The sequence below is a fragment of the Sciurus carolinensis genome, chromosome 1 (assembly GCF_902686445.1).
Source record: "Sciurus carolinensis chromosome 1, mSciCar1.2, whole genome shotgun sequence".
NCBI classification, from domain to species: Eukaryota; Metazoa; Chordata; class Mammalia; order Rodentia; family Sciuridae; genus Sciurus; species Sciurus carolinensis.
The window spans coordinates 186,568,093-186,621,143 of NC_062213.1; the positions used below are offsets into that span (position 1 = coordinate 186,568,093).

Below are 53,051 nucleotides of genomic sequence, written 5' to 3' on the forward strand. Positions count from 1 at the left end.
AATCTCCCCTGCTCCTCCCTCCCCGGAAGTCCCATCTTTATCCAACTCAATTTCCTTTGCTTCCTTAGACCGTAGGTATAAAGCAACCACCCCACCCCCACCATCCCCTGCCAGGGATCAAACTAATAATGAAAACAGCAGCAAATGTTTCTCCCCTGTGGTGCCAGCCCATGTCTAACTGCTCTTACAGACTTTAGCTCATTTCCTTTAACAAAGGTCTATGAGGCAGATACCATCCTGACCCCATCTCACAGATGCGCAAGTGGAGTCCCAGTTAAATTGTGCATTGGAGGCCGCAAAGCCACAGCAGAGGGCGGGGATGCCAGCTCTTCCAGCCTCGGCGGGGGTGGGGAAGGACCTGGGAATTCGCCCGTCTGCTTCTCGAGGAATGAGGCCAGAGCAGAAGGGGTTAATTTAACACAGGGGTGGGTGAGACCCTCTGCCCGCTCCAGTGCGGACAGACAGAGGGACACACTGGGAATGTTAGGCCGAGGAACTGGAAAAAGCTGACCACCGAGGCCTGGGCCGCAGCCACGTCACGGGTTCCAAGATCCTGGGAGGAGGGTCTCCGCCCCCCAGCCTTCGGGCGGCCGGGGAAGAGGAGGGGGGCGCGGGGAGGCGCGCACACGCCAGGCCTGGCTGTCGAGGAGCCGGCCTCCCCGCCCGCGGGAGCCCCTTCCAGGGCAGCTCTGGGCACGCAGGTCCCGCCTCGCCCGCTCGCGGCGGCTCACCTGGCGGGGAAGCGGGAGGGGCGGGCCCGGGCGCTCGGCCAGGCCGGGAGGGAGCGGGCTGTGCGTCCGTCCCGCGGCCAGCAGCCTCGGCCGCCGCTGCCGCCGCCCCTCCCGCCTCCCTCCTCCTTGGGCCTGGCGGGCCGGCCCAGCTGGGATGCATTAGCCGCGCTGGCAGGTCCCCAGCCCCTGGAACCGCCCCTCTTCCCCCACCCGAGTGGCCGGCAGTCCCGGCAGGCGTGTGCCGGCTGCACTCAGCCGGGAGAGCTGCGGCGCCGGGGAGCTGGGGGCCCGGCTGGCAGGGAGAGATCGAGGAACCCAGGTAGCCGGTGGAGCCCAGGCTCTGCTTCCCCTGGCCAGCTGCCCTGAGGCTGCCTGGATCGCTCAGTGAGGTGAGGGCATACCCGGCCACCGGTAAGTGGGAACGAACTGGGCTGCCTCTGCTCTGGGCTCAACGACCCTTTCTGCCCCTGACTTACTGTGTGTCCTGGGGCAAGTGGCATCCGGTCTCTGAGCCTCAGCCTCTTCGCTAAGTAGGGATGAGCTCTAATCTCCATTCTGGTTCTACTTTCCCTGCCAACAAATCTGTGCCTCTGTGTTAAGGTGGGACATTTCCTTGAAAGTCTCTCTCTCCCTCCATCCCTGATCCCTGTAGCTCTCCACTCAGACTGGGACCTGGAGTGGAGGTCAGAGATTGGGAGCCAGAAGAGGACATGAACACATCCACATTTACGCCTCCACATGTACCCACACGCCACCCACAGCTGGCAGTCCTGCCATTGGCTGGCAGAAGGGAGGCCAGGATAGGGTTTGAGAGGTGGGATGTGCACTCTGGTGGGCCAGGATGAATAGGGTGGGGGTACACTTCTGTCCTAAGGAGAAGGGGCAGGAGCCTGCCTCCAAGTACTTGGGACAAGGGCCCCCTTCTGTTCTCATTTCCTATCCAGGACCAGGGGAGGGAAAGTAGGATTCCACTGGAAGGAATGAGGTCAAACTTGTATAAGAACTTCCCAACAGGAAGGCCTTTTGGAGGGGTGGTCACAGGCTGGCTGTGTGCATGTGTATATGTGCAAATTGGTATGTCTGGGTTTATCAGGTGTTATGTGTCTGTGAGCACACCTGTGTGCACGTAGGCTTGTATGCGTGCACCAGTACCACGTGTGTCTGTGCCTGTGCGTCTGCATGTGCTGAGCTGACACACGCTTGGCTCTGTGTGGGTGTGCGCCTGAGCTGCCTGTCCTGGGGGAGGCGGGATGATGTATAGCTTGGAGGGCCGCTTGCTGAGCCTGCATTGATTTATCTAGGCCCATCCATCAGGGTTTAATAAAACTAAAAGACGAGCATCCATCAGTAGGGGAGGTTGGCAACAAGGTCTGGAGCCCTGGCGACCTGCTCTACTACCTACTGTACCCATGGGGGAAGCTTCCTTGGCCGACACACAGCCCTGGAATACCTGCCAGGAGACTCATCCCATTCTCCAGCCCCTGACCTTGTAGGCGTTGGCAGGGCTGCATGTGCTGAGTCCGGTGCTAGAGCCAGGCAGGTACCTGGCTGCTTGCTACCGGCATGGTACTCAAGTACTGATTGCTTCTCACTGCTCTGATGAACAGCCTTTGCTTCAAGTTCCATCACTACCCCAACATTCCTGGCCCTCTAGGACCCTTCTAGAGCTCTCTCAATCCTGAAAACTACCATCCCGCTTCAATGGGCACAGCCAGAGGCTTCCAGGGCCTGGTTTTAGTGCTCTGCCCAGTATTCTGCTCTGGCTGGCCAGTGTTTGTGCCATACCGGTGGTTAAATATTTTGATTATCACTCTTGCCCAGATGCTCACCCCAAGCCTGTGTTGGGCCCCTGAGAGAGACTGATGCCTGGCTAGAACTCTTGCCACCCCAATACCAGAACCTGGGCTGCATGTGGAGTTGTGCGGTGGGAACTCAGGAACCTGCCTTCCTGGCCTCTGTGGTTTTTCAGGTGCTGCAGCTGTGGCTGACCCCTCTGGACCAGGATGTGGGTATCCTTGGCTCCTGGGCTGTGGCTGCTAAGTCTCTGGGCCACCTTCAGCCATGGGGCAAATACAGGTGAGATAACACAGGAGGGCCAGGGAACCACAGGTCTGCAACCGGCTCCCTGAGGTGCCGGGGTCTGTGAACACATGTGATCATGTATGTACCGGTCACGTGGGTGTTCATGGGAGAGTCTAGGGGCTGGGCTTAGGATGGCCCGAGCGTTTGCCCAGAGAGTGAGCTGGGCGCGTGTGTGTGTGTGTTTCTGTGTATGTTTCTGTTCCTGAGCACCTCTGTGTTTGCGTCTTGGCATGGCCCTACATTTATACACAGCCCTGGGCCTCTGGGGGGAGAACAGTCCTCTCTCCAGGACATAAACCCATCTTTGCGTGCTTGCTGTGGCCAGTGAGGTGGGGAGGAGCCGGCTCTGTGCTCTGCAGAAAGCAGCGCAGCATCCTGGGAATGCCCCCGTGTTCCTTTTCACGGTGGAAAATCCATGCCCCGGCCCCGCGCTCCTCCTCCACCGCCAGCCTGGATCTTCAACAGAGGGCTGCCCAGAAGTGCAGTCTGCCCCAGACTCTGGTTGGGGTAGAGGTGCCACTCTTGAGGATTCAAAGCCAGGGCAATTTGATAGGGCAACCTGCCCAGCCCTGCTGGGTGCACTCTGGGCTCAGTAGCTCCACTGCCTAGCCAGGCGGGAGCAGAACTCCTAGAACCCCGATCCGGCCAGCCAAGGGGGCAGAAAAACTCAGGTGTAGAAGCAAAAGAAAAAGGGTCGTACTGCGGGGGTAGATGTGACTGTCATTCGTATGCCCTCTGTGTGTGTGCGCGTGCGTGAGAGAGGGCATGTGCGCACCCACACATGTGTTTCTGCGTGTGTGTACGGAGTTTGCTCTCCTCTCCCTCACCGGGTCCCCTGGGGGCTGGGGCAGAAAATTTCAACATCTGTAAGGAATCTGGGCCCCTTGCCAAGGGGTGAGTCACCCATTGCTGCTGCGATGCTGAAGACAGTGATGGTCTTTCTGGCCAGACCTGGGGGCTGGGGGACGCCAGTGGGGTCACTATGCTCAGGAACACAGGATTCCAGGGGGTTGCCAGCTTCTAGGAACTGACTTTACAGTCTTGTCCCAGCTTCCCCAGCTACCTTGCTGGTAAGGCCTTTAGATTCTAGCCTCTCTGTCTGATGTAGCACCTCCTCCAGTTCTCTGCCCAGTCAGCCCCGGGGAGAGGCAACATGGCTGCCTGCCTGTCCCTTCAGGGCTTTGGAGACTTGCAATAAATTACCCCCTCTTCAGGAACTTTACCCCCTTAGCATGGCCTGCCTGGTACCTGAGGCCCTGGTGGTGCTCTTGAGCTTGTGGTCCTCTCCAACCCTCTGTCTCTTCTCCCTGTTTCACTAGATGGTTATTTAGGTGAAAAGTCATTCTGTTAGCTGAGACTTGTGTCTGGCCTGCTTGTCTGCTTTGGATGTGGGAAGTGGAACCCCACCCATCGCAGAGAACATGTGTACCAGCTGCACATGGCACCTCCAGTGGCACGAGTATCCACAACTCACAAATGTGCAGATGAGCACATGCATTCTCACATAGCACCAAGTGTGCACGCACCTGACATTTCCTGTGCCCCCACCTGCTGTGTGTTGTGGAGGGAGTGCGTGGATATCTATGGCTCCCATGTGCCTGTGCTCTGGGGCTCCCCAGAGTGTCTTCCCTTCCCTGCCTTGCTGCCTGGACCCTGACTGGGGGTGGTGGGAGATACGGGTTCCTGGAGTTCTGATCCTGGTTTTGGCACACTTGGTGGCCTTGGGCTGGGCCTCAGTCTTCCCAACTGTACACTGGGCTCCTTCTGGCTCCCTGGGCAGCCAGGGCCAGAGTGTGAGTATGTTCCCTAGGCAGGACCAGGCTAAAGGTTCAGAATGAGGTCTCTCAACTTGCCCCTTCCCAGGTTCTCCAGGAGCCCAGCCAGGCGGTACCCCAGCCTGAGTCCCCCTCAAGCTTCTTGGTCCATTCTCTTCCAGGTGAGCAGTGTCCACCCTCACAGCAAGAAGGGCTCAAGCTGGAGCACAGAAGTGACCTATCAGCCAATGTGACTGGTGAGTGTCCCTCTCACCCTGCTGTCCCTCTGCCGTCTTCCTAGAGTAGGCTATCCCTCCTCACCTGCCCGCTGAGCTCCTCCTCCGGTGTCTCCCCTGAAGGCTTCAACCTCATCCGCCGACTCAACCTCATGAAGACCTCTGCCATCAAGAAGATCCGCAACCCCAAGGGGCCTCTCATCCTGCGGCTGGGGGCAGCTCCCCTGACCCAGCCCACTCGGTAAAGCATCGGTGTGACCACTGGGACCTCTGGGCCACACCACCCCAGCCACTCACTGCAGGGCCTAAGCCCAGGGACCTCTCTGGAGGTCATGTCACCCCTCCCCCTGCCAGGAGTCAACCTTCTCTCCGCTCTGGGGCTTGCAGGGTGGGCTGCCATCTCTGACTAGCAGTGGGCGGGACCAGGTCTGCACCCCTTGTGCACCATGAGAACACCAAGATGGGGGTGGGAATCTCTCGAGTGTTTGCAGGTCTGTGTGTGTGCGTGTGCGTGCCCACGTGTGCGAAGTCCAAATCCCACCCGTCCCTGGGTGTTCTGGCCCTGCTTGCCTGGGGCCCCCACTCCCCAGGTGCTCCTCTCTCTGGGGCACCTCTGGTCTTGCTCAGCCCTTTCCATGTTCTTTTCTTTTGCTCTCAGCATCTCTCCTTCCACCCCAGCCCAATTCTTCACCATGGGGCATCCTGGAGTCTCCAGAAACCCTCACCCAAATCCGAATGGAGTGAAATAGTCATTTTCTGGGGGTTCTTTGTTTATGACCCCCCCTCCTCTGTTCAGCCTTCCACCATCAGCCTTGAAGGCTGAGCCCGGGCGGGGAAGGTCCCGGTCCTGCATCTGACGTCTCGAAGGCCTCCATAAATGTGTGCAGAGTGAAGGAGCGCCGTGTGTTTGGAGGTGTGTGCCTGTGTGTGTCTTGGGGAGGTTTTTCAGTCCTGAGCCTCAAGCACCCTCTCTGTTCCATCCCCAGACGAATATTCCCTCGGGGCCTACCGGAGGAGTTCGCGCTGGTGCTGACCTTGCTGCTGAAGAAGCACACCTTCCAGAACACGTGGTATTTGTTCCAAGTGACCGATGCAGATGGGTACCCCCAGGTAAGCCCAGCCCCCTCCTCCGCCCTCGTGGCTCCTTGCGGGCGTCAGGGCAGTGCCAGTCCAATGCAGCTTTTAGATCAGTTTGGGATTCCCGGGGCTTCCCTGCTCCCACCAGGGTCCACCCTATTCTTTTAGGAGGTACTACTCAGTTTCCCCTCTTGTGAAATGACCTTGACTTTACTATGCTTTAGCTCTAGGGCTCTGACTCTTTGTCCTGCCCTTTTCCCAATTCCACGCAGATTTCCCTAGAAGTCAACAGCCAAGAGCGGAGTCTGGAACTCCGGGCGCGGGGTCAAGATGGCGACTTTGTGTCCTGCATCTTCCCAGTGCCCCAGCTCTTTGACCTGCGTTGGCACAAGTTGATGCTGAGCGTGGCTGGACGTGTGGCCTCCGTCCATGTGGATTGCATCTCAGCCTCCTCCCAGCCTCTGGGACCCCGGCAACCCATGCGGCCTGTGGGCCACGTATTTCTGGGCTTGGATTCTGAGCAGGGCAAACCAGTCTCGGTGAGTGCTAGGTTGGGCCCTTGCTTCTGCTCCCACCTTCTGGGAGTCTGAGTGAGCTCAGTCTGTATCTGGCCAGGTCCTTCCCTTGCCCCAAATCCTCCCTGGCTCTCCATGGGCCTCCAGATGCAGCCTGAGCTGGCCTTTAAGCCCTCCATGTTCTGGTTTCTACAGAGTCCACAGCATCATCTTCCTTTCCATCTCTCCGTGCAGCTCGGCTTTGGTCCACTGCCTCCTCATCGCCCCGCTCACCGAGTACTTTCCTGCCTCCACGCCTTTGCCGGCGCTGGGACCCCTGCCTGTCCTGACTTTCCTTACAGACTGTCCTCTGCTAAGCAGGCCCAGCTTGCATGGACCTCCCCTCCCTCTTTCCTGTACATGCAGTTTTGCTTTGCTTTTGGTGACAGCTGTATTCTTGATGGTCTCCCAGGCTAGACTGGACACACCCTGAGGTCAAATTGTGGGGTGGACATCTTTGTGCCTCATGGGGGGAGGCATGCAGGATATAGAACTTTTGATAAAAGAAAATGAAATTAACTTGTGTGTCCTCTGCAGTTTGATCTTCAGCAGGCACACATCTACTGTAACCCGGAGCTTGTGCTGGAGGAGGGCTGTTGTGAGATTTTGCCAGGGGGGGTGAGTGGTGGCCACACACAGCTGGTAGGGGTTGGGCACTGCCCAGGGGCACCGTGTGCTGGAGACGGGATGGGGGTCTGGAAAGAGACTCAGGGAGGTCTTAGAAAGAGTCTGCCTCTGTACTGACCCCAGTCCTTCCCCTGCACTGAATAGTGCTCCCTGGAGTCCTCCAAGGCCCGCCGAGACACTCAGAGTAATGAGCTCATCGAGATCAATCCACAGATGGAGGGCAAGGTCTACACTCGCTGCTTCTGCCTGGAGGAGCCTCAGAATAGCAAGGTGGGTGGGCAGGGCAGACACAGAGAGACGCTCCTCCCCTGACCTACCAAGCTCTGCCACCAGACTCAGTTAGCCAAGTGGTGAAGGGCACTGGATGCCCTGTCCATTTGTACACCACCCTGTAGGACTCAGGGAGGCAGCCCACCGGGTGACCCTGTCCCCTCCCACCTGTTGGTATTGAAAGCTATGCCCATCTAGCTTGGGCACTGCTCAGACCCTCAAGGATGCCACCTAGACCCTTCTGGTAAGACTAGGACCAGTCTTGCTGCCCAGGTAGCTTCTCCAGGACAGGGATACCTGGAGTCAGAGGCCTGGGCACGCCGTTTCCCCTAGGCTCTCTCACTCGCCCAGCACCATGGCCAGCTGCCCTGTCCACTCCCAGGTTCTTTGGAGGTGGCAGGGAAGCCTGGTTCCTCCCTCAGCCCCACCTCCTGGCCGGGCCCTTCATCCCTGTCCACCCGGGCTTCATGCCAGCCTTTGGCTGCAGGAACACAGAATCCCATTGATTCGCAGCCTTATTTTCTCCGACATCACATGGGCACCAGGGGGCGGGGGGAAAGGGGCGTCTGTGGGGGTGGCCTCAGGGACCTAAGTAGGCCCTTGATACCCTGGGAGGTGCCAGACGCCAGGCTGAGGGGATACCTGGGGCCCACATACCTGCCTGGGTGCCCCTTTCTGCACAGGCCCCAGAACTGCCTCAGGGGGTTTCCCTTTGCCCTGTCTGTCCAGGTGGAGGCACAGCTGACAGGAAGAATCAACCAGAAGCCTGAGAGGGGAATGAAGGTAGAGATGGTGGGCGGGGGGAGGAGCCTGCGGTGCCCTCTGTCTGCCCTGTAGGTGCCCCGTGCAACCCCTTGGAGAAGACACTCCACCCCCACTCTTCCTGCCTGGACAGAGCTCAGGCTGCGTAGGTGCCAGCTCTGAGCAGGGAAGAGACAGGGTGGGACAGACATAGTACCTGGCCCTCTCTGGAGGCTGTTGGGCAGGGGTGTTGGAGCAGTGCTTGAACCCTGAGTTCTCTGCTCACTCCCATGTCCCTCTCTTCCCAGGTCCATCAGGAGACTGCAGCTGATGAGGTGAGCCTCCCATGGGGGCTGGCTAAAGGGCTTGGTTGAGGGGTGTCACATGAACCCTTTGGACAGGGTCTTGGGGCCTGGGGCCTGGAGCCTGGGCATGGGGGTGACAGAGGCCTGCACAACCCCCACGTTCCTCAGGGACCTGCCGCCTGCCCATGCCTGCCCCCTGCCTCTTCTTGGGTTGTGGGACAGTAGCCCTGGAGGACATTCCTGCTGAGTTGGTAGCAACTGGCCATGGGCCAGTGGGGAGAGGCCAAGCCCTGGTCATGGAACCCCTCATTTCTGCTCTTCACTCTGCCTTGACACGCTGCAGGACCCAGGGCCCACTGCTGCTCTGCTGTCTCCTCCTCTGGAAATGGCAAAATGGCTGTGGGTCTGGGTGGGTGGGAAATGAGGGGCCAGACTTGTTTTCAGGATTCCTGTCTTCATGCTGCTTTCAGATCATATGCAGGACACCATGTGTGAAGCTCTTTGGGGTGGCGCGTGTGTGCGTGTGCGCGCGCGTGTGTGTGTGTGTGTTGGGCAGGGGTGGGGTGTGGAGGGCTGATCTCCAGGGCTCAGAATTGACCTCCAGGCCTGTTCTCCCCTTTCAGTGCCCACCCTGTGTCCACGGAGCCCGGGAGAGCAACGTGAGTGAATGGAGGGTGTGCAGGGTGGGGTGGCGAGGGCTGGGAGTGGATGCTGCCTGGAGTCGGCTGGGCTGCCTCCTGGTTGAGACAAGGGGGTCTTTGTGCATGTTTGCACTCCCTCCCTGCCTGTCTCCCTGAGCTGGGCCCGACCCCACCCCCACCCTGCTAAGCAAGGCCTGCGCAGAAGATGGCCTCCTGCCCTGTGTTGGGGTCCAGGGTGGAATGGGCATGGGGTGGTGGCTGGCAGGATGGGATCGGACTTGGCTGCTGATCCCGGCTCTGCACTCCCCACGGGTGTCTGGCCTGCTCTGTTTGGAAGGCTTCACGTGTCACCTTGCAGGCCCAGGGAAGGGAAGGGCTGGCTCAGCTCACAGCTCAGGGCCACATGTTATTCCAGGGACTCAGTGGATTTTCCTCCTCTCCTTTGATAACTGGCGCTGGCCCAGCCTCCCTTTGGGGGTCCGGAAGGACAAGGGAGAGGGGCTCTATGTGAGCCCAGCTGGTACCCACCTGTGCCTCTGCCTTGGGCCGCATGAGTCACTGCTTTTCCAGTCTGACGTTCTGAGTTGACATGCCACAACCCCATCTCCCTTTAGCTCCAAGCCTCCTGATTTTGAGGGACTTCAGGAAGTACCCTCTCTGCTGCCTTTTCCTCTTTTTCTCCCATCTTCCACCAAATCTAGTAAGGCTGATGGTCCCCAGATGTGCAGAGGTTACCATGGCAACTGAGTGCCATGTTATCCCAGCAACTGGGGGGTGTGGCTAGGCAAAGCCAGGCAGTTAGAGAAAGTAGATTAGACCCCTCTGCAAGATCCTAGAAAACAAGTCTTGCCCCTCATTTCCCACTGACCCAGTTTTAAAGCCATGGAAATAGAGTCAGCATACTGAAGGGGCTGGGATTCAGGCTCTGGGGTCCTGCCATTATGCTGTGTGACCCTGGCTGAATTGCTTGCCCTCTCTAGGCCCCTGGTTTCCTCCCTCTTCCCCAAGGTATAATACTCTCTTCTCTGTCCCCTCAGGTCACACTTGGTTCCTCTGGCCCCAAGGTGAGTCCTGACAGGTGCTCCTGCCTCCTTCGGTAGTCCCATCCCATCCCATAGCATGTAGCCCTGTGGTCGTATGTTTATATCAGGACTGTCTGGACCGGACTGAGCATGGGGTGATTAAGCATGTATGTGCTGGAGAGAGCAGGGGCTCATGTGTGTATAAAGATGTCAAGAGCTGCCCTTCTCTGAAGGCCTACTGTGTGCTAGGCCCAGGGCCAGGGCACTCTCGTTTTCCTCCAGGGGAAACTGAGACCTGCTGTGTGCACGTGTATATGACTGGGTGTGTCAGAGCTATTGTGTGTGGACGCAGCTATGTGCATCTCTGGGACACATGTTCACGTGTGTAGCCCACTGGACTGGGGGTCAAGCCCGTATCCCTGTGTGCCTCGTGGGTCACAGAGCTGAGTGGTGGGGTGGGCAGGTGAGAGATGAGTTGCTCTTGCATGTGCTCATGTGTGGTGCCTCTCGGAACCAACCTCACGGAGAGTGGGCTGCGGGCTGGCTCTGTGCCGTCGCGCCTCCGGCACATCCCATTCTCCCTTTGATACAACCCTTGAGGCAGGAGTTGATGTGAACCCCATTTTATTGGTGGGGAAACTGAGGCCCAGAGAAGTGACATGACTTGTTCTGGGTCACATGCTAGCAAGATGTGAACTCAGGCAGCCTGATCCTCAGCATGGCGGGTTTCTGCCACCCTGTGTGTGTGACTTTGCATGCGTGACTGTGTGCTGCTCCGGATGTGCTGCTTGTGAGCTGCGAGCTTGCACATGAGACTCTAGGTTTGCCATATATGGCCTCTCGGGGTGGCAGGAGCATGTGGATGATGTGTGGCGTCCATGTGCTGCGTGCACGGTGGGGGGTGTGGCAGGGATAGATGCTCGGCACGTGCATGTGTGTGGGGGGTGCACTTTCATGGGGTGGCTGGGTGGAGGAGCCCAGGAGTGGGGGAGCACCTCCTGGAGGCTCCCGTGTGCTCCTTCGGGTCACAAACACCATTCTGGCTTCACCCACAGGGAGGGAAAGGTGAACGAGGCCTGCCGGGTCCGTCAGGCCCCAAAGGAGAGAAGGGAGCACGGGTAGGTGGCCCGCCATACCCACACCCTTCCCAGCTGGGCCCTGGGGTGGGGCAGGATGGGAGCCATCACCCCATCCTCTCAGCAGGAAGTTCGGCCCAGTGGGGGCTGAGGGGGTCCTTCTAGGGGTCAGTGTGTGGAGTCCTCTATTTTCTAGGGATATCTGGGTCTTTCCTCGCACAGTGGGTCTAGGGTGACTCGCCTGGCAGGTCCCAGCTCAGATCCCGTTCCTCACCCCCAGGGCAACGACTGTGTTCGAATCTCCCCGGATGCTCCTCTTCAGGTAAGACCTGGAGGTGAGGCCCGTTTCAGGGCCAAGACGGGGTCAGCTTCTCCGCACCCCGTCACTCCAGCCCTGGGCCCTCTCAACACCTTGTCTCCCTGTTCAGTGTGCAGAAGGTCCAAAAGGAGAGAAGGGGGAGTCCGGAGGCTTGGTGAGTGTGGGACCTGGGAGAGGGCAGGGGTGGCGGTCCTGGCCCAGCTTCTCCCTCCCTTCATCACTTCTTTTGTGCCCCCTCCTCACCTCAGGGACCCTCAGGACTCCCAGGCTCAACAGGCCAGAAGGTAACAGGCCTGGATTTGGAGTGGTGGGTGTCGGGTGGTCTGTTCCCTGCAGCATGAGGAGGGAGGTGTCCAGGGGCTTCATGGAAGATGGTGTCAGTGGGCGGAGTGGCCAGTCCCCTTCCCACCGCTCCAGCCCCTGCCCTGTCCCCACACCACCACACATGGAGAAATGCCACAGCCTCCCGACTAGGGGCCTGCTGCGTCTGAGGCTCTTTCTGTTGTCTGCCCTCCTGGGAAGCCGTCCATTTTCAGGGGAGGCAGAGACCAGGGCTCTGGAGGGCAGTTGGAACGCCCCAGCCTCTTCTTTCCTGGTCACTTTGTCTCTTTTTCCCCAGGGCCAGAAAGGCGAGAAGGGTGACGGAGGCATCAAGGGCTTGCCTGGAAAGCCAGGCCGCGATGTATGTTGCTGGGGACCCTCGCCCGCTACGCCCCTGGCCTGGGTGGAAACGCGAGAATTTAGGCAGGCTTCCCACGCCCACCTCCCTGCTCAGCGGGCACATGGGCCAGGGAGGGGAGCGGCTATGCCCAGAGGCACAGTAAGAATGGGGACGAAAAGGCCTGCAACCCAGGCCTCCAGGCCCCTGCCGCAGAGTCCTGAGGATGACGTTTGACAACCTTGGAGCGTTGGGTTGGGGTCTGTGCTGGGGGGAGCAGCAAGAATGGACAGGGGTTACTTCCTTGCCTGTCCCAGTGGGGAGGTGCCAGTCTGTCCTTCCACCCTGCCTCCCTCCCCACAGGGCCGTCCTGGAGAGATCTGTGTCATTGGGCCCAAGGGGCAGAAGGTAAGCGAGGGTCTGGAGGTAGAGAGGGCAGCGGGGCTGAGCTGGTCACTGACTCACCCTCACTTGTGTCTGTGCCAGGGAGACCCTGGCTTTGTTGGGCCTGAAGGTCTGGCAGGAGAGCCTGGACCCCCTGGTCTTCCCGGACCCCCTGGGATAGGACTGCCTGGAACCCCCGTGAGTACCCCGTTGCCTCTCCTGCTGTCCTTTTCTAAGACCCCCTCCCTCACCCTGGTCAGGGCTGGGGAGGGTAAGGCCTTGTCCAAGAGGTCCTGGTTGGAAGGGGTTTAGGGTAAAAGATCTCACTGTGCAATAGTGATGGGTCCCTGGGAGACTTTTACCCACTCTATTTTTCTGCCCTCAGGGGGACCCAGGTGGCCCTCCAGGCCGGAAGGGAGACAAGGTAAGCCCAGGCAGGGTGTGGGCATATGGGGCAGCTCATTGCTCAGTAGGTAGGGAGGAGGAGACGGGAAGAGCGGCTTCTTGCAGCATGTCCAGGGAAGAGGTCAGGCATTTGGCTGAGGAGGCTTAGTTCAGCCCAGCCAGGCCCTTGGTGCTCACTGAGGTAGGCCTTGGCCTGTGTTCCAGGCGGGCGGACAGGCAGACCTAAACCTAGTAATGACAAATTGGCTTTTATTGCAGGGCCCAAACCCACTTTAGGGCCTTGTGTCTTGATGAGCAGAAAGCCCTGGAAATGTCTTATCTGCTGAGCTTTCTCTGAGGTCACTCAGGACACCTCCTCACCCGTTACCCCGGCGAAGGGTACACAGAGGCCTCCTTTTCTACCTTCGTTTGTTTTAGTTAGACATGGAGGACAGGGAACAAGAAGGGAGGTTTGCCAAACATATGGACCAAATGGAGATGGGAGATTTGGCAGAGATTCTTTTGCCATTCACAGAGGGGACTGGGTGGGGAAGGGGAGAATGGGAAAGGTCACATCGTTTAACTTTCTTCTGACCACAGGGCAGCTCTGGGACACCAGGAAAGGAGGGCCCTGGTGGGAAACCCGTGAGTGACCCTGATCTGGTGGGAGAGGGGCCCCTACCCAGCATGTCCCATCTGTTCTTCAAGACCTCCAGAGTGTGGGGGCTAGGTCCTTGGAACCTCTCTTGGCACTCCAGTCCCCCTCCCTGTCTCTGATGTCCCCTGCTTCTTCTCCAACAGGGGAAGCCAGGGATGCCAGGGTTGAAGGGAGAGAAGGTGAGTCCCAGGCCTGCTGCCCAAGGTTGGGGTGGGAATGGAAGCTCCTCTCTGCAGATGACACAGCTTCAAGGACCTGGGCCCAGGCTCAGCCTTCCTAAGCCTGTGACATGTGGCTTTGCCATCCAGGTGGTCTGTGAATGAGGCAGGTGATTAGCTAGCTCTCTCTCAGCCCGAGCTTCCGCATCTGTCAATGGGACACATTCCTTCTTTATAGCTTGCTGTGGGGATGTAGTTTTGTGATGTTCAGGACTTGTATCTTAGGGGTGCCAGGGATTAAACCCAGAGGTGCTTAATCACTGAGCCTCATCCCCAGCCCTTTATATATTTTTATTTTGAAACAGGATCTTGCTAAGTTGCTTAGGGCCTCACTAAGTTGCTGGACTGACTTTGCACCTGCCATCCTCATGCCTCAGCCTCCCAAGCTGCTGGGATTACAGGCACACGCCACCACACCCAGCCCTGCCATCTACTTCAATGTTGGGGACAGTGTGTTGGTCACCTACCCAGTGTCTAGAGCTGTTGCAGATGGGAGGCACTTGACCTTCTCCAAGGTTTTGAGCCCCATCCCATCCTCTTGTGGTCTTTCCTTTCTTCTAGGGTGACCCCTGTGAAGTGTGCCCAACGCTGCCTGAAGGGTTCCAGAACTTTGTGGGGCTCCCTGGAAAGCCAGGGCCTAAAGGGGAACCTGGTGATCCTGCACCAGCCAGGGTAAGTGCCCTGAGGGACACCCCTCAAACACACACCTCACACACAGAGACCAACCCTGGGGGCATGATCATAGAGAGGAATGGGGCAGAGGGACTAGGTGCTTCTCATGGCTGCAGAGCTTATGGGCAGAAGGTCAAGGCGATAAGGGGTATGAACCATAGAGCTTAGGGCTGAACTAGAGTGTCACCCCAGGTCTCCATGGCAACTTCCTAGGGCTTTCCAAGAGACTTTAGGATGCCTTTTGGGGAAGCTGGGGTGAAGCCAACCCTTATTGTGAATGAAACTGTGCCTGAGTCTGTTATTGGCTGAAGCGAAGGAAGGGAGTGGGCTGGGCTGGGCTGGGGTCTTGGCCTGGACTCCCCACCCAACTCTCTCACAGATCCTCTGTTTCAGGAGGGCCTGCAAACGGTCGGACAGAAAGGCGATAGGGTACGTACAGGAGCTTTCCACTGGGGTAATTTCCCCTGGCCTCATTTCCCTCATTGGTTCCATGGGTTGACAAGTCATGTTTCTGGGGTGCTGACCTCAAACCCCTGGGTGTTTGAAGGGTTTGTGTTGTGTCACATTGCTGACCTCCTATATGGCCAGGGAATTTGGGGTGCCCCAACATGCCCAGTCTCAGCCCGTAAACCATTGTTCTCTGCAGGGAGACCCTGGCATCCAAGGCATCAAGGGAGAGAAGGTGAGGGAGCCCCTGCCCTGGCTGCCCCTCGGCCTACTCGGAGCCTTTCTGATCTCTTGTCTTCCTTCCCCAGGGGGAACCGTGTTCATCCTGCGGCTTAGTTGTAGGGGCCCAGCACCTTGGGCCCTCTACAGGGGCTAAAGGAGACATGGACTTTCCTGGCTCTGGTTTGCCTGGCCTTCCGGTGAGTGACCCACACTTGCCACACTGGTGGCCTTCCTGGCTGTTCAGGCCTCAAGTCTTGGAGGGGGACCATGAGACAGGTGTCCTGAACCTGCATCCTGATCCCTCCCTCCATCCCTGGGCTGCCCTGGGCTATTTACCCTGGGGCTTCCTCTGAGCCCCTTGAAGTGCCACTTGTATAGCAGAAGAAACTGTCCAGCTATCTGCAGGGTGGGCCTCACACCTTCCTCTTTCTGGTTGGACACTGGGACACTGGGGTCTTGGGAACAGGGAGGTGCCGTGACTCTGTCCTGGTTGTTTTTCAGGGGAAATCTGGGGCTCCAGGGCTAAAAGGAGAGAAGGTGAGACCTGGGCTCGATGCCAGGGGTGCCAGGGCTTCTTGGCAGGGAGGCAGGGCAGGGGTGGCCCTGGGCAGGGCACAGGGGTAGAGATCAAGCTGTAAATTCACAGTGAAATGCATTCATCAGTATTTTGCAGACCACAGTCAAAGAATTTATTTCTGAGAGCCTTCATATTCTCCAGGAGATTTCCATAGTGTTTAATGATAATCTAAAACTATTAAGCACATTCAATACTACCTTATAATAAAATAATATTCAGCACTTCTTTTCTGCTTATTTTGTGCTGGGCGCTGTTCCAAGCCTTGCACGTATATTAACTTTTTTTTATCCTTCCCATACCTTGTGGGGAAGCTGGCTATTATTCCCATTTTAAAGATGAGGAAAGAGAAGCAGAGAAAGGCCGAGTAAGCTGCCCAAAGCCACATGGGTGTTTGAATGCAGAACTGGGATTGGAGCCCAGAAGTCTGGCTCCAGAGTCTATAATCTTCACTGCTCGGCCGGGTCACTCAATTTCAGTGCCTGTGTTAACGTTTGTATTTATGATTGTGTTAGAGACAAATGACAGCATTGAACTTCTAATGGGGTGTTACTCAAATGAGGGGTTCTGTGGGCGTACCAGTGCTCAGCGATACGTGTGCAGGCTCCATGCTCACAGGCAACCCTCTCGGCATTTCCCAGATAGAGTTTTGCATGTCCCCCTCCCCCAGCCCCGCCACCTGCTTCTTCTCTCATCTTTTCTATGTCAGCAAATGGCATCGATTCAGATCCCCAAATCCCAAACCTGGTGTCATCCTTGAGTCCTCCCTTCCCTCTCTCATTCTCCCCTCCGTCTGATCCAGCGGCAGGTCCTGGCAGTTCTGCCATAGCGTCTCCCTGAGCCTCCCCTGCTCCTCTCTACCTCCACTGCCACCACCTCAGTCTGGGTCCCCATCATGTCTCACCTGGATGGCGGCAGCTCCTCTGGTCTGCCTGGGGCCACTGCAGCCCTTCAACAGTCCATTTATCATCCAGTAGCTAATGTGGCTTTGTAAAAAGGAACTCAGATCACATTTTCTCCCTGCTTACAATTCTTCTGGGACTTGACTTTGCACCACAGTCCTGCTGGGCTTCACCCTGGATGACCCCGCCCTGCCTTCCTTTCCAAGTTTGTCTGGGTTTCTCTCCTCTGCTTTACTGTGCTTTAGCCATACTGGCCCCGCTTCTGTCCGGAATATTTCAAGATCATTCCCACCTGTGAAATTCTCCTACCAGAAGCATCTAGAACATTTTCCCCTCTCACCTTCCCCCTTGTCTTTTACCAGCTGACCTATTTTCATCTCTCAGGTAATAATCGTGTTGTTACTTCTCTGACCACCTTGTCTAAAATGAGCTCGTGTCTTCCTCTGTCCTCACCTTGGTTGTCCCCTTCATAGCATTCGTCACTGTTTATGATCATTGTTTAAAAGGTTCCAAGCTGTTCACATACCCAACACCTAGCCCCGTGCACGGCGCAGAAGGGCATTCAATAAACAGCAGGTGGATAAACGAGTGGGTGCCCTCTGGGTGCTGGGTCTGTGGTGAGGGTGGATCTGGGCTTCTGAAGTGAGACAGGAAGTGGAAACATAGCTTCTAGGCAGTGACTGGCCATCGACTCTCTTGGGGACTTGGGGAACTCCCTTTCCCTCTCCAGGCCTCTGTGACTCCAGGCAGGAGATAAGAGGGTGGCCTCGACATCCCAAGGGGCTGCTCTTATGGTTCCAGGCTTGGGATCACTCTCTGCAGCCTCATCCTGCCTTTGACCATTTGTTCTCTGTTTGACCCTCAGGGTAATTTCGGGGATGCTGGACCAGCTGGCAGTCCGGTAAGGATGCTTTGGATGGCAGCAGCTCGGGTCAGGAGGAGGGCAAGGGGGGAGGTGCTGCCCACTGCCCGGGAGCTGATGGGCTTGGGCTGTGCCTCTGCATGGCCCAGGGTGATGCTGGCATCACATGTGACTCCTTCTCATGTAGGGGCCCCCAGGACCTGTGGGACCAGCAGGTATCAAAGGGGCAAAGGTGAGTCTGGGGCATCCCTGTGTGCAGCGGGACATACACCTGAGATAGACACTCGTCTTGCTCTGCTGTTCACCCTATGGGCTCCTCACTGCCTATAGGGTAAAATCCACCTCCTTAGCATGGCGTCAAGACCCTGACGACCTGGTCCCCACCTTGGTTTCTCTCCTGCGTCCCCATAGTCTCTCCCAGCAGAGGTGCTGTGTCAGATCTGGCTGTATTCTGCAGCCCCGGATCCCAAGTGGAGCCCTAGAGCCCCAGGGCCTATGGACCCCTAAACTGGCCTCCTTGCTTGCAGGGGGAGCCTTGTGAGCCATGCCTAGCACTGTCCAAGCCTCAGGATGGGGATGGCCGAGTGGTGCACTTGCCTGGCCCAACTGGAGAGAAGGGGGAGCCTGGGCTCCCAGGCTTTGGCCTTCCAGGAAAGCAGGTGGGTCCGGGGAGCCTCTGGAGGTGGCTGTGGGCAGGGCTGGAGAGAGTGGAGGAGTCCTTCCTGCGTCTCTTGACTCCCTGGGCAGTGGAGAGCAGTGGGGTCGACGCCTGTCTCTCAAGCAAGGTATCCTGATGAGCTCTGTTCTTTATCCTGGGACACAGCACAGGAGGGCCGGCAGGAGGGGCAGCACCCCCAAACCAGACAGGCCTGGCTTCTAATCCCAACTCTGCCTTTTTTTGGATCTTTGGCTTGAACGCTTCAGTTCTGTTCTCTGTGCCTCTGCGTTCTGCCCTGGAGTGTGGTAAAGCTGCCCACGTGTGAGGCAGTGATGCAGAAGTGACCTTTAGGGCCCTGGGCATTCTTGTTACTGCTTTAATAGTAACATCAAATGGCGGCCCAGGGGACGCTATGTGCCATGTGCTGCTTCACACATATCAGCTCTTCTCACTCATCTCACCAGAACCCCATGGGGCAGAAGCCTCTGCTATTTTATCACCTCCATTCAACAGATGGTAAACTGAGGCACATAGGAAGGGTAATCCATTCACGTCACACAGGCAAGGAGTGTGGCTCCAATCTCCTCTCCACCTACACAGATTCCTCCACTAGCTGAGAGCAGAGTGTCTGTTTTGCTTTCTGTGGTGTCCCCTGTTCTGACATGGTGCTGGGTGCTCAGGCGTGTCCAGTTTGGGTGAATGGGTACTGGGAATGCTCTCTCCCCAGGGCAAGGCTGGAGAGCGTGGACTGAAGGGGCAGAAGGTGAGAGAACCCAGGGGGCACATGGGGGTGGCCAGCTCTTCCAGATGCCCTCCTCCCTTCTTTTCCTGGTTGACCTGTGTCCGCTCTGCGCTCCCTTCCCAGCCCCCAGCCCCAGTGAGGGACCGTGAGTGCCCACAGGTCCTAAGGGGGCAACCCACCCCCTGCTGGGCCACCCCCACACTCTTTGAACCCCACTTCTTACAGGGTGATGCTGGGAATCCTGGAGACCCTGGAACACCAGGCACCACAGGACAGCCAGGACTGTCAGGAGAGCCTGGGGTTCGGGGCCCTGCAGGGCCGAAAGGAGAAAAGGTCAGCCAAGGGGGCAGTTCGTTGCATGGGCAGGAAGAAACCAGGTGGAGCGTGAATGAGGGGAGAATTGCAGAGCAAGCCATGAGCCTCAAAGGAGGCCGGAGTCACTGGGTGGAGGTTCTGAAGCTCTTTCCACCTCCGAGCATTGGGGACCTATTTTGATTTCCCAGGTTGAGGTTGGGGCAGTAGAGAGGTAGAACTTCCAGAGGAACATGGGGACCCCTTTTAGTGCTTCCTAGCCTGGTTGTAGCCTTGGCTCACTGGCTCCTGTCTACCTATCCCTGATCAGGGTGATGGCTGCACTGCCTGCCCCAGCCTGCAGGGGGCGCCAACCAACATGGCTGGGCTGCCTGGGAAGCCTGGCCCCAAAGGAGAGCAGGGCCCCGAAGGTGTGGGCCGGCCTGGCAAACCGGTGAGCTCCAGCTTCCTGCCCTCTGGTCCTTCCCTGCCCGGGATTTGCCTTCTCTTCCTCCTGCCCCCCTTTCCCTGTGGTGATTCCACAGGCTCCCTTGTGCCTTTCAGGGCCAGCCTGGTCTACCAGGAGTCCAAGGACCCCCAGGACTGAAGGGCATACAGGTATGTGTGGGGCCTGGACTGCAGCTGTGTGGATGAGGGTAGGGACATTTGAGGTCGAGGGCTTGGAGGGGGCACGTGGACGGGTACAGAGTGGGGAGAGGGTAAAGGGGAAGGGGCTGGGGAGAGAGGAAGGGCAATTCATGGATCTTGAGTCGGGGGTTGTACCTCTACCTCTTCAGGGAGAGCCAGGACCTCCAGGAATGGGAGCCCAGGGGCCCCAGGTGAGTCTCCAGCCCTACCTCTGCCTGCCGACCTTCCTTTGCCTACCAGCCAGCCCACTCCCATCTACTCCCCAAAACACAAACCCTGCTGCCCCCAGATACTCGAGGGCCCAGCTCTGGGACCAGGTGTGGGACAGCAGCCCTGGCCTGCTGTTGCTTGTCAGGTTCATGGCTTTAACCCCCATCTCTGACCCTCGGGGTCTCCTTGGGGAGCTCCCCTGATTTGGGCTGGTAGATGCCCCACACTAGACCAGGTCTGCCAATGGTGTGGGGCCAGTGGGGCGGGCGGGCTGGCGCTGCCGAGTCTCAGTCCGCCCTGTCTGACTTACAGGGAGAGCCTGGAGTCCAGGGCGCGCCGGGCGTTCAGGTACGGCTGCCTCGGGCCTGGTGGAGACTGGTAGGGGAAGGGGCCAGTCTCGGAGGATCGGAGACAGCTGACGTGTTTCCGTCTGCAGGGATTTCCAGGACCTCGGGGGCCACCTGGCCCTACTGGCGAAAAGGGTGACCAGGTGAGCCTCTGCCTCTGTGAGAGCTGGACCCTCGGGGCTTTTGGGTGTCCGAACCCCTGCAGGGGACTTGGGAGCAGAGGCTGAATGACGCCCACCAGAGGACTGTCCAAGACCAGCCTGGTACTTCACCGCTGCAGGATCATGCTGACCTCTCACCTTGTCCCTGCAACCTTTGTGTCCTCCCTTCCCCAGGGATCTCCAGGGGCGAAAGGAGCCACCGGATCTGTGGGACCCCCTGGTGCCAGTGTCTCTGGACCTCCGGTAAGAGCCCCCTCTGTGCTGCATGCTGGGGATATTGCTGGAACCACGACTCTGCTGTTGGGAGGCGGACACGGAGCCGACCCTGCCTGTCCCACAGCTTGAGCAAGGGAGGAGAGCATCCCTGGGCCGAGGGGAAGGAAGGTGCTGTGGGGAGAGCCCTTGGGTTGTAACCAAAACCATCACTGCCCTTTTTTTTCCTCTGCTCTGTTATTTTTAGAAATATTTTTATCATTTTTTTCCTTTCAATTCACATGGAATGGTTGCACATATTTGTGGGGTGCTGCATGATCATTTGAGTCCACACATACAACCTGTAACGTTCAGGTCAGGGCACTTGGCATTTCCATCTCCTCTTCATTTCTTTGTGTTCGGAGCCTTCAGCTCTTCTTCTGCTTCTTCTCAAATACTTGATAGGTCATGGTAAACTGTACCACCTACTGTGCTGCAGAGCACTAGAAATGGTTCCTCCTGTCTACCAGTGTTTTAGTACCAGCCTCCCTTCCCCCTCGACCTCTAGAAATCACCTTTCTACTCTCTTCAACTTTTTTTTTGGCAGCAGGGTCGGGGAGCACCAGGGATTGAGCTCAGGGATTCACAACCACTGAGCCACATCCCCAGCCCTATTTTGTATTTTATTCAGCGACAGGGTCTCACTGAGTTGCTCAGCACCTCACTTTTGCTGAGGCTGGCTTTGAACTCGAGATTCTCCTGCCTCAGCCTCCCAAGCCACTGGGATTACAGGCGTGCACTGCCATGCCCAGCTTACTCTCTTCAACTTTGAGATCGACTTTTCTAGTTTCTGCAGAGGAGAGAACATGCCCACCGCCATATTTTGAGCAGCAGCCATGCTAAGGCCCTGTGCTAAGCTCTGAACACAGACTCACTTCCTTCTCAAAACAGCCCTTGAAGGGAACTGTTATTGTCCCTGTTCCCTAGATAAGGAAACTGAAGGCCAGAGACCAAGGGGCGAATTCAAAAACTTGAAACCTGCCCTGTACTTCCAACCCTGGAGCCATTAGAGACCATCTATACCGGTACTGCTGGGTAGAATGGTGGGATCCATTCTGCACTGCCCAAGAAACGATTCCAGTGTTACAAAGACATTTCCACTGAATAAATTGCATAGATTAAGTAAAATAAGTGCATTTTCTCATTTTAGTCATCAAAGACCTGTCTAATAGTCAGCTTCTACTCCATGTGAACCCACTAGAACTTTACAAGATGATATAATTTTAGCCTAAATCAAAGAAATGCTACCTTTCAGCCAGCTTGTGCCATGCTGGGTCGTGGGCAAATGTATAATTTTTCTTGAGCTTTTGGTGATGTTGAAAATAGCCCAGTGAACCGTATCCTTTTCTATCTTTGTGGATCCCTAGAGAAATTCTTGTTCCAGTTTGGGAATCACTGATGGATTCCTCCTGAGGGGCCGAAGCCCAGAGCGGGTGGGGACCTGCCCAGGTCCACATGGCCAGTCTGTAGTGCTCCACAGAGCGGGCTGGCAGGGCTCCTCCCAGTCCCAGGGAGCCGCAGGGTGAAGGCAGAGATGGGTCCTGGTCCTGAGGGAGCTTTGTGCTCGGGGTGTGACTGTGGAGGGTCCCCCGGAAGGCCACTGTGGAGGGTCCCCGGAAGGCCGCTGTGGACGCCTCCTGCGCAGCTGACTGGACTCTGGGCCGAGCAGACCTATGTTGCTCAAGCCACTTTCCCTTCTGGAGCATTCTCAGCCTCTTTTCCCCCTGAATCCCACGGGAGGCTTCCCAGTCCCACCCCACACTCACTAGCTGTGTGGCCTTAGGCAAGTGACAACGTCTCAGAGTCTCCAGTTCCTTGGTGATAAGAAGAGGGGCTGAAATCCTTTTCTCCCAGCTCAGTCAGCTGAGGTGGCTTTCGTGACAGGGAGCTTTGTATCGGGCACTCAAGTGAGAAAGGGGAGCGGGGACTCGCCCCGCAGCCTGGGTGCTGTTGTGGAGTTTCTCCCAGCCTCGACTCCTCACGGGTGGAGTGGACCCAGCCAGCCTTCTTCCTCCTGCCCTTCTTTGCTCCTGGCCTCAGTCTCCTCCAGAATATGGTGGCCAGCAAGGCTGGCTGCTTCTGTTTGTCCCCATTGCCCTTCTCTGAGGCCGGCTAGATGGCTGGCTGCTGTCCAACCCCACCCACTCACTCTGGGCTCTCTCCCTTCAGGGCCGTGATGGGCAGCAAGGACAGACTGGACTTCCGGGAGCCAGAGGAATGCCGGTGAGTGTGGTGGCGTGGGCGGCAGGAAACAGCCGGCCCTGCCTCTGCACCCGTTTCCTCACTGTCCTGCTCCTTCTCTGCAGGGCGAAAAGGGATCTCGAGGAGAGAAGGTAAGTCCCAAGGACCTGTGGCCACTGCTCTGGGGGAATTAGCAGCCCCTCGAGCCCCACACTCAGGGGAATCTGTGCATATGGTGGCGGCCCCAGACCGGAGGACAGGAACCGAGGACACAGCCTGGACTCCCTGCTGTCCAGGGGCCCCAGGTACTCCCTACTTCACATATTTTCCCAGGACTTAACCAGGATCGCAGGAGGCTAGAGAACTCCAAGGCCCTCTTAAGAACTAGCTGCATTTGCAAATGGAGTCTGAGTCAGAGGACGGGGCAGGAAGTGAATTGGGAAGAACTAGAGGGGAGAAGGCAGGGAGGTGAGGGTCCAGGCAGAAGGCCCTGGAGGAGCCGGGCTGTAGCAGGTGGAGCTGCGGTAGGACAGCTGTGTAGCTGCAGGCAGCAATGCAACCAGATGACAACAGTGGCGGTGGTGGCCGTCTGTCCCTTGTGGATGGCCCATGCGGCAGGGCTGCTGTACACATTAATCTGCTCCGTCCTCATGAGAGCCTCTGCAGGCCGAATCATTATCCCCATTTTACAGATGAGGAGACTGAGGTCCACGGGTGGACACTGAGGTCCACTGAGGGCAGATTCTGGATTTAAGCCCTGGCTCTCCATCTCCAGAGCCCAGGCTGACTCGCAGATGTGGGTTTCCAGATAGCCCTCCACCCTCGCTGCCTCTCACCAAGCTCTTGTCTTTCCAGGGCGAACCCGGGGAGTGCGCTTGCCCCCCTCGAGGAGACCCCATCTTCTCTGGGATGCCGGTAAGTGGTGCTGCAAGCCTTCCCCGCCGGGGGAGAGGCCTGGCTTCCAGCCTCGCCTGGTGCCCAGTGTGCGAGGGCCCCGCAGGGCTTTGCGCCCCAGCCAGCCGCCGCCCCCGCAGCCCCGCGCTTGGTGTAGACGTTGCCTGTAACCTCTCCCCTTCTTTTGCGACTCCCACTCCCACCCAGGGTGCTCCGGGACTTTGGATGGGCAGCTCCTGGCAGCCGGGCCCGCAGGTGTGTGTCGCTTGTCTCCTCTGTCTCTCCTCTTGTCCGCCAGCGCCCCGCGGCTTGCCCACCTGGACTGGACACTGCTGCCCCCAGCGATGGGGCGGAGCTCTCTCTGCTGGCTCTGATTCTATCGTCTCTCCCTCAGGGTCCCCCAGGTGTCCCTGGACCTCCAGGCCCCCCAGGAATGCCCGGGCTGCAGGTAAGAGGGAGAGGAGAATGAGGAATTCAGGGTCCAGGCTTGTGCACACTTGGTGACCGCTCCATGCTGGACCTGAGGATGCTGATCCCCTGCACTCACCACATTTGCCCGTCTTGTCTCACTGGTCACGTGTTCCTGCCTGCCAGCGGGACATGGAGGACCCATAGATGCTCAGGCCAGGTTGTGCACACACCCAGGGACCTCACCAGTGGGTACTAAGCTCAGGCCTTGGTCGCCTCCCGGAACCCAGAATCTGGGTCAAATCCAAGTCCCTTACCCTGGTACAGAGCTCGCCGTTCATTCATCCGTGAAACACACATTTTGCATGTCTGCTATTTTCCAGGCACTGTGTTAGGTGCTAGGATACAGCAGCAGACAAAAATAAAAACGTCTGCCCTCTCGGAACTTGCATCCTACTAGAGGAGACAGGCAATAAGCAAGATAAAGAAATGGAATGTAGTATTTTGTAGCAAGTGGTATGTGCCAAGGAGAAAAATAAAGCAGGGTGGGGATAGGAAGCAGGAGGGCAGGAAAGATGTTTGTGAAAAGTCAGGGACATTTGAATAAATACTTAGCAAATGCAGAATGAACCCGTCAGGGAAATGGCTCCTGGCAGGGAAGGCAGTCAGGACAAAGGCCCAGAGGTGGGAAGGTGCCTGATGTGTTTGAGGAACAGCAAGGAAGCCAGAGATAGGGAGTGGGGAGTTGAGGTCTGTGTGCCATTTTAGTAGAGTTTGCATTTCGGAGCCAGGCATCCCGTATTGGAATCCCAGCTCTGCCATGCTAGCTGTGTGATGCTGGGCAAGTTACTTAACCTCTCTCTGTCTCAGTTCTTCATCTGGGGATAATTACAGCACCGATCTCAGAGGACTTTTTGTGGGTATTAAAGTGACCCCATGTGAAGTATAGACTGTTGCTGGCACATAATAAATATTCAGGAGGCGTCAGCTGCCATTACTGTCATGATGGCTGCTTTTATTGTTTTACATCCATTCTTTCATTCATTTGAGCCCACATCAAACCCAAGAGGAAGGTGGTGTTATCCCAGCTGGGCAAGCTGAGCTCTGAGAGTAAAGTGTGGTGTCCAAGGTCACACGCCCAGGAATGGGCAACCTGGCCTGGGGCTTCCCCATGCAGAGCACGTTCTGTTCCCTGCCTCTCAGGACAGTGCATACCAGGAACGAGAGCCACACCATGTGCCTGGCAGCCGCACATTTGCTGAAAGCATCCAAACTTTCTGTGCAGTGCCAGGAAGTAGTAATTTGTCTGCAGGGGGCTTGCAGTTTGCTTGGGGAGGCTGGGAATCATTTCGAGATGACCCAGTAGCAAGTGAGAGCTGACGTGGTGCGAATCCTGCCAAGCCATGCTGGGGTGGGACAGCCTGACTGCTGAGTCTGGTCCTCATGTGGTGCCCATGACGGAGACCAAGGCCAGGCTGTGCTGACAAGCACCTGCGCTGCACCAGGCAGAGTACAGGAGGGCCGAGCAGCTCCTCCCTTCGGGTTCAGAGAGAGGCTCAGAGATGCACAACCCTCACCTGCCCGAGGTTGCAGAGCCCCAGTGCCTATTTACTGCATCTCATCCGGATCCATTTCATAGATGGGGAAACTGAGGCACAGAGGTTAGGAAATGTGCCCAAGAGAATCTAGTTAGTAGGTAGTTGAGTCCAGACTTGAACTTGGGCTGCACTTTTCTACAGTAGAACAACCCAGGGACATTGAGTTCTGGGAGGGCAGGAAAAGAATCACAAAGTCTCAGGCTCGGACTAACACGCCAGCCCCGAAGAATGGAGCAGGGGTGAATCACCACCGTCGTCGTCACATTCAAGGCCCTGTGCCGGGCACGGTTCTAAATGCTGGTGGCTCTGGGGCTGGAGCGGGCTGGGTGGAGGCTGGCTGCAGGTCTGACCCAGGCCTGGTAGTGCCTGCCCTGGGGCGGGAGGGTGCGGAGGAGGAGGGGGAGGAGGAGGAGGAGGAGGAGGAGGAGGAGGAGGAGGAGGAGGAGGAGGAGGAGGAGGAGGAGGAGGTGGTGGTGAGGGGTTCCGTTGCTGGAAGCTGGGACTTGAAAGGAGGCCAGATCTCAGAGTGGGCCAAGGAAACCCTGCACAGGGAGGAGCAGGCTGAGCAGCAGCGCGTTCACCCAACATATATTTAATGCACACTCCTCCATGTTGGGCACTGGGGTTCAAAATGGAGTGTACTCCCTGCCCCTGTAGCATATTTAATATGCAAATGTGCGTGGCGAATCTGCAAGGGCAGCTGAGCGGCTGCCTGGCACTGTGAACAAGAGTGTCCCGGCGCATCCCCAGCTCTGTACTAAGCCCCTTGCAGCTATAAACGATCACTGTCTTGCGACAAGGAAACTGCAGCACGGAAGTGCTTGCCCCACCACGTGACCTGCCATAGCTATACGTGTAGCCCGTGTGCGCCTAGCCGGGACCGATTGGCATCTGGAGATGTCTTTTGAGGGATGATGTGGAAATAGTGGGAAAGAGGCTTGGGAACTGATTCTCAGTTCTACGGCTTGCTTGAGTTGTGATCTTTTACACATTATTTACCTTCTCTGAGGTCTTTGTTTTTAAGATGAGATTAAACACCAAGTTCACCAAGACAGCTGCGGTTAAATGAGAAAATACAGGAGAGTTAGTAAAGAAAAAAACAGCGGTTACTCTAGGGAAGACCTGCTGACCAATATCTGACCATCCCCTGCCGTGTAGGGAAGGTACTTCCAGTGAGGCTGTGGTCACTCCTCTGGGCTCCTTGGCTCCTTCTCCAAGCCGCCTGGAAACTTTCGAGCTAAGAATAGACAGCAGCCTTGTGCTGGCCCGGGCTCTCAGTTCTGCAGGATGAGGGAAAGGGCTGGTGAGAGGGGAGCAGGGCAGGGCCAGAGAGGGGTCTGCTTACTGGCATCTGTCTCTTCTTGCACAGGGAGTGCCTGGGAACAACGGCTTGCCAGGACAGCCCGGGCTCACTGCAGAACTGGTGGGTACCAGCCAGGACTCACTGTCCGTCGCCCTCCCTGACCTTCCCAGGCCTCAGCTGGCCATGCCCATCCCTTGAGCGGCTGTGATGGTCCCTCTTTCCTCCCCCTTCCAAGGCTGGGAGAGGTCCAGGTGGACCGATGCCTCCTGAGGCCGCACCTGCTCCCAAAGGTCTCCCTCCCCTTCCTTTCACCTGCCAGAACCCACACATCTGTCTCTTGCAGGGCTCCTTACCCATCGAGCAGCACCTCCTTAAGGTAAGAGGGCACAGGGGGTGGCAGGAGCTGGCAGGGTTGTCTCCCACGGGAATTCTCATAGTCAGCCCTCCGCCGTGTGCACCTCACGGCGCGCACAGATTGAGTTTGCTGGTTCCCTGTTCGTAGGGAAGGGGGATGCATTCCAAGCATCTGTCTTTAGAGGGCCTGGCTGGTGCCTGGCTTGTAACAGACCCCCAGGCAACATTTGTTGAATGAGTGCTCAAAGGAATCCTGTGAAGGTCCCCACATGGTGGATGCTGGTGGCAGAATCCAACCCTGAAGGCTGCTTGCAGCAGCTGGCAGTGAGTTTCTATAGCATCAGGTCGTACCAGGGCAGGGCCTGGCAGCCTCCAGCGGGAGGCACAATGCAGTGGCAGGAGGCTCTGAAGGTCAGGGTCTCCGAAGACCCTGCGTGGGCCGGGCTAGGTGGGCCGGGGAGGAGAGGGATTTGAGAAGCAACTCTAGCAGTAAGAAAAGGGGACTGGGGCTTGGGAGGAGAGTCAGTCCGTGTCAGGGCCTGGGAATAACTGTAAGACCCAGCAGATGGCTGTGGCCTGGTCTGGCGTCCCATGCCCACAGGAGTGAGCTGGGAACTGAGGCTCCACCAGCCCTTCCTTGCTCAGGCCCCTCTAGAGAGCCGAGAGCACAGTCATTGCTGAAGGCCGCCTCTGGTACCTGGACTTCCTCCTCCAGCCCAGCAGCCTTGGCAGACCTGCCTGGGCCTTGGCCTCCAGAGTCTCCCCCGACCCCCTCCCTGGCCACCCTCTCCTGGCACTGGCTATCTAGTCAGTGTCCTGGACATCCCATTCCCGGGTGGGCCTTGGTCAGGGTGGAGGATGCGGGTGCCTCAGGAAGCCTGTTGAGGCCCAGCAACCTGGGGAGCCTCTGAGGAGCCTCTAACAGCTGGTTTCTCAGCGATGGAGGGCAGGTCCATCCCTGCTCTAATTCAAAGGTTTCCAGAAGCGACTGGAAGAGGAGGTTGGCTGTCCTGGCAGCCGCCATGTGTTGGATCATAGTAATTGGTGCCAGCAAGGCCACCACTCGTCTCTCTAGGCTGCTGCTTCTTCTCTTTTTTCTTTTTGCAGAGCCTTGCACATACTAGGCAGGCACGCTCTACCACTGAGCCGCAGCCCCAGTCCCTTTCCTAGGCTCTGTCAACGCTGGGTTCTGTTAACCACTGCTCCTGAGCAGAAATCATGTCAAACCCAGGATTTGATATTGCTTCTTATAGCATCTTGCTTGCTGGCTCATAATCAAGTGCCCAACAGGATCTGAGTGTAGCCCATAGAAGGGGTCAGGTGGCAGCCCGGGTGGCTCCGGGAGCCCCGGCCACTGCTGCATCCACACCCCAGAGGAAGCACAGACTCGGCCGCAGATGGACAGGCCAATCCAGGCTCCCGCTTACCTAGATGAAGCGCATCCCCTCTTTCTCAGAAGAGGCTCCCTCGCCTCCACGATGCCCATAAGATCACCCGCCTCGCTGCACCCTGGGGTTGCCTGTGATAACGCGCAAAGGCCCGTTAGGATGGCTGGCCCTGCGATGCTCAGTGAATGGCGGCATTATCCTTGGGTGTTGCAGTGAACAGTGAAGGTGACATCGGGGCTCCTGCCTGGGGTCCCTGGCACCATGCCAGGCCAGAGAGAGACCCCAGGGCCCCAAGTCCTTTGAAACTGCAGGCCGGTTTTACAGGTGGGTTTTGGTTTCTGGAAGAGAGGACCCAAGAGGTCTGTGACTCAAAGCAGGTGGCGACCCCCAGGGTAGCAGGAGGCTCGTCCTCCTGGGGTGCCTCTGACAGTTGGTCTCTGGCTGTGGCGGGCAGGCCCTCCCCAGAGGGTCTGTCCAGGGCTCTGCTCCTCCGGCAGCCGTTTCCCTGGCTCCCTCAGGCAGAGGAACTGACTTTGGAGCCTGTCTTTTCAGCCTAGATCCTCGTGGCTTGTCCTCACGGTGGGTGCAGGTTGCAGGAACAGCCGGGACAGATGGTCCCTCTGCGGGGCCCTGCGCCTCCTCCCACACGCCTGTCTGCAAAGTGCTGGGGCTTGGCCACCAGAGCTTCTTCCTGAGGAAGCTCAAAGCCAATTGTTGGGATTGGGTCCCCTGAGGATGAAGCAGAGCTGCGGCAGGGATGTGGCTGGGGAGGGAGGCGTGTGGGCAGAGAGCTGCTGGGCAGGGTGCCCCGGCCCGGGTTCTGAGCTCTGACCAGGCCCCACCAACCTCCCATTTTCTCATCAGAGCATCTGCGGGAACTGTGTCCAGGGCCAGATGGCCCACCCAGCATCCCTCCTGGAGAAAGGAGAGAAAGGAGACCAGGGCATCCCTGGCGTGCCAGGCCTGGACGCCTGCGCTCGGGTAGGGGCTGGGCTGGGACATCCCCGTGCCGTGCAGGGGGTTCCCAGGCTGCCTCAGCTGACAGAGCCCCTCTTGTCCTCTGCAGTGCTTCTCAGAGCGCGAGCGCCCAAGGGCCGAGGAGGCTCGGGTGAGTGGGCTCTTCTCTTCTTCCTTCTGGCCCCATGAGGAGAGGGCCTGGCTGCTCACTCACCGCCTCCGTCCCATCTGCAGGGGGACAACAGTGAGGGAGATCCTGGCTGTGAGGGGAGCCCCGGCCTGCCTGGTCCTCCAGGACTGCCAGGCCAGAGAGGAGAAGAGGTAAGCCCAGGAACCGGGCCCTCGTCCAGGCGGGAGGCCGGAGATCCCATCTCCCTGAAGGTGTCCCTTCAAGGCCTCAGGCGGCTTGAGTGATTCCCTGCTCCCCGGCACCCTGGCTCCTGGCTGCTTCCTGTGCCTCTTGGGGCCCATTTCCACACGTCTTCAACCATCAGGTCCATATCCCCTCAGTAGGGTCCTCAACTGCCCTCTCTAAAATGGACGCCCCACACAACTGCAGAACCCCTGGCACCTTGCCTGGACCATCGTCACCGTCCTCCACCATGCCTTGTATTTACTTCATTCAGGAACATTCTAGAGATATCGACTGAGCACCAACTATGTGCCACCCCTGTTCTATTTGTTACTGGCCACCTCGCTCTAGGATATAAGTGTTACGAGGCAGGGATTTTTATGTTGTGTTTATAGTTGTGCTCTCAGCTCCGGGGCCAGTGCCCGGTACATAATAGCTGCTCAATAAATGTTTGTTGGGTGACTGAATGAACTGAATGAAAGCCCATTTTATATCAGCTAAATGGTCCTGTTTTGACATCAGCCCTCTGTTGCCTCCAGCTGTGGCAAGCTAGGAGGGAGGCTGCTGTGACCTGGGGCTCTTTAGGGCCCCATCCTCTTCATCTGTTTCCCTTGGCTTCCTTTATAGGGTCCGCCTGGCATGAGGGGCTCCCCGGGTCCTCCAGGCCCAGTTGTAAGTATCTGTGGGTGCCTGGCCTCTTTGAGAAGCTCTCCAAGGGGTCATAGCACTCAGATGTCAATCTGTCACCTTATCCCCAAGAAGCCCAGCAGGGCAACAGGGGACACCCACTGCCCTTGCCTTTCCCTCCTGAGAGCAGCTCTGGGGACCGTGCTTTCCACTGTCAAGTCCCCTGGAACTGCCCAGCTCTGTCCCACTGCCTGTGCCCTGCTTAGGGCAGGTCCTCGGGCACATCTTCACCTCTGCAGCCAGGGAGGTCTGTGTCCTTCTGGCCAGATCTCTCTCTGCCCTGTGACACCAGTCCCTGTAGGGCCGGGGGCTGAGATGGAGGTGCCCTGGGTTGCTTGTGGGGCCATCTCTAGGACAAGTCTATAAAGCGCAGCCCTGGGGCGTCCACCTGAGTCCTCCGTGGTGTTGATGAGGCAGGGAAGGAGAAACGATGAGACAGGTGGGAAGGACTGGCACCGTGTTCTTTGGAGAAAAATGGCCGGGGGGAGCTGCCTTAGGGCCTGGAGCTACCTACTGGAGGGTGGGCACGGGCAGGTGGCAGGCAGTCTGGGCGAGACCCACAGGAATGGGCTTCCACTCAGCGGGGCATTCAGCAGACTCTGGAAGACTGGGGAAGGATTTTTGGACTCTGGGGTGTGTTCTGCGTCTCTGCCAATGAAGGGGCCATTCTTCCTGGGCCACGCAGAGGAGCAATTGTCTTTTGGGCTACGGAGGTCGATGAGTCTCTTCTTCAGCCGCCTTGAAAGCACCCCAAGACCTCCTCTCCCCGTGGCCCCCCAGATCCAGGGTGGCCATGCTTGTGAGATGTGACCTGCTGTTTCTCCCACCAGGGCCCCCCAGGTTTTCCTGGTGCTGTTGGCTCCCCCGGATTGCCTGTAAGAACCTAGTGCTGCTCCGCCCCCTTCCCCGCCAGCCAGGTCTCTGTGGCTTTCGCTTGTGTCCCCGCCCGTCGCGCCCTCACCTCTGTGTTCGTTGTCCCATTTGTCCCATGCAGGCACGGTAGCTAACGACACAGGTTCCCTGAGGTCCGGGCAGTTGGACGTCCTCCCAGTCTCTGCCTTCTTCCCACTCTCCCTCCTCCTCCTGCTTTTCTTCTCCCATCTTCTCACTTTCCTTCCTCCTATTTTCCTTCCCTCCCCTCCTGCCACGCTGCGTCCTCTGAGCTCTCCTAGCTTCTTCCGTGAAGCCGGTGCCTCCAGGAGCCCTTCATCCTGCCCTCCTCGCTCCTGCCTCCCGCCTCTCGCCACCTGCCGCGTGCACTGAAGATTTGCTGAAAGTAGTTCTTGGGGCCCTGCCAGGCACCTGGCTCTGAGCCCGGCAGAGATGCCAAAGCTTTAGGGCTTCACATTGCAGGCTGGCACAGGTTGGCTGCCCTGCTGCTTGGCAGGGCTGTCCAGAGGCCCCCCAGGGATTCGAAGGCAGCCCTGCCTGCACTTCCCTCCTGCGGGAGGAAACCCTCAGCTTCCTCTCCTCCTCTTCCTTGGCTCCAGCCCCAGTTTGCTTGAAGGCCGGGCATGTGATACCAACCGTTGGGTTTCTGGGTGTCGTGGGGCTCTGCCCCTCTGCCCGGCGCCCTGGCCCGCTCCTTCTGCCAGGTGTCGTTAATTGCTCTGCCTTCGTCATCGTCACAGGTGTGTTTAAGTCACCCCCATCCTCACTGTTGCTCCCTCCCGGGTCACGGAAGCTAACCTCCTGTTTGTCAGAGTCGTGTTCCTCTCCTCCCAGCCTGGTGATGGAGGCTCGGGAGCAGGGCCCCTCCTTGTCGCAGTTCCATCTGTCCCCACGTCCTCATCTCTGGCCGGGCCTTGTCTGTTTCTGCTTGCTTGGGTGAAGGGGCCATCTGTCTGTCTAGCCATCTGTCTTGTGTTGTGGAAAAGTTTGGGCGCCGTTGCTGGAGGGGTCGAGGGAGAAGGGAGAGGAAGGGTGCTCTTGAGGGCGTGGCCAGCCTACGAAGGCCAGGGTGAGGAGTCAGGGGTGGGGCGCTGCCTTGGATGGAAAGTGACATCCCTTTCATGTTGCTGAGTGACAGGGATCACTCTGGAGGGAGCCCTCTGTGCCTCTCTCCTACATCCCTAAAAGGAGGTGATTTGGGGCTTGGGTGGGGACTCAGACAGGTAAGTGTCTGGTACGCTTTGTGGGGAGCATTGCTCTGAGTGCACCTCTGCTGACAGGTACCCCTCAGAAGGAGGTTGCATCTGATTTGTCACCCTTTTAAAGGTATGCCCCAGCTAGCTACCATGGTAGGACACACAGGTGACACTCACGTGAGAGGTGCCATCTGGGAGTCACGCACTTGAGGGGCGTTTCTCTAGAGCCAGCTGTCTTGAGGGCATGCTCCTGAAGGGCACCCACCTGTAGGGATTTGAGAGTCAACCTTCCGGAGCACAGACCCTACAATCACCTTGCTTGGGACACCGAGAGCCACGAGCGACCTCCACCTTTGCAGGGCAGGAGTCGTCAGGGGCTGGGTGGGGACTGCCCTCCTCTGCAGTTTCTCATGAACTTTCTCTCCAAGGGCCTTCAAGGAGAGCGAGGTCTCAGGGGCTTGACAGGAGACAAAGGTGAACCGGTAAGAAGAGGCGGCAGGAGCTGGGAGGGACAAGGAGCCCTGGGAGATAGGTTGGGTCCTGAGCAATGGCCGCCGAGCGGAAGCTGGGTGGTAGAAGCCCTGAGCCCTTCAACGTGGGGTCTTGGCACCCTTGAGATCTGATCTCCATGTGCCTCGACCCCTGTGAGGCGCACAGCTCTATCCTGCCCTCTCACATCCCTGGGGCTCTTCTCCGTCCCTTGGCCTGCGACTTTCAGCATGTCCCTGCCCCCACACCCTGGCGCTCCCTGTCCCATTCTGGGCCTTCTCTGGCTCAGTTCCCAGGTTCTGGTCAGCCTGGGCTTGTCATGGCCAGGTCTGTGGTGATGGTTATGTCCAAGAGAACCTGGGACTTGGGGGAAAGGCCGAGGTGGGAACTGCTCTGGACTGGGTGTCACCTGCTGGACGGAGGCTCCAGATGTTCCGGCTTAGGCCACCTTTTTGCTCAAGAGAAATTGGGGGCAACTTGTTCATTGCGTCCACCTTTTTTTGCAGGGTCCTCCAGGACAACCTGGCTACCCAGGTGCCATGGGCCCCCCGGGACTGCCAGTGAGTAAGGGCCCATCTCTGAGGGCGCGGGAGGCCGGGCTGGTGATCAGAGCGGGACCCCTGGCTTCCTGCAGCAGGCTCCTGCTCTCGGAGCATTTCAGCCGTGGCCTCTGCCAGGCCAGTGGTGTGGTCCCCTGCACGCCCGACTGCAGCCCCTTGGAAGCATGGCCTGTCCCCGTCACTCTGCCTTGGGGCCAGTCTCTGTGAGTCCCAGACACAGCAAGAACTGAGGTCCTCCTCCTGGGGTTGGCAGAGCTGGGGAGACAGCTGGGAGGTGCCACCGCCTCTCAGGAGCCTGCGGGGTAGGCGTGCCCCTGCTTCCCACCCAGGGCCACAGTGGCAGGTGGGAGGCCCGCGCCTCCCCTCCCCTGCCATCTCCCTTGCTGCCCTCAACCTCCAAGTGCCAGTCTGGGTGCCTGCCGCAGTCTCCACCCCTCATATTAGTGCTAATTCTGCTCTTTCTCTGCGACCGTCAGGGCATCAAGGGGGAGCGCGGCTACGCGGGGCCTGCAGGAGAGAAGGGCGAGTCGGTGAGTAGGGCTCCCGTGGGGGCGGAGGAAGGGCTTCAAAGGAGCCAGCTCCGCCAGGCCACCACCTCGGCTGGAGATTTTCCTAGCAGCCTGTGAGGAGGAGCCCGTGACCCCTGCTGCCCCTGCCCCCAAATGGCTCCAGCTGCGTCTCAGTACCGGCTGGTGGCTGCGGAGGCGGAGGCTGTGAGGAGAATCCCAGCAGGTTTCAAGCAGCCAGGCTGCGGGAGGACCGAGTCAGCTGGCAGAGAATTCCTCCCTCCCCCCTGCTCCTGCCAAGGCAAGCTGGCCAGGGCCAGCCTGAGAGAGCGCCAGGGCCCGAGTCTCTGTCCCCAGCGCAGCCACCTTTCACAGAGGCCCCACGCTGAGCACAGAGCCAGGGGGCTGCTATCACATGAGGACAGGCTCACAAACGTCATGACTCACTCAGGGTCCTGCAGCCAGTTAGTGAGTTAGTGGTGGAGCCTGGGCTGGGTCCCAAGTCCATCTGGTGACAGAGCTCAGATCTGGGATCAGCCCCACGGGGACTGGGGTCTTACCTCTCCCCCTCACAAATTTCAGGGAGACCTCAGAGGATTCAATACACTCAGTCACACTTTTATTCAATATCAAATGTCTTGTGGGCCTGCTGGGTGCCAGGCCCTCTTCTGAGGCTAGGTGGTGAGCAAGCAGGCAACCGCGATGCACAGAGAGGAAAGCAACCAGAGATGGGACCCTCTGAGCCCACAGAGCAGGGAGGGGCTGGAAGAGTGTGCAGGGTGCTGCGGAGACAGGGACGGGCCGGGGAGTCCTCACAGAGGAGGGGCACTTGAGCTGACAGGGCTCCGACTGGAGGGAGGGGGGAGTCACATGCTTGTCTGTGCTGGGGAATCCCAGAGGGAGAGGCCATGGGTGGGGCACTGCAGGAACAGCTTGGAGCCATCTACTGATTCCACAGGGTTTCAGGAGAGGTAGAAGGAGTGGGGATTGGTGGTCATTCCAGGCAGAGGGGTAGCAGTACCGAGGTCCAGGCATGAATGGATAGAGCTTGGGAACAGGCCGTGACCCAGCAGGGTGGAAGAAGGGGAGACAGAAGCGGGCGGGAGAGGGTGGTGGCGCAGGATCGCAGGATGCCTCGAAACCCAGCATTCGGTTGGCAGAGGGGAGCCGTGGAAGGTTGTTGAGCAAGAGAGGACTTAATCAGAGCAGTGCTGGCGGAAGAGAAGGTGGTAGCCATTTGCTGACCGGATCGGGGGGAACCAGGAGTGGCAGGACTAGTGAAGAGTCGGGTACCCCAGGTCACCCAAGAGGGGAGCCTGAAGAGAGCAGGCGGAGGAGTCCTGCCGCTCCGTCAGCCTCGCGCCCAGCCCAGCCCCCAGCCCATCCTCATGGCCCCAGAGTGACTTGCTTCTTCCTGTTTCCAGGGCCCTCCAGGGACGGAAGGCCTCCCAGGCCCCGCAGGCCCAGCTGTGAGTGAGGGAGAGGGCCGGGAGATGTGGACACGGGACCCTGCCTGGCCCACCCTGGGGTCTGAGGACAGGACCCCAACTTCATTTTTCTCTGTGGTGACAGGGTCCCCGAGGAGAGCGAGGACCCCAAGGGAACTCAGGTGAAAAGGGAGACCAGGTGAGTGAGGACGGGGTCCTGGCAGGCGCAGGGAAGCTGCCGGTCCTCCCAGAGCCTCCTGGGCTTGAGGCTGCCTCACCCTGTCACTCTTTCCACCTGGGCAGCCAGGCAGAGAGGAGTGACACAGCAGGCTGTCCCTTGCTTCTTCTAGGGATTTCAAGGCCAGCCAGGCTTTCCCGGCCCGCCGGTGAGTGAAGACACAGAGCTGCTCTGTCTGACGTGGTCTCCTCAGGAGGGGCAGGGCCGGGGAGGGGAGGGAAGAGGCAGGGAGGAACGGCCTGGGTGGCCAGGCCTGGTTCCAGGAAGCAGGACCTGGAGATGGGGCCTCCTGGGTGGGCCCAGAGGGCCAGGCAGTAAAGCGTGCTGGATAGTGTTTCTAGGAAGTCAAAATCCACCCCTTAACAACACTGAGATGTGCATGAAAGGGAGGAAGAAGGAAGGGGTGCTACCCCCTGCATCCCCACTTCCACCCCTGCCTGCTTCTTTGTTAACACAGGGTCCCCCCGGATTCCCAGGCAAAGTTGGAGCACCTGGCCCACCTGGCCCCCAAGCAGAGAAGGTGAGCCGGACCCCAGGGTGGTCGGTCATGGATCTGAGCCCTGTAACCTCCATGCCCCCATCCCACCCTGCACATCAGGCCCCGGGAACAAAGTCATGGCATCAGAGCTGGCGATTGCTGGACAGGACAGAGGCTGGGCAGGCCAATGGTCCTTGGATGTCCCTGGGCCCAGCATACCCCTGGCCTCTGAGCAACCCTGGCTCCCATCTGCTGGGAGAGGGGAAAGGCTGGTGGAAGGTGGGAGGAGGCAGAGGGGTGTGGTAGAGCTGCTTTTCCTCGGAGGGGGAAGCACATCTGAGATCAGAAAGCCCCGAGGGAGGACACCAGCCTGGAGGAGGAGTGGACCTCCCTCAGGCAGCAGTGCTAAGGTTGTCCCCAGGGGCCCGGAGAGGGCAGAAGTAGCCTGTGACTGTTGATAAGCGTGGGATGGGGCAGCAGCCTGGGGACCTGGGGACCCTCACGATGGCTGCCTCTTAGTTTGGCCTGATGAACTTTTTGCTGTGGTTGGGGGTTGACATCCCTGTGTCACCCACCCTCTGGGCTCCATGATGTGATGTGCTGGGCAGGTGCTGTAAGAGGCCCCAAGGTTGACTTCTGAGCTTGGGTGGGGGCTGGGGCCCAGAGGGAGGGCGGGAGACCTGTGGCTTCCGGAACCTCTTTCCTTTGAAACCACAAAATCCACCTCTCACTTGCCCAACAGCGAGGGGCAGCCCAGGGCACATAGGGCGTTAGCAACAGCACTGAAACTCTCCTGGCTCAGGAGAGGCCCTGAGCCCCTCCCGGCCTCCCCGAGCCAGTGACCATCAGTCAAGGTTGGGGGAATGGAGGTGGCCAGCTCCCTTCATCTCCCTTCTCTGTGGAGGACCCAGGTGGCAGCCCCTGCCCAGGCTGGTCACCGCAGAGAATCCCAAACTCTGGCTGGTGGGTCTCCATCTCAACTCCCAGTGGGGTCTGCCATTGACTTGGGCTGTGCTGACCCCTTCTGGTGGCTGGTGGCATTGCAGTGCCCCCCCAGAGCTTTTCCCTCTTCTGCTGGGCAACCCCAACAGCCACCCCAAAACCCCCCTTCCCCCCCCCCCCGTCTCCCCACTGGGGAAGGCAGCAGCCCTTCCCTCTAAGCCTCTCGCCACCCTTCTGTAAACATTCCAGTTCACACATCTGTTCCCATCACTTCCCTGCTCGGAACCATCAATGGCTCCCCAGTGCCTCTAGTGAGTTCTGAGACGTTATTTTGTAGTCTCTGAGCCTTTTTCCACACAGAAGCTCATCTTGAACCTCGGCCCATAAGACAGATAAGATAGAAGCTTCTGTGGCTACGACAAGGACAGGGGCCCAGGTCCCACCCTCTGGGTCCCCACTTCATTCCCCAGCTTCCAGGTCCCCCACCCCAGGGCCTCCCCACCCCAGGGCTCTGAGAAGTACGGTTTGAAAAGCACTTGTCTATTTGATGAGGTTTAGCGTGGCGTTCAGGACCCTTCAATCAGGCTGTGACTCCCCCAGCCTCCTCTCCTGCCCTGCTGTCACACAGGCTGAGACCCTGGTCAGTTGGTGTGTGACCACTTCCAAATCTTCATCTTTCTCCTGGGTGTGGAGTATATCAGTTAGGTCAAAACAGAATGAGGTCCCTGAACCCTGGACCTAGTGTCCATCAATGGCGCCAGGCCCTGCTGACTGTCGGGGTGCTGCTTTCCAGGGCAGTGAAGGGGTTCGCGGCCCGGCAGGCTTGCCTGGTTCCCCTGGGCCACCAGGACCCCCTGGGATTCAGGTAAGTGTGTGTCCTCAGCCTGGAGGGGAGGCCTGGACGCATGCGTGCATGTGTGTGCGTGCGTGTGGTGGGGGTGGGAGTGGGTGAGGGGGAGAGAGTCTGGGCTGGGTCCCATCCGCCTCCCTAGGGCGCGGACACAGCCTGCAGAATTGCCTCTTTCCTGTCTCTAGGGCCCCGCCGGCCTGGACGGTCTAGATGGGAAGGATGGCAAGCCTGGCTTGAGGGTGAGATGGCGCCGGCTGGGCAGGCACCCCTTCCTCTCCTTCTTAAAGAGCCAAAGCCAAGGGGACCCTGGTGAAGAGAGCTGTAGTGGCCCTCCCCTTCATCGGGGGATGTCCACTCTCCCTGGCTCTCTCCTGTTACATCCTCCCTGGGGGTGCCTGAGCCCCTGGTTTCTCGGTTCCCCTAGTGGCCTTAACCAGGCAAGACAAGCTGGGACTGGCCAAAGGCAGGACAGTGACATTTATACCCAGAAACTCAGACAACTAAAGAAACTAGGCTGGCTTTCAGAGAGAATCCCCCCGCGGACGTGGAAGGCCTTGAGCAAGCCCTGTCTGCTTGGGTGGAGTTTTGCTGGGGCAACTGAAGAGGATAGGACCATGGCAAAGGACAGAGCATCAAGATCACCCCCCTTCGAAACCCAAAAGAAGAAAACTAAGGCCTAGAGAGGTCTGGGATTCACTCAGGGTCCACAGCCAGTGAGAGGCTGTCAGGCTCAGATTCCTTCTCTGCCCCACATGACACTGCCACCATGCTGGGGTGGCCGGGGAAGGGCTGGAGAAGGGACGGCAATGGTGAATGAGTTGGATACAAGCTGCCTCAATGCTCTGGTCTCTTTCCCTAGGGGGACCCTGGTCCCGCCGGCCCCCCTGGACTCATGGGACCCCCGGTAAGTTGAACCGCAGGAAGGAGCTGAGCAGCTGCGGCCTCAGCTGGGGTGGTTGGGCAGCTCCCATCTTCCGGATCCTCTGCACCACGTTATGGCTGGATTGGTTCCACTTGTTTAACCCGAGGAAGGAGCGCTGGCTGAGGTGAGGGACGCCATAGCCCTCTGCTTTTTCTTCCAGGGTTTCAAGGGGAAAACTGGACACCCTGGCCTCCCGGGACCTAAGGTAAGGGTGACTTCTGGAGAGCAAGTCTTCTCTGCTCTCTTCAGGCCTGCTCCAGGCCAGCGTGGCAGCCCCGCCTGGGTGGAGCTGCCATGGAATCCCTGGCAGAGATGTCACCCCGGCTTGTGAGCCTCCTGGGGCCACCCGGCCTGGCAGGCTATGTCAGGGCTTTGCCACCTTCTGGTCTGAGGGTACCAGAGGGCCTCTAGCTGGAGCTGGGTAGGCGGCAGGGTGCCTTTGATTTGGGGTTCCTTTGGGATGGGGTTCCCAAGCTCTGGCTACCCCTCTATCTTCTAGGGTGACTGTGGCCAACCAGGCCCCCCTGGTAGCAGTGGCCGGCCAGGCGCAGAGGTAAGGTGGGCCCTGAGCACACAGAGGCTCCACGCCGGCTCTCAATCTGGATGCAGCCGCTTCCAGCCCAACGTGGCTGCCTTCTCCCCTGGCCTTCTGGGGCAGTTGCACCCAACACTGCATAGATCTCCCCTTCTCCCTCTCGAGGGTCGTAACTGGCCCCCTCCCAGGAAATGGCTGGGCCACTCACCTAAAAGGAAAGCATGCTCCTCTGGCCCCTGGCATTCCCACCTGCCCTGCTCACCCCTCTCCCAGCTAGTAGCCACAGGTGTGCCAGGAAATCCGTGTCTGTGCCATCTTTTTTCTCTGGCTCCTGCAGGGTGAACCTGGTGCCATGGGACCCCAGGGACGACCTGGCCCTCCTGGCCACATTGTGAGTTAAACTGTTTTAGTCTCTGCCTCTGAGTATTTGGTGGGCGAGCCACCGATGGCCTGAAAACATACGGAGCTACGAGGGGCTTCAGACTCACCCGACTCAGCGGTTCCCAAGCTCTCCACCTCCTGGTTTCTGGGCACATCCACGCTCACTTATCACAAAGGGCATTCAGTTAGTCAACAAATAATTATCAAGCACCTGCTCCCTGCCAGGCACTGTTCCAAGCATTGGGGTGACAGCAGTGAGCAAGGCAGACGGCTCCCCTGAGCTCATGGTGCTTCCAGGCAGGCACCAGGCTAGTGCAAAAGCATCAGGCAGAGAGGCGATAGTACAGAGAGGGCCGGGAGCCGGCTTTGGAGGAGTGACATTCAAACTGAGCCCTGAATCAAAGGAGGAGTCAGCTACGAGCAGTCCTGGGGAAAAGCCCAAGGCAGAGGGGTCTGTGGGTGCACAGGGCCAAAGCAGCAAGAAGCTTGATGTGTCCGAGGAACCCTGAGGAGGTCTGCATGGGTGCGAGTGGGGTCAGAGCTGAGCTTTGAGAGGATGTCGTGTGATACCGGAGGCCCTCAGAAGTGCAGTCAGGAGCGTGGGAAAGACGTGCAGAAGTGGTGGAAGGGTGGCTGTAGTGGAGAGGGGTCTCAGGATGGATCTAGGATGTGCTTGGAGGTGCAGGTCTGGGGCAGGAGCTGGGTGGAGTGGTACAAAGAGCAATTAAGGACAATTCCTATGTTTGGCCTGGGTGAGGTAAGTAGGTGGTGTGTTTACTGAGATGGGGAGACTTGGAGAGGACGTTCATGAAGCAATAATGAATTTCCCATCCACTTTACTCATCAGTAGCACAGACGGCTGCCAATTGGTGCCTTTGATCAGTGTGATGGCACCAAGCTGATAGGGCTCCAGAGAAAGCGAATACACTGGCGTTTATTGCAGTCCTATTGTGCTGGATGCATAATTTCCAGGAGGCTTTGGAAATGTTAAAAATAGTTCATGACTGAAAAAAAGGAATTCTCAAGTCCCCATCGATATTTTAATGTACCTGAAAGGGTCCAGAAGTCCTCCACTGGGGACCTTAGATCTGGACCAGTTCTTCCTCACATTACAGATGAAAGGACTCTGTATTATGGCCCCAGTGGAGACTCAGGGGACTGGGGACAGCGGTGGGAGGTACAGGGCTCCTTTTCCTGCCCCTGTATGTGCAGCCCAGATCCTTCACTGCATGACAATTCCAGTGCTGGACATTTCTATACCGGGAGTCTTAGATGAGTGGAATAGAGGCCATGGCTTCTGGAACTTTCCATCTGGGAGTGTGGAGGAAGGTGATCTGAGAGAGAATGGAGTGTTGTGGGATTCAGAGAAGGTGCCAGTCTTCTCTGGGGGGTGACATTTGAGCTGTGCCTCAGAGACAAGGATGTGGGTCATCAGAGATGGGACAGCCCAGCAGAAGGGAGCATTCCTGGGGGTTAGAGTCTCATTGTCCCAGGTTAGAGGGTACTAGGAGACTGGGCTTGCGTGCCTGGCTACTGAGCTGCTCTGTGTGCATGCTGGGTTGAGGCTGAGCCCCCACCCTTCGCCCCCTGCTAACAGACCCACAGCTCCTGGTCTTCCCTCCTCCTTAGAATAGCAGGAAGTGGGCCTGACCTTAGGAAGGCAGGGGTCTCAGAAAACTCCAGGCCAGGAGTTCGTTCTCTCAGGCCTTTGCCCTTGTCCTCTGACTATAGCTCCCAGGTATGCCACTCAGTGGGCATTAGCTGTGTGCTCAGATCTTGTGTGCTCAGGACCCCCAGGCCTAGCTCTGGGTACAGATCGTCTGTCAGAAGTTCAAGTGCAGGGCCAGGAGGGAAGGAAGGGTTTCAGGAAGGGCCTGGAACTGGTGCGGTTCAGGGCCTGCTCCTGCTCTCAGCCCTCTGCCCTCATCATTAGAGCCTCTTTCCGACCCTCTGACTCATCTCTCTTTAGGGGCCTCCAGGGCCTCCCGGCCAGCCAGGTCCAGCTGGGATCTCTGCAGTGGTGAGTGACACTTCCCGTTGTCCCTTCCTCCCTGCTGCCCTGCTCTGCTGTGGGTTCCTTCTGGAGGCATCCAGAGCAATGGAAAACAGTTTGTCTCCATCCCTGCTTCTGCCGCCAGCCTTACCTACCCTGAAGATCCCCTCTCTGGGGTGGGATGAGGGCACCCCAGGCTGGAGGCCATCCCAGGGCCCTGCTGCAAATTCAGGCAGCACCACCTCCTCATGTGGGGCCTGGGAAGTGGGGACATGGTCCCTGGTACATGACAGGGTGTCTGCCTCTGGCGTCGTGGGGTCCACTTCTACCCCTACCCACCATTCTTCTTCCTGTTCTCTAGGGCTTGAAAGGAGACCGGGGAGCCACTGGAGAAAGGGGCCTGGTGGGCCTCCCAGGTCAGCCTGGCCCACCTGGACACCCTGGTCCTCCGGTAAGACCCCTTATTGTATAGCACAGTCCAGAGGAAAGGGTCAGCTGGCGTTGCCAGCTGGGCTCAGCTCTGCACACCTGGGGTCTCCAGGGGAGGGGAGGCGTTAGCACAGCAGGACCGCAGCATGGAGCCCATGCCTGAGGTAACTGCACGCTGGGAATGACAGACTCTGCCAGCCAACGCTGGGCCAGCAGCACACAGGTCACTGCCTCTGTTGATGCACCACCGACCTCATGCAGATCCTTCAGTGAGGTATCAGAGGAGACTCAGTCCCTGTTCTGCCCCTGTCCCCACCCACCCCAGGGATGCTTGCCAGTAACCATTGAAAGTCTTTGAAAATGTCAGGAACCAGAAGTGCAGTGCTATTACTGTAACTTTCTGAGCTCCTCAGGAACCACAACATGCTCTAGCTCATGTTTAGCACTGAGTGATGCTATATTGGTCACTGACCATGTGCTGAATGGTGAGCTCGGTGCTCGATGCACATTTTGTCTTAATCTGCAGTCCCACTTAGTAGATCTGGTTGGCTCCGTATTACGGATGAGGAAGCCAAGGCTCAGCCAGGCTAAGCAGGTTGCTCAGAGTCAGTGGAAGAGCTGTGACTTGATCCCCAACGTGCTTGATTCCAGAACTTGAGTCCTTAACCAGTGTGCAAAACTACCTCTTTCACAATATTCAGACAGGTGAGCCACATCAGGTGGAACTGATTGCTAGTCTCTGGGATGAAAAGCCTCCCAAGAGAGATGAGACAGGGGTCCAGGTCTCCTAGGCCCCACCAAGGTCCTTTCCACCATGTGGGCTATGCTCTAGGGCACAGTAGCAGTGACCCTGGGACTGGTGGCTTGGGATGGGGTGGATGACCCCAGTTGGTATAGAAGGAGTCCATCATTCCAAGTGACAGGAGAACCTAGGTGGCCACAGCTGCTCATTCTGATTCCTGCCAAGGAGCCTGGACAGGTCCTTCCCTTAGGAGCCCCCAGACCCCCTGGGTGACTCTGCTACTTGCTGGGCTATCACAGATTCTTCCTCTCCAGAGGCCCTCCAAGCAGGCAGATAGGCAGGGCGTGGGCAGCCTCTCCTGTCGTGGGGAGGAAGCTGGCTCAGGCGCATCCTGGCAAATCTCACTGAGGACGGAGGCTCCCAGTTCAAGTGTTCCTGCAGCAGACATTTAACATGCACTCAGAGCCAGGGAGTGTGCAAGGTGCTGGGATCCCAAGCGAAGAGGCACAGTCTGTTCTTCCCATGCAGAACTCAGTCAAGGAGGCAGCTGGCAGCCATCAGTGTGGGCTCCCAGACCAGGCTGGCGTGTGGGGTGTCAGAGGGTGGGGGCCAGGTGTGCCTGGTGGGCAAGGTGAGGTGTGGGGGGCCAAACTGGGTCACAGCTCATCACATCTCCGTTGCTCTCTATTTCCCAGGGTGAACCTGGTACGGACGGTGCAGCCGGAAAAGAGGTACTATTAAGCTGGCTCCTTGACCCTTGGGAATGCTGCTTGGTTTTCTTAGTTCTCAGCTTGCCCTGGTCCCTCCTTTTTCATTCAGTAAACACTGCCTGTGTGTGCAAACCATCTCCAGCAGATTCCACACCTGCAAGTTCCACATCTGTGGATTCAACTCACTGCAGATTGAAATATTCAGAAAAAAAAATGCTGGACTGCACATATATAGATTTTCCCCTTGTCATTATTCTCTGAACATTACGGTATCCCAACTATTCACACAGCATTTACATTGTCTTAGTATTATAAGTAATAACTACACAGGAGGATGTGCATAGGTTTGGTGCAAATACTACACCATGGTATACAAGAGACTTGAATTTCCACAGATTTTGGTGCCCATGGGGGGGAGGTCCTGAAACAGTCCCCTGTGGATTCAGAGAGATGACTGTGTACAGGAAACTGGGAATTCTTGTTGCTCAGGGTGAGAGGAACTAGAGACTAGGGGACAAGGACAAGGATGGCAGTGAGTCTTGTTTTATGCTTTTTTTTTTTTTTAACCCTGTAGCTGGTCAAAAAGGGACAGAATGATAACAATGTTCCCTGGGCGCCTGATCAGACCAGGCCCTCTGCTGATTCAGACTGGTCCTCTCATTCTGACTTCTCTTTATTTCTTTTCATCTGTGGTGAGGGACCCAGCTAACAGGATTGAAAAGGCCATGCTCCAGGGGACATCATTCTCCCTCCCAGCTGTCAGCCCCTCTGTTGGCAGAGAGGCCATCATCTCTTCTTACACAGAGCCCAGCTAGATACAGCCTGGGGCCTGAGCCAATGAAGATGATCTTTTCACTGCACTGACCTCCCCAGAGGTCTGAGATGCTGAATAGACTTGACCCCTGACTTCTGGTTTCTTCTAGGGACCCCCTGGAAAACAGGGACTCTATGGACCTCCTGGTCCAAAGGTGAGTGAGCACTGGCTGGGTTTGTGAGGAGTTGCTCATGTATCAACTCACCCATCAACGATGTTAGCTATAGAAGGGACACGGGAAGGCCAGTGGGCAGAACTTGGAACAGCCGTACCTCTGAGCATGCCTCACTCGGGGCCATTCCAGAGTTCTTAGCTGTGGCTGGGGATGGAAATCTCTGTTTGATCTATAGCATTGCTCTCACCCACATTCCAGGACCCCTTTCCTGGCCTGGGATAAAAAGAGGTCCCTGAACAATGATGCTACCCGCAGTCCAGCCATACTGATGCTAGAGTAGGGCAAGTTTTATAGAAGATCGGACACAGCCCCGTGGGATCTGGGGCTGAGAGAGACCGTGTAAAGAGCAAGAGCATTTCAGCCAGGGAGGAGGAGTGCCCTGGGTAAAGACGAGGGCGCGTGTCTAGACAGGAAGGACTTAGATACATGGTAGAACCAGAGAACTACAACCAGTGAGGGCTGGCTGGACCTGGAGGGCAGGGAGGTGAGACTGAGGAAGGTGTGCCAGGACCATGTCATGATGACCCTGAATGCCTGGCAGGGAAGTGGGGCCTTTATGCTGACGGCAGTTGGGAGCCGTCAGAACGTCTGAGCAGGGAGTAACACCATGAGGACTGACTTCTAGAAGGACTGCTCTCGTGACAGTGAGGCAGAGTGACCTGTGGCACTGAGGCCACAAAGCAGGGGGAGATACTGGAGACATGGTGGGAACATGGAGAAGAGGAGGTCGAGTGCTGAGACATAGTGACACAGTCTTAATGGTGCTTGGTAACGCTGGACTGTGACTTCCTCTCGTAGGGTGATCCAGGACCTGCAGGCCAGAAGGGCCAGGCAGGAGAGAAGGGAAGATCTGGCATGCCTGGCGGACCTGGCAAGAGTGGCTCTATGGGGCCTGTTGGGCCACCAGGTCCTGCGGGAGAGAGAGGCCACCCTGGGTCTCCAGGTCCTGCAGGAAGCCCTGGATTGCCTGGTGTGCCTGGCTCCATGGTAAGGAGAGGCTGGCAGCCACGGGCACTGTCACACAGAGCAGGCATGTGGGATGGAGCATGGGCCATTTTAGAAGCTCTTGCTGACATTCTTCAGGAAAAAGCATGACTCCTGTAAAGGTGGATCTTAACTGCACGGGGAGGGTGGGGGTCACAGGTCCCTCTCCCCAGCCAACTGTGCTCAGCACAAAATGCTTTGTACCATCTCAGGGCAGGTAGGACTTTGGATTTAAAATCTGCAGGAGGATCCTGGACCTTTACCCTCCTTTATTTCCATAAAGGCTGCTCCTAGGGGAGAGTGTAAAATTGAGGCAGGTTGTCTTCTCTTCCCTCAGGGAGACATGGTGAATTATGATGAAATCAAGAGGTTCATCAGACAAGAGATCATTAAAATGTTTGATGGTAAGTGGCAGCTGGCTGGGTGGCAGTGGGTGCCACTTGCCCTTCCCAGCTACTTCTCCACCCAGCCCTGGCCTTTTTTTCCTTAAAGCTTCAATGTCCTCCTCTCCTGTCCCCCACACACTTATAGGCCAGCGGGGTGACAAGCTTATGTTCAATTATCCATCAGACCTTCCTTGTCACCTGCTCTGTTCAAAGATAAAAACATTCCCTCCTGCCCTCCCAATCCCCACTTGATCAAGGTGACCAACGAGAAAATTGATTTCAAATGAACCTGCAGGGAATGAGCCCTGAACAGAGAGGCGAGCAGCAACTGGAAGAAGGCTGCTGTGGTTTATTTTAACTTTTCATCCAACTGGGGACTGAGGGAAGTGTGCTCCTTGTCCTGGAGGGGTCAGGCGTCCTGCTTGGGAAGGAGACTGCATGCGGAGCAAGGAGTCAACTTATTTTGAAGCCAGCAGTGAACCAGTGAGGGGCCGGAGAAGTGAGATGCTGAAATCAGATCTGTGCTCCCCAAAGATCGGGGACCAATCCCCATGTTCCTTGTCCTGATGTCCTATGGAGAAAGGCTGTTCCATACTGGAGGCACGTCTACAGCCTTTGTGGTCACAGTGAGTCCCTGGGGCACCCTGTGAACCTCCCTTTCCTTTCTTACAGAGAGAATGGCTTACTATACCTCCCGGATGCAGTTCCCCATGGAGATGGCAGCAGCTCCTGGACGGCCAGGGCCGCCAGGGAAGGATGGTGCCCCGGGCCGGCCAGGTGCTCCAGGATCACCTGGACTCCCTGGTCAGATTGGCAGAGAAGGACGACAGGGTTTGCCAGGAATGAGAGGTAGTTCTGCCCTCTGGTTCCCCACGTGTCTGTGCAGCTCTCTGGGGGCTGACCTGAGCATTCCATGAAGTCTACTGTGAAAGTGGCATTTGTATGTGTGTTTCAAGTAATCTGTCATTTTTCTGCTCAGAGATAAGACTTCTTATTTCTTTTGTCCAGGATTGCCTGGTACCAAAGGTGAAAAGGGAGACATTGGTATTGGCATTGCAGGAGAAAATGGTCTCCCCGGTCCTCCAGGTAGGAAAACCCAGCATTTGAGGCCACGAATCCAGAGCAGCAGAGATCCCATTTCTTAATGTTCCTTCAACAACAAAGTGTGTAGAACTCCAAATGTCTACAGGCCTATCATTCACCATTGACAGCAATGTCACTGTGTTAAGATACTCTGCTAGGAGTGGAAAGAAAGACCCAGTGTCTTTCTGAGTTCTAAGCTGAGTTAGCATGATGTAGTGGGAGAAGCTGTACATGGTGGGCGCTGGGAACCCAAGTTCACGTCTTGTTCCGCATCTTACTGGCTGTGTAATCTTGAAGAGGTCACAAAAGTCCTCAGGGTCACTTTAAAAAATGCATATATGGCTATATAGCCTGAAAGAGAATAGCCAAAGTCTGATGACCTGGCTCTGAAGTCCAACTCTTACTTAACCTGAAGTGCAACCTCTCTGAGCCTGTGTCTCCATCTACAAGATTAGGTAATAGTTCTCTGCTCAAGGAATTGTGCGGCATAAAAACCACCCATCCCCGTGCGTGGTCACAGAAGCTCTCAATGAAATGAGCCAGTGGTATGGTGGTCCTTGTTAGATCAATGTGAGGATCAGATCAGGTCTTCATGGAAACAGGTTGTGTCCTGAGAAATACGCATCAAATGTAGATATTACTTATCCTGACCGTTATTTCTTCTTGTGATCTGGGTCTCCTGATTTCCTTTCTGTGACTCTTCCCTCCCTAGGTCCTCAAGGGCCTCCAGGCTATGGCAAGATGGGTGCAACGGGGCCAATGGGCCAGCAAGGCATTCCAGGCATCCCTGGTCCCCCAGGTCCCATGGGCCAGCCCGGCAAGGCCGGCCACTGCAACCCCGCAGACTGCTTTGGGGCCATGCCAATGGAGCAGCAGTACCCACCCATGAAAAACATGAAGGGACCTTTTGGCTGAAATCACCACCCGCCATGAGATGAAGGACTCCATTGGGAATAAATGGCCAAAGCTTTCAGGACTCTGTGATAGGTTGTGAATGTCTGTGTTGTTGATATTGTTATTGTTAATTGCTGTTAATATTTTTTTAACAATAAAGAAAGAAAACTATCTGCAGTCCCACTTCCAGTGGGATCACCTGGTGCTGCAGCTTCAGCTCCCTGTCATCCTCCTTTTCTCATTTGGTCCCAGAGCCAAAAAGGCTTCACAGAGGCTCCTCGCAAAGGAGCTGCAGGTGCTGTTGTATAGGATGTCCCCAGCTTAGCTTCCCTCTCCCAGTGATTCCGACTCACCCTTTGGTCCTCCAGGCCTGTGTCTTATCTATCTTCTAGGGCACACTTGCCCCAAGTCGGGAATTTGCTCAGCCTTTCCACACAAGTGAACCTAAAGCAGGTCTGGAGACCCCACTTCCAGCTCATAAAGGACCCTCCCTATTTCTTCCCTAAAGGAACCACTGTTTGGTACCCCACTCATCCTTACCCTCCCTCCTTACTTCCTAAGTGTGACCCAAAGTCAATCCAGCTGGTATCTTGAGAGATGCCAACCAGTGCTGAGGTGTGTTCATTCACCTGGAAACCCTTCCAAGCACCAGGGCTCTTCTCCATGCTCCAGTAATTCTGTGATTAGAAAACCTGGGCAAACTGGAGAGAAGATAGGTTCCAGCCCCTGTCTAGGCAACCAGGGACTGCTTCTCAGGGAAATGAGATGGAACCTCCCACCTGCACCAATGCATGGCTCTGTCACCAGCTCTCCAGCTGCAGGCAATGACTTTCCAGACTGCAAATGGCATCTTTTGTTATTCGAACATGTGTGGTGCTTTTCCTGTACATCTTAGCCTAGGGCTTCAGAGACAGCCAGGATGGATCAGTGAGAAAGGGTCAGGGGCAAGCCACGGTCAGATCTAAGCTTGTGGTCCTCAAAGTCCAATGCTGGTGACCCATCTGCTATCTCCTTCTCCGTGTGTAAAAAGAATAGGAAGAAAAAAAGAGTGAACTGAACATTATAGAAAGCATTCTGTCTCAAGCTTCTTCCTTCTCTACTTTTCAGATCGTGTGTCCTGATGGGCTGTGGCTGCCCTGTGAGAAAGCAACAGGGCACAGCCAGGGGACTTCCAAAGAAAGCCTTTTTTACTGGCCCCAGATTTGGGGAAGGTTTATTCAACTTGGATAAACTTCAAAGGGATCACAGAGCAGGCTCAGAAATGCACTCAAAGTCTAGATGTTTATCCAAACTGCCTGAAGCCCTCAAACCGACTGTCAAACCTCTCCAGCGTTGGCCCGCACATTTCTGAGCACTCCTTTCTCTGATTGGGCCCCAAATTCCAGGAGACCAGCCTATGGATGACTTTTCAGAACCTTTGCCCTATTTTTTTTTTTCCTGTCAGGGACAGAGGTGTGCCCATGGCCAGAGGAATGAAATCAGGCAGACAGACTCCCGAGCACGCCTGAGTGCCTCGTATGCTGTTTTTAGATAGAGGAGGAGTCGATTCTTTTTTCATCTCTCACCAACAATTCTCAGTTAACCCAGGTTCTAACAGAAAACATTAAAAAGAAAATATATCATCTTTGCATTGAAGTAGCAGCCAGGTTTTGGACAGTGGATGAGGACAGATGTTAAATCACTCCCACTGGAAAGCCAGCCTCCACTCAGTCCAGTCTGTGAAGCGAACGGATGATGGGACTCAAGATTGGGAGCATGTTGGCGTGAGTAGAAAGAGCGAGAAGCAAGGGCCAGCTGTTGAATTGAGCAGGTTGGCTCCGAAGGCCAGAGGGGGAAATTGCCATAAGGAAACATCAAACTCATCCCCTTTGAGGGTCTCCAGGGAATCAATCCTTATAAAGTAAATGATGTTTCCTTCGCTTTTCTTCCTGAGTCAAATTCATGCTACTCTTTGGGGACTCTACGACAGGCTAGGTTTAAGCTTTCATGATTCGAGTGCTTGTCTCCCTGGAGTTTGAAATTGCTGTATTTTCTTGGACCATGAAGAACCAGATGGGAAGCTGAATTTTATAGTCTCTTCTTCTGTGGTCAGCAAAAAAAAAAAAAAAAAAAAAAATCTGTGGATCTTGCTCATCAGTTCAAGAGCTGGATAAGCTGGAGGGAAAAGGAGGAGGGGCACATCCTTCTGTTTCTCTTAGGCAGCTTCGGTTATTCTTCCATCTTTATTTCTTAGTCTATTCCAGGCTTTTAAGGCAACCCAAAGATCATTCAGACTGACAAAGTCTAACTTGAAGAGTCCATTTCCTCTTCCTACTTTGTACCAGGGAACGTACTAGGCTCTGGGGATCTGAAGGCAAACTAGATGCATATGCTCCCTGCCCCCACGGTGTCTACAGGGAGAGAAGACAAAGGGGGAGGATGGGGCAGGGGTGTGCCTTGCATGGGGGACCTATCCGTGTCTAGACAGAGAGAAATGGGTCCAAGCAGAGGGAACGGCATGCGCCAAGGTCCAGAGATGGCTGAGCACAGCAGGCTGAGTGAGGGGAACAGTATGGTTGTACTCCCAAGTGTTCGCAGGGTTCGCCACTGATGGGTTCTACACAAAGGTAGTTGAATCTGGTTTGCCTAGTGGGGAGTTTGCTGCTGGCAACGTGAAGAATGAACTGAGGGCCTTAATTTGAGAAAGCACTCTTCTGTAAGATGGAGAAAAGGCTGCTGCGTATTTATTCTGCAGAGAAATATCCCAAATTCAATGCTTTCTGGAAATATTTCTCTTTGCCTAATAATTTATTCTGTCATCATGATTCAACAGAATCTAACTAGACTCCTTCACATGTGGTCTGTGAACCCCTTGCGAGATTACATCTTGGTTGTTGGGTTCCGAATCATTCAGGAATAGAATGTATCAATGTACCCTCCTTACAATCCCACAATGGAAGGGAATGTGACCGAACTGCCATGTCTTTTGTTCTCATTTTTCGTTTGGTTCTGTGGAAAGCTGCAAATCACTCTCCAATCCACAAAAATTCAACTGGAATTTAAGTTTCAGAATGGGATCTGGTTGGAGTACAAAGAACTAATTCCATAATAATTGGGTGTTGGTATTCCTTCTCAGTAAGCCATGCAGGAGTGCAGAGCCCTGCCACGAGGCAACAGGGATGATATCTCCTGGGGAGGCAATATTTTCCAGTGGACAGTCTTCCATTTCCAAGCTCTGCCTCACCTCAGATGGGTCAACCACAGGGCTTGCATGAACTCCGGAAGGTATTCTGTGCTCTAAAAAGGGAAGAAATCCAAGTCTCCCCCTTTGGCTGAAACTGAAACAATAACAGGAACACCCCACCCACCTCTGTCTGCTTCAGGTAGTTGAGGTTTTGGAAATGAGTTGATTGTTTTTCAATCCTTGGAAGATCCTGCTCTCTCTTTCATCTAGCCCCCTCCAAAATAAACACACCTGGGCCTGCTGCAGGTCTTCAGAGGCACATTCCTGGGTGTTGGCTTTGGCTGACTTCTGACCGCCTGAGAGAAGATTTGGCTGCCCCTGCCCCCCAACAGAAAGCTCTACTAAGGCTTTTGCTTGGCAGAGGGAATGAAGGCAAGGAATTCTCAAAGGCGGTGAATCAGCACCTAGAACAGAGCCTGGAAAATGGTAGGAACTCAATAGGCTAATCTGTGCGTGGAATAGATGAATATGCATCAGGCTATCTTGGTTTGCAGGCCAGAGGTCACTACTCTCTTTCTGGGAAAATATTCCCTACATCTTTAGCCCCATATTTCAGAACTTCTTCTTTCTGAGATTTTTTTTTGGGGGGGTTACTGGGGATTGAACCCAGGGGTGCTCAACCACCGAGCCACATGCCCAGTTCTTTTTTATTTTTTATTTTGAAACAGGGTCTCACTAAGCTACTTAGAGTCTTGCTAAATTGCTGAGGCTGGCCTCTAACTCCAGATCCTCCTGCTTCAGCCTCACAAATTGCTGGGATTACAGGCGTGTGCCACACTGCACCTGGCTCCATGTATCCTTTTGATATTAAGGAAGTCACTTAGACTCTCTGAACCTCAGCTGTGCATTATAAATGGGTAAAAGTATTTAACTCAAAAGACTGTGTCAAAAATTAAACACCACATGGTACTTGGCACAATTTCTCACACCTGGGGTATGTTCAATACATAAGGATGATAATAAAACCATTAATGCTTATGGAATTCATGCCAAGCCCTATTCTAGGTGCTGGAGAGAGAAATGAGTAAGAAAATTACAGTCTTACTATGCACATGTGAACCTTACAATATGCAGGCAAACCATAAAAGAGGACAATTCAAGTGACAAGTATGAAAAAATAAGATAAAGTGGTATGATGGACGACTGGAATGAGTGTGGGGAGGCAGAGTACTTTCAATGTGGTATCAAGGAGATATTTCAACTGAGACGTGGATGACCAGGAAGAGCCAAACAGTGGAAAGTCAAGAAAAGAATATTCCAGATGGAGGAAAGGGCTAAACCAAAGACCTGGAGGTGGGAATGAACTCAGTGTGTTCCAGGGGTAGTGACTAGGCCCACGTGGCAGGAGCCAACTGA

At 56.5% G+C, this 53,051-nt stretch overlaps 1 protein-coding gene across 6 annotated transcripts; it reads left to right on the forward strand.

The window, feature by feature from the left end:
• Window positions 1–776: 776 nt before the first annotated feature.
• Window positions 777–48,688, forward strand: Col16a1 (collagen type XVI alpha 1 chain). 6 transcript variants are annotated; one of them, XM_047547854.1, is made up of 72 exons: window positions 779–1,142; window positions 2,701–2,807; window positions 4,750–4,824; window positions 4,927–5,044; window positions 5,790–5,913; window positions 6,153–6,419; window positions 6,972–7,052; window positions 7,206–7,331; window positions 8,061–8,114; window positions 8,381–8,407; window positions 9,001–9,036; window positions 10,056–10,082; window positions 11,096–11,158; window positions 11,397–11,438; window positions 11,545–11,589; window positions 11,684–11,719; window positions 12,055–12,117; window positions 12,457–12,501; window positions 12,580–12,675; window positions 12,863–12,901; window positions 13,462–13,506; window positions 13,663–13,698; window positions 14,299–14,409; window positions 14,803–14,838; window positions 15,056–15,091; window positions 15,165–15,275; window positions 15,580–15,615; window positions 17,420–17,455; window positions 17,604–17,648; window positions 17,944–18,075; window positions 18,802–18,837; window positions 19,042–19,149; window positions 19,439–19,561; window positions 19,672–19,725; window positions 19,905–19,946; window positions 20,278–20,313; window positions 20,402–20,455; window positions 20,648–20,716; window positions 22,895–22,948; window positions 23,032–23,058; window positions 23,762–23,821; window positions 24,008–24,055; window positions 24,195–24,248; window positions 27,176–27,229; window positions 27,453–27,485; window positions 29,716–29,832; window positions 29,918–29,959; window positions 30,043–30,129; window positions 30,788–30,832; window positions 31,678–31,722; window positions 33,363–33,416; window positions 33,930–33,983; window positions 34,460–34,513; window positions 35,914–35,958; window positions 36,062–36,115; window positions 36,267–36,302; window positions 36,612–36,674; window positions 38,368–38,439; window positions 38,610–38,663; window positions 39,284–39,328; window positions 39,507–39,551; window positions 39,846–39,899; window positions 40,219–40,272; window positions 42,232–42,282; window positions 42,617–42,706; window positions 44,122–44,157; window positions 45,060–45,104; window positions 45,924–46,112; window positions 46,447–46,513; window positions 47,168–47,344; window positions 47,504–47,581; window positions 48,291–48,688. In XM_047547854.1, the coding sequence occupies exons 2-72, from the start codon at window positions 2,735–2,737 to the stop codon at window positions 48,491–48,493; spliced, it is 4,869 nt and encodes a 1,622-aa protein (XP_047403810.1). In that variant the 5' UTR covers window positions 779–1,142; window positions 2,701–2,734; the 3' UTR covers window positions 48,494–48,688. The 6 variants fall into 6 exon arrangements, with proteins under 6 accessions (XP_047403811.1, XP_047403813.1, XP_047403810.1 ...); XM_047547853.1 differs by having other exon boundaries at window positions 779–1,120; XM_047547855.1 differs by lacking the exon at window positions 31,678–31,722 and having other exon boundaries at window positions 777–1,120.
• Window positions 48,689–53,051: the final 4,363 nt, after the last annotated feature.

Excerpts from the sequence above, each read along its gene's own strand:
- Col16a1 (XM_047547854.1), top strand. The coding sequence starts at position 2,735 with ATGTGGGTATCCTTGGCTCCTGGGCTGTGGCTGCTAAGTCTCTGGGCC. Across the intron at positions 11,720-12,054 it reads CAGGCTCAACAGGCCAGAAG|GGCCAGAAAGGCGAGAAGGG; the intron begins GTAACAGGCCTG and ends CTTTTTCCCCAG. Across the intron at positions 19,947-20,277 it reads TGGGAGCCCAGGGGCCCCAG|GGAGAGCCTGGAGTCCAGGG; the intron begins GTGAGTCTCCAG and ends TCTGACTTACAG.